General features: G+C 44.3%; 1 protein-coding gene across 1 annotated transcript; it reads right to left on the minus strand.

The window, feature by feature from the left end:
- Positions 1-9,558: 9,558 nt before the first annotated feature.
- LOC143757164 (extracellular calcium-sensing receptor-like) lies at positions 9,559-20,080 on the minus strand. Its single transcript, XM_077248111.1, has 6 exons — positions 19,872-20,080; positions 19,493-19,781; positions 18,662-19,417; positions 18,337-18,564; positions 15,422-15,545; positions 9,559-10,463 (listed from the first exon to the last, which is right to left on the minus strand). Exons 1-6 carry the CDS (start codon positions 20,078-20,080, stop codon positions 9,559-9,561), a joined length of 2,511 nt encoding a protein of 836 aa, XP_077104226.1.
- Between the last annotated feature and the right edge of the window lie 52,009 nt (positions 20,081-72,089).

The following is a 72,089-nucleotide window of genomic DNA, read 5'->3' on the forward strand; positions in this document are numbered from 1 at the left end:
ATTTGTATTCTTTCTTTATTTTATTTCCAGATGATGCATGATTGCCGTTTACTTTATTGAAAGCATTGGTGCCTTAATGGGTGTCTGAAGAGATTACTTTAATGTTGAATTGAGTCTTGTGTATGGAAGTGGCAAAGTGATTGATTTAATTTGTGAAATTGTTTTGTTGTTTTGTTTTGTTTGTTTCCGACCTACAACTGACGGTGGGGTTCCCATTTTCTTCTATATGGTTTACTCTGTTAAGGTTTGGGGAATAGATTGTAGTGGTTTGATTTACTTTACAAGTTGGAGTGAATTTGTGTTTGGTGAACTTGTGAGTGTGCACACAGTTTCAGAGCAATTTCCATTGGATAGGATCGCGAACCCTGTTGTCTGTAACGGTTATAATTTTGTTTGTTTTCTCTCTTTGCCAGTTCTGATTACCCCATGTGATCCTTGTGAATATTGTGCAATAAACTTTATCTTTGCAACGAAACACACCGTGGTTGTGGCCCTTTTGAGTTCTCCTCATCTCTTGCGAGATGACGGGGTTACACAAAGATGTAGGATTATATTATAATGTGTAAATTAACAATGTACTGTATTAATTGTGATAGTGTTGACCAGCCTCACCTGGGTCCTGGGTTTGTGCCATTGCTGCTCAGACCCTGTGCAGCTGTGAGTCGGGGGGACAGCTGCTGCTCCCTGTTGGCTGTAATGTGCTGTTTGGAAGAGCAATGCTGCAATATGATTGCACAGGTTCAGTGTGACTGAGGACAACCTGTAAACAAAACAGATATCAATTGAATATATCCTGTGTTTTAGGAATCAGGCAATCATAGTCACTGATATTATTGGAATAAATAATCATTAGTTGAATTATGTTGGTTTACACTGTAGCTAGTGTTTGAACCTTCCTTGGGCTACAGTGTCAAATGTTGGCTAACTAACTCTACTCTCTGGGAATCTTAATAGTTCATATTTGTTTGACAGCCTTAGTCAAACGGGTTGGCGCGTATGGTTGGGTTGCGGAGAGATTGTGAGATTGTGGTTAGGTCTCAGCAGCAAGAGGGAAGTAGAGGTCAGTAAGCTGGGCTGAGTTGAGTGGGGGACGGAGGGGGGTGACTCTAGGACGCCAGAGTCACTGTCGAGCCCTCTTGAGGTGTCGTGGGCTAGTCGACGAAACACTGAGGACGGAAGGTGCCCACTTGAAGACCCTAGAGATGTTCCCTACTCCGCTCAATCCAGAGGGTTGTTATGGGGGGACAGCACTGTGGTTGCAGCCGTTTTGTGTGCTGACGCGCAAATACACTATTAACAACAGACAGAAGGAGATTCACGTCACCAGATGGAAAGAAGCGTAAATGGATGGAGAAGCATAGGTTACTGTAAAGCTACGTCATGGTTGGTGCTTATCTTGGCGAAAGCCGAGTACAAATCAGCATGAAGTTTTAACATCTACTCTCATGTAATGGAAATCATGAAGATCTGGATACGTCCAGTGACTGCGGTGAATAGTGCTGCTGGCAACAAGGGAAAGACCTTGTGACAGCCTGGAGAGACAGCTGACAGGAGGAAAGAGACCCCAATGGGGCTGGTAAGGGTTAGCTACCCTTGTCGGCAGTATCCAGCTCTGTGTTTACAGGATGCTGGAGACACCCGCCCAAGGCTTCTGAAAAATTAAAGAGGAAAATACCCCTAGAGTCTGCGAGAGCAGGGGCGGAAGATGACTCAATGGTGGACAACATGGTTAACGACTTTGGAATGGAAACGGATATGAGTATGGAGAGTACTTCACAAAAGACTAGTTCAGGTTCAGCAGTTAGCAAAGCCATTGAACTCTAAGCTTGTGTCTGTGGCTGGAGCAAGGCGACAACGGTCAGGGGTTTGAAGATTCATCAAGGGAAAATGAAATGCTTGAGGGAGAAGGGACAAGGGCCTCGCATTGATCAGTACTTCTTACGGAGTCAGTCAAGTCAGTCGAATGAAATCCAGCGACAGGAAGCAAACCACAGTTTGCAGGATATCAGCACCCCTGTCATAGAGGAGATGAGGGTTTGCACAGTTAGTGATGAACACATTGATTATTGTGAACCCGGTCAGACTAACCAGCATAAGAGAGAAAAGAACCTCAACGGGCATAGGCCTGGAGTTAGATGGCCAAGAGCTAGTGAGAAAACTGCATGGGACACGGTAAACACAGATCTATGCTTTGCATTGGAAAGATTAACTGGTACAGTTGAAAAGAAGCTGGATAAATTTGGGGACATCATTTACGCATATGGAAGTGAGAGGTTTGGTGTGGAAAAAAGGAAGGAAAAAGTACAAACTACTCCTGTCTAGACGGCAGCAGAAAATTGAAGGGTTAGTTAGAGAAAGGAGACAGCTGAGGAAGCAATGGAAAAGAGCGGAACAAAGTCAGAAGGAGGGACTCAATCTCTTACAAAGGGCCATAAAAGATAAGCTTGCAACATTACGCAGAGCTGAGCGCCTACGGAAACGATAAAAAAAGAAGGAACGTGCGAGGGCTAATTTCTATAAAGATCCATTCAAATTCATAAAGAAGTTATTCACCAGTGAGAAGAATGGCACTTTAAAAGCATCTAGGGTTGAGCTAGAGAGATATTTGGAGGAAACGCATACAGATGCAAAAAGGCATGAGCCTATGTCAATTCCGTCAGACATCCCACCTGTCAATCCACCAGAATACCAAATGGAGGTCTGTGCACCTAAGTGGAAAGAGATAGAGCAGGTGGTGAGAAAGGCAAGGGCTTCATCATCTCCAGGGCCTAATGGAGTTCCGTACAGAGTGTACAAAAGTGCTTCAGGAGTTCTAAGGATTCTGTGGAAATTGATAAAAGTGGCTTGGGAAAAGCAGGTTGTACCTAGATCATGGCGCCGAGCAGGGGGAGTCTTTATACCCAAAGAAAAAGATGCTACAAGCATCAGTCAGTTTCGCCCTATTTCACTATTAAACGTCGAAGGCAAAATTTTCTTCAGCATTATTGCTCAGAGATTGTCAACCTACCTATTAAAGAATGGCTTCATTGACACTTCAGTTCAAAAAGCGGGCATTCCAGGATTCTCAGGATGCTTAGAACATATCAGTGTTATCTGGCAACGAATACAATCAGCTAAAAAGGAGAGGAAGGAGCTCCACGTGACATTCCTGGATTTGGCTAATGCATATGGTTCAGTGCCACATGAGCTTCTTTGGGCATCATTTGATTTTTTCAGGGTACCGATGTCGATAACAAATTTAGTGAAAGCCTATTTTGGAGATTTGCAATTTAGTTTCTCAACTCCAGAATTCAGCACTACATGGCAATGCTTAGAGGTTGGAATAATGGCAGGATGCCCCATTTCTCCACTGGCTTTTACCATGGCAATGGAAGTAATCATTAGGGCATCAAAATGGGTAGTAGGAGGAGAGCGCTTGGCTTCTGGGATGCGACTACCACCAATCAGAGCATACATGGATGACATGACAACCATGACTACAACGGTAGCCTGCACTAATCGGTTATTGGGGAAGTTAACAGATAATATTGAATGGGCACGAATGCAATTTAAGCCCTCTAAATCAAGGAGCATCTCAATAGTTAAAGGCAAGGTAGTAGATAAAATATTCTTCATTAATGGTGAGGCAATACCAACAGTTTCTCAGAAGCCAGTGAAGAGTCTAGGGAGATGGTACGATGGGGATCTAAAGGACACAGTTCGAGTGAGAGAAGTTAGACGACAAGCAGTGGAAGGGTTGAAGAGCATAAACAGCTGTGCTCTACCAGGCAAACTAAAACTCTGGTGCTTTCAGTTTGGTCTACTGCCAAGGTTGCTGTGGCCACTGACTGTGTACGAGGTTTCTTTGACAACAGTGGATAAGCTGGAAGCGTTAATAAGTTCATACATCAGGAAATGGTTGGGAGTTCCACGCTGCCTCAGCAGAGTGGGACTTTATAGTAAAGGAGTATTGCAGCTGCCAGTCTCTGCTTTAACCGAGGAGTTTAAGTGTGCCAAGGTCAGACTGGAAATGACTTCAGCAGAGTCACACGACAAATGTGTAAGGGAGGCAGCCCCTGTGGTAAAAACTGGTAGAAAGTGGTCAGCAAAGAAATCTGTAGTAGAGGCAAAGGCTGACCTTCAAATTGGGGATATCGTGGGACAGGTACAGCATGGAAGAGGGGGTTTTGGGCTCAGTTTAGCTCCTCCTAAATGGCACAAGGCAGGCCCAGCTCAAAGGAGGAAGCTGGTAGTCAACGAGGTGCGAAAGCAGGAGGAGAGGATGATATGTATAAAGGCCATTTCCCAGGCCAAGCAGGGAAAGTGGATGAGATGGGAGAGTGTGGAACAACGAAAAATGGGCTGGCAAGACCTTTGGTCAATGGAAGAGAGTAGGATCAGTTTCCTTATTAGGTCAACATATGATGTTCTCCCATCACCGCAGAACCTAAACCTCTGGCTAGGAGAGGATCCCTCTTGTCCTTTGTGTTCATCACCTGCCACATTAAGGCACATTTTGACAGGATGTAAGGTGGCTCTTAGCCAAGGTCGGTTTACTTGGCGCCATGACCAAGTATTGCGATGTTTGGCTTTAGCATTGGAAGGCAAGCGTAGTATGACCAATAAGTTGCCGCCTGTTCTAGCAAAACATTACACGCAGAAGACAATATTCCTCCGCCCAGGCGAGCAACCACCAAGAAAAGGTGCTAACACCAATTCTCGCCCAGGACAACTGGAAGCTGCTAGGGACTGGAAGATGCTGGCTGATCTTGATCAACGGCTTATTTTTCCACCTGAGATTGCCACCACTAACCTACGACCAGATATTGTTTTGTGGTCTGGATCAGCACGCATTGTTCAACTGATAGAGTTAACAGTGCCATGGGAGGATGCGGTAGATGAGGCATATGAGAGGAAGAAATTTCGGTATGCTCATCTGGCCACTGAAGCAGAACAGCGAGGATGGAGAGTCCAGGTTTATCCAGTGGAAGTGGGTTGTCGAGGTTTTGTGGCACACTCTACAACCCGGTTCCTCAGAGACGTCGGATTCAGTGGTCAAGAGTTGCGTCGCACAGTAAAGAACTTATCTGAAGCAGCAGAAAGGAGCAGCAACTGGCTGTGGTTGAGACGGAAAGATTCTAGCTGGCTGAGTACAGGCCGCCATGCTACGGTTTCGTAGAATTCTTGAAAACTTGAAGGGTGTTGGTTTATTTGTATAGGTTGTATAGTATTTACAGTCATTACGTTCCTGTGTATATTGCGTGAATGACGGGAAGTTGGGCAGATATTGTGTTTTGCGGTAGGTGGTATGCCATACGGAACCGTTGCCACTGAAACTGCATATTAACGCACCAGTGGGGCTCGACAGCCTTAGTCAAACGGGTTGGCGCGTATGGTTGGGTTGCGGAGAGATTGTGAGATTGTGGTTAGGTCTCAGCAGCACTGTTGGTTTATTTGTAGAGGTTGTATAGTATTTACAGTCATTACGTTCCTCTGTATATTGCGTGAATGACGGGTGGTTGGGCAGATATTGTGATTTGCGGTAGGTGGTATGCCATACGGAACCGTTGCCACTGAAACTGCATATTAACGCACCAGTGGGGCTCGATAGCCTTAGTCAAACGGGTTGGCGCGTATGGTTGGGTTGCGGAGAGATTGTGAGATTGTGGTTAGGTCTCAGCAGCACTGTTGGTTATTTGCAGAGGTTGTATAGTATTTACAGTCATTACGTTCCTGTGTATATTGCGTGAATGACGGGTGGTTGGGCAGATATTGTGTTTTGCGGTAGGTGGTATGCCATACGGAACCGTTGCCACTGAAACTGCATATTAACGCACCAGTGGGGCTCGACAGCCTTAGTCAAACGGGTTGGCGCGTATTGTTGGGTTGCGGAGAGATTGTGAGATTGTGGTTAGGTCTCAGCAGCAAGAGGGAAGTAGAGGTCAGTAAGCTGGGCTGAGTTGAGTGGGGGACGGAGGGGGGTGACTCTGGGACGCCAGAGTCACTGTCGAGCCCTCTTGAGGTGTCGTGGGCTAGTCGACGAAACACTGAGGACGGAAGGTGCCCACTTGAAGACCCTAGAGATGTTCCCTACTCCGCTCAATCCAGAGGGTTGTTATGGGCGGACCGCACTGTGGTTGCAGCCGTTTTGTGTGCTGATGCGCAAATACACTACTAACACCAGACAGAAGGAGATTCACGTCACCAGATGGAAAGAAGCGTAAATGGATGGAGAAGCATAGGTTACTGTAAAGCTACGTCTTAGTTGGTGCTTTTCTTGGCGAAAGCCGAGTACAAATCAGCATGAAGTTTTAACATCTACTCTCGTGTAATGGAAATCATGTAATAAATTACTGTGTAAATGCTTGTTAGAATACAAAGTGTGCAGTTAATATAGTGGTCCGGTGAACTACTGTTCTGACAGCAACAGCAACAGTAGGCTGTAAGCCTGTGTCCAAACAGTGGTCTATTACAATCACTAGCTGCATTAAAAAAAAAAACAAATGACATTTAATTCCCAGAGAGCAGACAATGTAAATCTTATTACATTAATCTGATCTCATTCCCCTACACTCAAGTTGTGGTCTCTCATTTTTCCTCATAGACCTGAAGCATCTTGCCCTCACAGAAACCTCTCTTGCCTCGTTCTTGTCAGAAACTGAGAAACAAAATAATTACAACACATGGAATATCAATACACATGCACATTTAGATTTTTCTTCAGCAGTGTAAAACATCTTAATAGCCTACTGTTATTTATGGTCATACAGATAAGAGTCCATCATTAACTTTGGCACTCTAGCGGTTAATAAACAGAACTGCATGCATCTTGCGGAAGAACATTGTAGCCGGAGCTACTTCTCTCTGTTTATGTCTATGGCGAGTCACGCAGGTATGCTGTTAAGTTAACTCACTCCAGTCCATAGTTGTACGAGCTGACTGGTCTAAAATAGTCCCAATATAAACGTATTATAGATGTAACGTAGTGATTCCGAATAAGACAAAAACACGTTTGGAAAATGGATTCAAGATGTACTCACTCATCATATAAATTGTGTAAATTTTGAAAATAAAAAAAGTTACGGACAGCAGCTAAGTAACGATCGTGGCATTTTACAGTTTCATGTTATTTAACAACATACTATTGTATATGTCGAGCCTGGTAATCAGAGGAGAGTAGTACCTACATATAATTGTACATTTACATGCTTACAACTAACGTTAAACACTAAAGTATAGTAACTTAACTGTTTGGATGTTTTGCTAGCGATCGTGAAAAAACATCATCATAACAGTAACGTTAGTATTGATAATCGATAACTTACCTTCACAGTCATGAATATAACTGGATATGTACAACTTAAATCCTTTTTCCCGTTTACTGGACGAAGCCTTCGAGTTCTCCTGAATAAGGCGGTGTACATCATTGATGTTGACTTGAGGTAAATCCTGAAGACAGCGAGTGTAGAAAGACATCTTCATGGCCGCCTGATTTTTGACAGTTGACCGGAAATGACTGAGCTGGCCTATCTAAAACCAGGAAGTGGCCGTGCATATAGTGCATTGCGAAAAAAAAAAAAGATCTTTCTCTTATAGGCCTTTTGCACTTACTTCTTTGGTTATTAAATCATTTGAAAAAATGGTAAGGAAGGATGCAGTTTGCATATAGATCAGGTATAGGAGTGGATGATGCCACCTGTATCATTTATGATGCCACATGTATCACCTGTATCAAGAAGGCACAAAAAATCATGTACATTTGCTTTTTTTGATTTTTCCTCTGCTTTTAATTGTGTTCAGCCTCATATTTTGGCAAAGAAACTGACTGATGATTTTCATTTAGACTTAAGCATTGTGTTGGTTGGTGGATTTTTTAACTAATAGATCCCAAAGAGTATGTGTCAATGGTGTGTTGTCTAATGCAGTGTTGTCTTCAACTGGTACCCCACAGGGTTGTGTTTTGTCCCCTCTTTTGTTTTCTTTATACCGATGACTGTCGTAGTATTTTTAATGGGAGACACATTGTTAAATTTGTGGATGACTCTGTGATTGTGTCTCTCCTCATTGAGTTTGAGTCAGATCCTGGTCCAGTGTTAGATCATATTATTCAATGGTGTGATGCTTCATTTTTAAATATTAATGCTTCGAAAACAAAAGAGATGTCCATTGATTTCCGTAAGAAGAGCTCTGCACCTGTGTTGCCTTCTGTCATAAAGGGACATCAGGTAGAAGTGGTCAAACAGTATAAATATTTAGGGACTGCATTTGATGATAAACTAAAATTCGAGGTAAACACTGATATTATTAGAGGAAAAGCTCTTCAGCGTATGTATTTTCTCAGGAAACTTCGAACTTTAAATATGGATGCTTCCTTTATTCCTTTTATACTTGTTTTATTGAATCTGTTTTAAGTTTTTTCCTTATTTGTTGGTATGGCAATCTTAATGTCAAGAGTGGGAGGAAGTTGACTAGTATAGTTACAATGTGCAGCAAGATAGTGGGGACCTATGGTGCGTTCCAGTGCTATGGAAAATATGATATTTTCCACCTGTGAACTGGTATTTACCAGTGTGTTGCGTTCAAGTGCTTTTGTTGTCGTAATGTGGTAAAAAGATGGAGATCCATACTTGTTATTTAGCTAAAACTATTTTAGATTGCTTAAGTCATTTGCTACAGCAAGTAGATGATTTATCAAAACTCAAACGGTAAATAATATGCTTTATATTTTCTAGATCATGAATAGTACATATTTTTACCATTCACGACTCTCGCGTTGCTCTCCGCCATTTTGAAAAGGTCAAAGGTTCTCTCGATCATCTCGGCAACTCGTGCATCAAAATATTCTACAAGCTGCCCAGTGGAAAATACCACATGAGGGGGTGTTCTTGTGCATTTTCCACGTCGGCTTTTGGTATTTACCATAATTACCATAGCACGTGAACGCACCACGACTTTAGGACTATCACACAAATTTATGAGCATAGGGTGATAAGGAAGGGCCAGTTAGTTCTTTCTGATGTCACTCACACATTGTGTACTGAACTTCAACAGCTTCCTTCAAGAAGGAGATTTAAACTCCCCTTGTGCAAATCAAATAGATATAAGAATTAGGTTTGTAAATGATTTCTTATAAATGTGTGTTATTTTCTGTGTGTGTGTGTGTGTGTGTGTGTTGTGTTGCTATATGTGTATATGTATACTGTTGTCTACATAAAGATTCACCTTTAAGGGCAATAAAGTTAATCTCCTCAATGAAAATAATCAATTTTAGCACTAAAACTGCCAGATTCACATTTCAGGCAGGCCTACCACGTCATTCATGCAAGTAACAGCTTTGTTTTACACATATTAGAACAATTCAGATACCACCATAAAAATCAGTATGAAATTTGTAAGAAAATACCCTAAACTATTATTTAGTGTAACTAGCAACAGGAAAACCTACAACATGCAAAGCATGGTGACTGACTCAAACTCGTGGACCACATACGTCCTACAGAGCTACTTTGTACATGGTCAAATTGTTATGACTTTGTCCACATATATAGCATTGAAAAAGAACAGTTAAATTAAATCAGTTTATTTGTTAAACTTTCCCAACATATGCTGCTTTGTATTTTGTTCAGGCTTACACATGATTATATAACATTTTGGTGCAAATATGCAGAATAGTAAACCAAAGCTTGAAGCTAAAATGGCAAATATCTCCACGGCTACAGTAAATTTTCCAGGAGAACTGACATAAGATGGGATAAATGTGATCCATACAGCACAGAATATCAGCATACTGAATGTGATGAATTTGGCTTCATTGAATTTATCAGGCAGCGTCCTAGCCAAAAAAGCCATCATGAAGCACAAGACAGCCAGTAGACCAATATAACCCAGAGCAGCTGAGAAACCTATAGTAGAACCCAGACTGCACTCAAGAATGATCTTTTCTTTGTAATATTTCATATTTTTGTAGGGAAATGGAGGAGATACTGTTAGCCATAGCACAGAGATAAGAACCTGTATAAGTGTAAAGGCAAGAACACTGAGTCGTTGTTGTGCAGGCCCAAACCATTTCATGACATTACTTCCTGGAAGTGTAGCCCTGAAGGCCATTAACACCACCATTGTTTTCCCCAGAACACAGGAGATACAGAGGACAAAAGTGATCCCAAACGCTGTGTGTCGCAACATACAGGACCACTCAGTGGGCCGACCAATGAAAGTAAGTGAACAGAGAAAACACAGAATCAATGAGAAGAGCAGGAGGAAGCTTAGCTCTGAGTTGTTGGCTTTTACTATCGGGGTGTCCTTCTTGCTGTAAAACAGGATTGACACCAGTACAGTCAATCCAACTCCAAACAGTGAGAAAAAGACTAGCACTATACCCATAACTTCTGTGAATGACAGAAATTCGACAGCTTTTAACACACATTTATTTTTCTCAGCGTTAGACCAATATTCCCCTGGACACTGCTTGCAGTTATTTGAATCTGGAAAGACAACTGTGATGTTACAAACAAAAGGAAAATAATTGTATTTATGAACTCTTTGCTAAGACTTTGCATGCCAAAACTACAAGAGAAGGGAAAGACAAAGAAGGAATAAAAATAAAAACTGGTCTGTGTACCTTCAGATAATTTGTTTGCTTGTTTTGTATTCTAAACGGAAAAACAAAGAAACCGTTCATTTATCACAAATCTGACCCTTCTCATTAACATAAATAAACAAATCTTGCGTTGTTTTTTCATATTTTTATTTTCATCACACTTTGTTCTAATCCGCCAAATGGAAAAACAGTAAAACCAAAATGGATAAATAGCTTAAATATTCGATCTCTATATGGGCGGAAATAAATGCCCCTTTCCGCTGATTGGTCAACCAAAGTCAAGTCAAGTCACCTTCATTTATAAAGTGCTTTTAACAGTATGGATTGTTTCAAAGCAGCTTCACAGTGATAAAAGAAATGACCGTAACAGATTGTTTAGGCCCCACAGCTCTTGGATAAAGTTATTGTCCAGCTAAAGATAGTCTTGACTGATTCACTTAAGTTGCGGAGATCATTAGTTATTAACTTAGGGGCCGCTAACACGACACCGTTCTAACAGAAAAAACCCTAACGCACTCCGGCCGCCCATCCGCACAAAACAGTGCCTGGTGTCTCGAGAACGCACTCCCTGAAATAGTTTTGAAGGTGAAATAGATCATCCGTTTTCTCTGCGCAAACCTCAAAAACGCAAACGCGCGAAAATGCAAACGGCCCGCACATGCGCATCACGTGTTCAGTCGATAGGTATGCGCGTTTGAATATATATGTGCACAGGCGTGTAGTCCTTATTCACATATCAACCCTCAACAAACTACTTGTCTGGCCTTAAATATTTATAATACATACATGTTTGTCGCATCTGCATAGCAACGCGAACCGGAATTATCCCGACAAAGTTTTATCTGTACAGAGATAAAAGGAAGGAGGCCTTCACAGGGGAGAGACTAGTTGACATTTCAGGACTGCGTTGTCGTCGTGTCCAGGCGCTGGTCCTTCCTCAGATCTGGATACACCCTGGATCCGGCGGACTGCAGTAAACCTCTGGATAAACAGAGAGACTAATATTAGCGTAGGCGCCATCCTTCTTATGATGTACCAAGTACAACAGGATTTATGGGAAGTGTTCCCCGTCCCACCTAATCTAAACTATGCAGCCTAACATTGAATTATAGAAGATAATGTGTTGTGTATGCTAGGTCAAAGAGATGTGTTTTTAGTCTAGATTTGAACTGACAGAGTGTGTCTGCTTCCTGGAGAATGATAGGAAGATTATTCCAAAGTTTTGGTGGTAAATTGGAATACGATCTTCCGCCAGCAGTCGATTTTGATATTCTAGGTATTATCAACTGGCCGGAATTTTGAGATAACAATAGACGTGAAGGACTATAATGCGTTAAGAGCTCGCTCAAGTACTGCGGAGCTAAACCATTTAGTGCTTTGTAATAATCAGCAATATTTAAAAATGTATACAATGTTTAATAGGGAGCCAATGTAGTGTTGACAGAACCGGGATAATATGGTCATACTTCCTGGTTCTTTTAAGAACTCTAGTTGCTGCGTATTGGACCAGCTGTAGTTTGTTTGTTAAGCGTGCAGGGCAACCACCCATAATAGCATCACAATAATCTAGCCATGAAGGCATGAACGCATGAACTAATTGTTCTGCATTTTTCATGTAGAGCATTTGATGTAATTTAGATATATTTTAAATATGAAAAAATGCGGTTTTACAGATTATTTGACATTTTTAATTGAAAGATTGGTATCAAAGAGCACACCCAGGTTCCTAACCGACGACGAGGACTTGACAGAGGAACCATCAAGTGTTAGACAGTATTCTAGGTTATTACTTGAGGACGTTTTTTGTCCACTAAAATTAGAATCTCTTTTTTTTTTTCAGAATTAATTAGTAGGAAATTGCTAGTTATCCAGTTTTGTATATCTGCTATGCATTCCGTTAATTTTGTGAATTGTTAAGTTTCATCAGGGAGTGAAGAAATATAGAGCTGAGTATCATCAGCATAACAGTGAAAACTAATGCCATGCCTCCTAATGATATCTCCTAAGGGTAGCATGTACAGAGTGAACAGCAGCAGTCCTAGTATTGAGCCTTGTGGTACACCATACTGAACTTTTGACTGATAAGACATCTCTTAATTTACTGCTACAGACTGATACTGGTCAGATAAGTATGATTTAAACCATGGTAGTGCAATTTCACTAATAACAACATAGTGTCGATAGTGTCAAATGCAGCACTAAGATCGAGTAACACTAATAGAGAGATACAACAACGATCGGATGATAAGGTCAAATCATTTGTGACTCTAATGAGAGCTGTCTCAGTACTATGATACGGTCTAAATCCTGATTGAAAATCCTCGCAGATACCATTTCTTTCTAAAAAGGAACATAGTTGTGAAGATACTGCCTTTTCTAGTATCTTTGACAGAAAAGGTAGATTTGAGATCGGCCTGTAATTGACTAATTCTGTTGGATCAAGTTGCGTTTTTTTAACAAGCGGTTTAATCATAGCCAGCTTAAAAAGTTTTTTGTACGTATCCTAATGACAAAGATAAATGAATGATATTAAGAAGAGGATCTATGACCTCTGAAAGAGATGCTTCCAGTAGTTTAGTCGTTATAGGGTCTAACATACGTGTTTTCGATTTAGATGATTTAATGAGTTTGAAATTATTCATCCTATTAGCAATGAATGAATAAAATTTTTCATCAGGGAGACTACAATGCACTGCCTGATGCAATACTATAGTTGACGGTTGCATAGTTATAATTTTCTCCCGGATATTATCAATCTTGTAAGTAAAGAAGTTGATAAAGATAAAGTCATTACTGCTGTGTTGCTTGGAAACGTTTGGGGTAGATAAAGCCGTGTTGTCATCAGTTCTTATCTCCGCACAACAGAATAATTGTTACAATTACTGCTCAGAGACAAGAAGGTTGAGGATCCAAATACAGTATTTAATTAAAGGGTTATCCATAATCGTAATCCAAATCCAGGCAAGGCTCATACACAAACAAACAATAACAGTTAAAGGTAGTGATAGCAATTTCGAAACACTGCTTCCTGAAGCTTCAAAATCTTTACGAATCTTTTGTTCTGAATCAATGGTACAGAGCGTGTATCAAACTGCCAGAGTCACGTGATTTCAAGAAACAAGGCTTCATTACATCAAAACTGTTCGATTTTTAAACTGTTCGAAACGAATACGGCAAATTTGCTTCAACTGTTTCAGTGTTCCATGAAGCCTCGATCTGCCCATCACTAGTTAAAGGCTGAGGCAAAGAGAGAAATCCGAGGGAACAAGCAGATAATCAGGACACAGGGGAAAACTGGATACAAACACGCTCAGAAATGCAGTAAGACACATACAAGACTTTGCAGAGACTAACAGAATGAACCAGGCTTTTATAGGGTGAGCTTAACAGGATAATGAGACACAGTTGAAAACAATGAGTGCTGAGAACAATGAGAATTATGTGAATTGTAGTTTGACGGAATGACAATAGTCTGATGTGGAGTGCCCTCTGAGGGCTCTCAAGGGCACTCCAGCTGTTCGGATTAATACAGAGTGTATTGCAACTACATTTAATCTATTTCTCATCAAACAGCCAGACTAGTAAATGGCTCGACACAAACTATACCAGGGCAGAGCCTAGACAGTGCTTTCTTATGTGTAGGCTATACATAAATGTGCGTGCCGTGAAATACTAATTTATCGTATTTAATAATAATTTATGTGACATCTGCTCTCACAACTACCGCTAGCCATTTTTGGCACACTGCCTGTTTTATTTAGCAGACCAACTCTCAGAATCTATGTGCCGAAGCTGAGCGGCAGCCTGGACAGCGCAGAGAGAATGCATAAGTTACAGCGAAGCACAGAGCAGAATTGATTCAATGGTAGACACCTTGAACAATAAAGCGAGATGAAGAGTATTTTTATATTTATTGCCATGTATCACCGTCAGAAATTAATTAAGCCAAATGTACTTAAATAATTAAGTATACTTAAATTATGAATACTATTATTTAATGTAGGACTATGTCATCTTTAAATTTAAATTCTTAAATTTGGTCATTAAATTAGAGTTTAACACTATAGGCTGTTTCAACCAAAGGCATCTTGTGCTGTAGAGGGGGCAAAGAAGCAGCATCTGAAGTTGCTTTTTGATGTAGGCCTATTTACACAATTTAATGCTGCTCGAGAGGTCAGTGCATTTACACAACTGCAAATGCATAATACAATGAGATTCATTTTATGTTTTAAACAACGTTTGAATACAGAAATATTAAATAAATTACAAGATGAAACGTTTATGAAATATCGCCAGTAGGTGGTTAGCCTTGCAACCCTTCACCGCTCCTCCATCTAGGCTAGTGAGGGAGAAAAGCTATTCAGGCAGTTTCTGGCATAGAAAGGTGCCGTCCACAACCTGGTAAGCTCTCTATGCACTTCAGGAAAGAAAGGCACTGGGGCGGCGAGCTGAGAACCAGCGCGGCCAGCCCCGAGACACAAATCCTCCAACCGAGACTGCCGGACACGGTGGAGGGTTCCACTCGAGCCCGGCAGCCTCGGCGGCCCGTTTCAGCATAGCTGACATTTCTGGATCTGGCTCAGGCAACGTTACACTCCCAGAGGGAGATAACACAGCTGAGTCGCCATCGCCAGAGGCCAGCTCACCGTCCGATGCTGCTATTGACATCTTATCCTCTGGGGGAACCCCAATTGCGGATTAGAACAAAGTGTGTTCATGAGAAGGGTTGAATATGTGATAAATTAACCGTTTCTTCGTTTTTCCGTTTAGAAAACAAGAAAACGAGAAAATAAATTATCCGAAGGTACATGGAACAAAACTGAGAGATGGGCTGAAAATTACCTGTCTCATTACTGATTTCTCCATCTGCACATGGAATACAGTCAAAACAGCAGACAGGTCTTCCTTTCTGTGCAGCCTTCCTGGTGCCTGGAGGACAGCTCTGACTGCACACAGACCTTGGCTTCTACATAGAAAAATACACGGTACACAATTATCTAATTTTACGTTGCAAAATAAAAATGCTTGTAATTTTCTTGTTAATTTGTCAATTTCTGAGAACAGTATTTCATACCTGCAATGTTAATTGATGCCAATATGCAATGGGACACATGCTCATGGTCAGTGAAAATGGTTTTGGAATTAAATTCATTTCAAAGTGCTGTTACAGAAATTCAAAACCATTACTACTGTAGTGATGCCATTTTGTTCAACACTCTTTCAGTAATGCCCTCTGCTGTTGCTTTTGTACATTTGATCAAACCTCATTGTCACTTGACCTTTTTGCTCTGAATTTCCAGTGTCAGTAAACAATATAAATGCACTGTATACAATTTAGACCACAACTATTTTCCTTGTACACCAAGAATGAATGCAATTTTCGTTTTCTAATATTCAGTTGATTCTTGGTAATGTAAATCATATAATCTTCTTTGAAACCAATGTGATGGAAGTACAATAATGACAAATGTATTTGAAACAAAAAAGCTTGTTAAATTGCATTGCATTAACAGTGCTTGTATTTTAATGCATTGTATGTTTAGGGCTTTCATTTTTTATGGTCTGAAATTCAACATGGTTGTACATTTAAAGGTGGGTAAGCAATAAATTAAAAAACGCTGTTGGACATTATTGATATTTGAAATCAACTCAAACAAACACACCCCTCTCTTCATTGCTCCGCCTCCAAAACAACCACCAAACCAAACCGCTTTGCTCCGAGTCGGTCTCAAACCCTGTTTGCTGGCATGCGAGGCGAGTGCACTAACAATGGCGCTAAAAGCCGCATTCTCTAGCCGTTGTCAGCATGACTCTCACTAGCTGGCCTCCATTACGCACGCAATCCAAGAGTGGATGACTGTTTATCATACCAGAAGCACAGCAAAATAATGCTTCACGAAAAATAAAGTGCAGATAATTAACGAATGACAAGTAAGCACAAAAAATGAACGTACATTACACAATAGTATTTACAAACAAGAGTTCGTTGTTAGTTGCCAACAGCACAGCAGCTCCAGACAAACTCAAACCCAGTGTTACTCATGTGTGGAGCGGAATCAAAGCAACCTCCTTGTCTGTTTTCAGGTCTTCCCGCATAGCTCTCTCCAGCGCTTGAAAGCTTTTCTAATATTAACTCGGGTCCCTAAAGCTCTTGCCCAGTCATAACCCTTCATTTTCCAGTGATTTTTTCTGAGCTTTTCTTTTTTGTATTGTGTCTCATCTCAATTTCTGCAGTCTTTCTTAAAATCTCCCTCTTGCTCGTTCTCTCTCCTCTGCCGTCATACGCCCCTAATGCTGATTGGCTACACACGTTTGTTGTTGTTTGTTTGTGTGTCAGTCCGACTAACTTCCAAACAGCGTTTTTCAAATCACCCCACATTTAAACTGTGAATATTTCAATTCAAAACATTTCACACACATTTTCATTATAAAAAATGTAATAATCCATAGTCACCTTTCAGATTTCAATTCCAAAATAGTGCGTTTAAAAATACAACCTAAATCATTACACAATGGGAACTGCAGGAATAGCAGTAGAGTATTGGTGCATAATCTACATCTGCTGCTAGTCACCTCACCAGCAGGTGGTCCAAGCGGGTTTTGATGTTGACCAGAGAAAATAATTCATTACCAAACGCGGATTTGCAGAAATGGAGCAAGCAGTAAGTGTATGAGATGATTATCAGGGCCAGCAGTATATGTGCGGTAAAGGCTAACTAAGACAAAAAATCTGAATTTGCGTTTAATTCTTTGTGGTTTCTTTCCCCGTGTACATGTAAGCAGCTTTCTCTACCATGAACGATATTATAACATTATTCTCCTGATGCTGATGTACAGATCAAACATTACATATGAGTCTCTCGGTTGTTAAGTTTCCTTAACTTTATATCGCTGCGCTGTGCTGCAGTATTAGGGTTTCCCTCATACGTCAAACTCCAGCATTCTCTAGCCGTTGGGACAAATTACACACTTAAGGTAGCTTAATAGAAAAATGCAGTAATATTAAAAGACCAAACTTAGTATAAACCTTATTGATAAGATTCAAACTATTTTCAGGCAAGAAGATTAGCCCACAATATGAACGCAAGTTATGCAAAAGACAAAATTAAGCATTAATATACAAAACGCTTAATGTGGCTTATTAGACTAATACAGTAATAAAAAAATCATCTCAGTGTGCATAAAGATGAGGCACACTATATACATTTGAACCACTGAATTTATGGAAGCGAATTTATAAAGCAAAATAAAATGGACCGAAAATTGCCTGTCGAATATTATATGTTGTATTTTCAAACGGACTGAATTCTGGAATGTGAATATGTAACATTGAATTTTTAATAATGAAAATGTGTGTGAAATGTTTTGAATTGAAACATTCACAGCTTAAATATAAGACCATGTTGAATTTCAGACCATAAAAATACAATGCATTGAAATGCAAGCAGTGCATTTTTTTTCAATTAGTGAAATTCAACAAGCTTTTTTGTTTCAAATACATTTGTCATTATTTTACTTTCATAAATGTGGAATCATACAGCATACATCTGTAAATGGTTTTGTGTGGGGGAAACCAAATTTTCTGTTCTGAATTTGAACTGGTGCAAAGCCTTGAGAAAAGATGGAGGGCACTGTTAAAAATACCTTTCTAAATTGATATCATTCAAGCTATTTGTATAGACCAGTTCAAATGTTTTGACATTTTGTTTCCAAACTATAAACAAACCATGTATGATAAACATGTTACAGCCATTTACCTCCAGCTGTCCTCCAGCCCAGATTATGTTGCCAGTGTTGAGCACAAATCGTTGGCCAGGGGCCAGTGAGGCATCATAGTATCCTACTGATTTAAACTTGATTGATCCATTAGATTCCTGCTGCCAGTTCACAACTTCATATTGGGCTACAACTGCACCAGTGCTGTCAAACCACACATGATCTCCCATCTTTATGGTGAAATTGACCTTTTTCAGAGCCTTAACCACCTATTGAGAAAAAGTCAATTTCAGGCACAAATTGGTGAATCGTCTTGTTCTCTCCCTTTCAGTCTATCACTCTGTCTATCTTTTTTTACGTTATTACCTCCTGTGGTTGTATTTTCAGGTCTGTTTCACAACCCTCCTTTTCTTTGCACTTCAGTAGAGTGTGTAGTGAATGAGCCACGGCATAAACTGATTTGTATACATTGCTTGCATATCTTTGTTCAGCCACATCTTCATTGTTGCTTTTCAACACAAGGAGATCTTGATATGCGTTGCAAATTAATTGATATTGAGAAGAATTACCCTCAGCCTGCGAGCATGGAAAAGCTGTGTCCCAGAATGCTTTTAAAACATAATCTGCAAAACCTTCAATATTGTTTTTTTTCACAGCAAACCCCAATGATCCTCCCAGCACATGAAAACTGTTTGGAGTGACCATACTGTTTGCTGTTATCCATGCCTCCACACCAATTACTTGGAGGCCTGTAATGTTCTGAATAATTAAATAATCAAGTAGATTGTTCATTTCAAAATTGGTAAGAAATGCAACAATGACTTTTGCAGTGCCTTTTTTTATTGTGTCTACCACATTTTTGAGTTTTTCAGGCTCTGTTCTCTGGAATTTTACAGAGTACTCCACACAAATCCCCTCCTTCTCGGCTGTATTCAGAAATATTGCCATTCCATAGTTTCCATAATCGTTGTCACTGTTCACAGCTCCCACCCAAGACCAGCCAAAGTATTTTATTATGTATGCTAGTGCTCTGCTCTGGTGGTAATCACTAGCGATAGTCCTGAAGAAATAGGGGTAATCTTTTCTATTACTGAGACATTCACATGAGGCTGAGGGACTTATCTGAAATAAGGCATAAGAAAACAGTTAAAACAGTCATAAGCATTTATGTCAAACATTAAGTGTTTTGCTCCTTACCACTGGAATTGTAAAAGGTCCTGTAGTTCTGGACAGAATAACTGTGTTGGATGACTCTGTTTCTCCAATGATAGCATGAATAGGAGACTGTCCATTGCATCTGTCTCCTGATGCAAATTGTTCACCATTCATTAATGCCATATTTGCACCCATAGAAGATAGTATGGAACCACAGGTATCATAAATTCGGTAGCCAATAGAAACATTTGGAAGCAAATTTTCACCTCTGTTAATCTCCTCGATGGCAAAGATCATGACTTGAGCCATTCGGAAATCTCTCAGACTCACACTGTACAAAAAATAAAACCAGAATGTTAAACAAACTGCATTATTTGCATGATGTGCTATAATGACCAAAATAGATTTTGAAGTAAAACACCTTGAGCATGATAAAAGCTGAGGTTTTTTCTTAAACTTAAATGAAGTTAATGTCTCTATGCTGTGGATTGGAAAAAGTGCTCCAATAGTTACATCTCCATCCTTGGATAGCAATGGGTATTTTGGGTCCCCCATCATTCGGCAAAGAGGCTTTTCTGCCTGTGCATGAAGTTGAAAGTTAAGCAAGAGTATGCCAAGAAAGACAGACATCAAAAAGTCTGAGTTCAACAGTGGCCAAATGCAACTGGCTTAATCCAATATTTGCACTTTTATACACAGAATTAATATGGATGATTGATTGTCAATGCAGCCAATGACCTCATTGGGTAAGGACATGGGTCAAGTCAAGCAGAGACATGCTATTATGATAGAGTCTGATTTAATCAAGCCATTAAAAGGCATTAAATTGTTAAACTGTGAATATTTAAATAATCAGTCATTGCTGTGAAATCATACTGTGATACCTATCTAATAAATTATGCCTCTTTTTGTACAAACAGCCATTTGTCAGAGATTACCTTCAACTCTTCATTCCAATAAATTAGCATAACTAAACCTTAGGGGGTCCAACGTGTTTTGGGGGTCCTTGAGATGTTTTGACATGCCCTGACATTTGTGCTTTTTTCAGTTGCTTATAAACATATTAATTGTAAATGTGTCATTACACTCTATTCAGCACAAACAGGGCGGAGTTCTAGTTGTTTTTCGCTGAGGAGCCGAGCTGGGCCCGGAGTCAGTGGTGGTCCAGCAATAGTGGCATCGAGACTACGTCGTCGACGTGTCGACTGATTGGGATCCCAATTAAAATGCCACTAGTGCTGCGACCTACCAGTGGCTACAAAAGCCTTCTGACCCCCCCGCATTATTGAGGTGGAGACGGGATAGAGCTTATGCCAGGGAAGTCACTGCTGTTCCACAAGACCACTGGGAAAGCGTTCCCTTTCTTTGGAAAGGAATACGCTGCGGAAGCCACATCCAGCCCGTAGGGAAGTAACATGTGGAGGATACACAAATGGACTGGGCGTTACCGGGCAGTACAACATATAGAATGTCACTGAGGTGGCTCCATTCTATAACAGGGGGGAGACACAACGGACAGTGATGGCAGAGTGGACTCTGCCAAGGGAAGACACGGGCTCGCCGCAGGGAATGGCGCAGCAAGACGACACTTCGAACCGGGCTTACAGTGAAACTGGCTTTATGTGAAGGGAGCCCACGGGAAGCAACCGGCTTGACACATTGGCTTATTTTTCTAGCAAACGTGTTTGGTGTCGCCTAGCCCGCAGCTCTAAAACATCTGTCTGCGAGGCACCCTGTGTCAACGCCCAGGAAGGACCTACACTCTCTCTTTGGAGAGGCTCACTACCCAGGTGGGCACGGTGCAACTTGGTTAAACACACCAAGATGATGGCAACCACTATCCAGTGGGCCAACCTCTGCTTGGAAACAGCCTTCCCTTCTGCTGGTCTCCGTAACTGACAAGAGCTCCAAGTTTCAGCAGGGATACGTGAAAGGATGGTGAGATGCGATAGTGTGAGGGTAGTGACAGCCGGTAGGTGACTCCGTTGATCTGCCTCTGTATAGCGAACGGACCGATGTACCTGGGACTCAGCTTACGATAGTGCTGTCGGAGGTGGATGTCCCTGGTAGAGAGCCAGACCAATTGTCCAGGTTGGTATAAGGGAGTCGCTGATCTTCTTGCGTCGGCCTGGCTCTTGTGCCTCCGGACAGCCCTTTTCAGGTGGACATGAGCTGAGTCCCAGACCCTCTCGCTCTCCTGGAACCAATGGTGGACTGCTGGAACTTCGGACGGCTCTCCTGACCAGGGAAACAGGGGCGGTTGGAAGCCGAGTATGCACTGGAAGTGTGTAAGGCCCGTGGTGGATTGCTGAAGGGAGTTCTGTGCATACTCGGCCCAGGGTAGATAGCAGCTCCAGCAGTCTTGATGGTTGTGGCAATATGACCGCAGGTATCTCCCGATCTCTTGTATCTTCCTCTCAGCCTGGCCATTGGACTGGGGATGATATCCTGATGTGAGACTTACTGAAACACCGAGGAGATTGAAGAAAGACTTCCATACTCTGGAGATTAATTGTGGTCCACGATCTGAAAGGATGTCCTCAGGAATGCAAAAATGACGGAAAATATGGGTAAATAGAGTTTCAGCTGTCTCAAAGGCAGTGGGTAAACCAGGCAGAGGGATCAATTTGCAAGCTTTCGAGAAACGATCGACAACAACCAGGATACAGGTGTGGGAATCCGATGAAGGGAGGTCAGTGATGAAGTCTACCCCAAGATGGGACCAAGGTCTTGTGGGTACAGGTAAAGGAAAGTTTGCCTTCCGGGAGTCAACGGGGTACCTTGGCCATGGCTTAGACTGAGCAGCCCTTGACATATCGGGAGAAATCCTGGGTCATATTGGGCCACCAGTAGCGTTGTTGGATGAGCGAGAGGGTTTGTTGGCTGCCTGGGTGTCCAGAGCCCGGAGAAGTGTGTACTGAGTCCATGAGGGACAGACGTAGACGTGATGGAACATAAGTCCGTCCCTCAGGACCTCCCGGCGGAGCAGGTTCAGCCCGAGTGGCATCCGTAATGTGGTCATCGAGACTCCACAGAATCGAGCTGACGATCATGGCTGGAGGGAGGATGGCCTCCGGGTTGGTGGGGATGGTGTCAAGTTGGTACAAGCGTGATAGTGAGTCGGCCTTGATGTTTTTATCTCCGGGACGATATGTTACCTTGAAGTGGAAGCGTGTAAAGAAGAGAGACCAGCGGGCTTGTCGGGTGTTGAGGCGTTTGGCATCTCGAAGGTATTCTAAGTTTCGGTGATCTGTGATGACGTCAAAGCGGTGTTTCGCTCCCTCCAGCCAGTGTCTCCACTCTTCAAGGGCAAGTTTGATTGCTAGCAGCTCCCGGTTTCCAATGTCGTAATTCTGCTCCGCCGGGGGCAGTTTCTTGGAGAAGAAGGCACATGGATGGAGTCTGGGAGGCTTCCCCTGCCGCTGCGATAGGACCGCTCCTACTCCAGAGGTAGAGGCATCAACCTCCACGAGGAAGGGAAGATCAGGATTAGGGTGAACGAGAGTAGGAGCGGAACTGAAGGATATCTTGAGTTTCTCGAAGGCAGTAAGGGAAGTCAAGCTGTTTGTGGTATTTTCCCCATTCATTTAAGTTGCCATTGTCAGCACCGACACTTCGAGGTCGGCGTGCTCGAAATGGACGACACGAGCTGCTTATTCAGTGGTGCCGTGTCACTTTTCCAAAATCGCATATAAAGTGGCCGAGATTAGCATATATTAGCATAGGCTCTCTGTGGACGCCTCTGGGGGTGCCATTGCACCACGTGGGCGTCCACCAAGTGCTTTTGGTTTCCGCCAACTACCTACTCTTCACCATAGTCCTCCTCAGTACCACGAAGTGCCTATTTTGACCCCTAACCACCTATTTTCTTCTTCATTGCCACGAAGTGCCTATGGGGTCCCCTAACCACCTAAACTTCACCATAGTCTTCCTCAGTACCACGAAGTGCCTATTTTGACCCCTAACCACCTATTTTCTTCTTCATTGCCACGAAGTGCCTATGGGGTCCCCTAACCACCTAAACTTCACCATAGTCTTCCTCAGTACCACGAAGTGCCTACTTTGACCCCTAACCACCTATTTTCTTCTTCATTGCCACGAAGTGCCTATGGGGTCCCCTAACCACCTAAACTTCACCATAGTCTTCCTCAGTACCACGAAGTGCCTATTTTGACCCCTAACCACCTATTTTCTTCTCCATTGCCACGAAGTGCCTATGGGGTCCCCTAACCACCTAAACTTCACCGTAGTCTTCCTCAGTACCACGAAGTGCCTATTTTGACCCCTAATCACCTATTTTCTTCTCCATTGCCACGAAGTGCCTATGGGGTCCCCCGACCACCTAAACTTCACCATAGTCTTCCTCAGTACCACGAAGTGCCTATTTTGACCCCTAACCACCTGTTTTTTGTCTCAAGTCACTGTGTCTCTAACTCTGAGCCGAAAAGTCACAGGGCCTCGAAATTCGGCGTGAGGGTAGCCCAGCGGGCCCCGGGGCGAGATCCTTAGTTTCAAGTTTCTACGTGGTTCCCAAGTGTGCGTTTCGGCGGTTCGGCCTGATCCACACATGGTTCAGCTTTCTCCATCCCCCAGGGTCTTTCTGGGCCCCAGTGACAACAGGCAGATCAAGTTTGGGGCCGCCAGGGCCCCCGGGGGCCAAACGGCAAAGCGTCCCACGTACAACTTATCCCATTGATTTTCAAAGGTGTTCTGTGGACATTGGGCAACAAGTGGTTTTTTTGTGTGACTAGACGTTCCCCTCTCTGTGTGCTTTCCGGGGCCGAGTGATGCAGCTTTCCAAGAAGTTTCGGGCCCCTAGCACCTCCAGGGGCCGAACGAGGTTCAGTGACACGTGCAACTTATTTTATGAGATTTCACAGGTACTTGGTGGACGTTGGTCCGATTGGCCCGAAATTGACACGTACGTCCCGTCACGGGCCCCTGGGACGGGTTTTAGAGTTCCGCGTCCCTCTCACCTTTTTTCGCGCTAATTGGCCACCAACAGCCCCATGGAACAAGTTGCACGTGGGACGTCAAAAAAACAGGGGCCAAAAGGGGTCGAAAGGTCGCAGCGGCCCCAAATTCGGCACGGCGGTGGTCCGGGGGCCCCCGGTTCTAGATCACGGGTTTGGTGGTTCTAGATCGGTTCCAAGTATGTGTTTCAGCAAAACGGTTCGAAGGAAATGCCCGATCGGCCAGAAACTGACGTATGCGTCCCGTCACGGGCCCCTGGGACGGGTTCTAGAGTTCCGCGTCCAAAGCTGCTCGTTTGGATAAAAAACACCTCCTTGACCTGGAAGCGCCTGTGAAGTTTGAACTGAACAAGTTGCACGTGGGCGGCCGGAAATACAGGGGTTGAAAGGTCGCACCGCCTCCAAATTCGCCGCCCTGGTAGTCGAGGGGCCCCCGGTTCTAGATCCCGGATCGCAGGGTTCTAGATCGGTTCCAAGTGTATCATTTTTCTGTGCAAAAATCTCCTCGCTTTTGGTTCTACTGAGCATATGTCTTTCTGTGTGTGCAAGAGGGCTGCCATTAATTGGACCATGTGCTCGGTGAAGGGTGGACAGAAAGGTCCGATCGGCCCGAAACTGACGTATGCGTCCCGTCACGGGCCCCTGGGACGGGTTCTAGAGTTCCGCGTCCCTCTGACCTTTTTTCGCGCTAATTGGCCACCAACAGCCCCATGGAATAAGTTGCACGTGGGACGTAAAAAAAACAGGGGCCAAAACGGGTCGAAAGGTCGCAGCGGCCCGAAATTCGGCACGGCGGTGGTCCGGGGGCCCCCGGTTCTAGATCACGGGTTTGGTGGTTCTAGATCGGTTCCAAGTATGTGTTTCAGCAAAACGGTTCGAAGGAAACGCCCGATCGGCCCGAAACTGACGTATGCGTCCCGTCACGGGCCCCTGGGACGGGTTCTAGAGTTCCGCGTCCAAAGCTGCTCGTTTGGCCAAAAAACACCCCCTTGACCTGGAAGCGGCTGTGAAGTTTGAACTGAACAAGTTGGACATGGGCGGCCAGAAATACAGGGGTCGAAAGGTCGCACCGCCTCCAAATTCGCCGCCCTGGTAGTCGAGGGGCCCCCGGTTTTAGATCCCGGATCGCAGGGTTCTAGATCGGTTCGAAGTGTATCATTTTTTTGTGCAAAAATCTCCTCGCTTTGGTTCTACTGAGCATATGTCTTTCTGTGTGTGCAAGAGGGCTGCCATTAATTGGACCATGTGCTCGGTGAAGAGTGGACAGAAAGGTCCGATCGGCCCGAAACTGACGTATGCGTCTCGTCACGGGCCCCTGGGACGGGTTCTAGAGTTCTGTGTCCCTCTGACCTTTTTTCGCGCTAATTGACCACCAACAGCCCCATGGAATAAGTTGCACGTGGGACGTCAAAAAAACAGGGGCCAAAAGGGGTCGAAAGGTCGCAGCGGCCCCAAATTCGGCACGGCGGTGGTCCGCGGGCTCCCGGTTCTAGATCACGGGTTTGGTGGTTCTAGATCGGTTCCAAATATGTGTTTCAGCAAAATGGTTCGAAGGAAACGCCCGATCGGCCCGAAACTGACGTATGCGTCCCGTCACGGGCCCCTGGGACGGGTTCTAGAGTTCCGCATCCCTCTGACCTTTTTTCGCGCTAATTGGCCACCAACAGCCCCATGGAATAAGTTGCACGTGGGACGTCAAATAAACAGGGGCCAAAAGGGGTCGAAAGGTCGCAGCGCCCCCAAATTCGGCACGGCGGTATTCCGGGGGCCCCCGGATGTAGATCACGGGTTTGGTGGTTCTAGATCGGTTCTAAGTATGTGTTTCAGCAAAACGGTTCGAAAGAAACGCCCGATCGGCCCGAAACTGACGTATGCGTCCCGTCACTGGCCCCTGGGACGGGTTCTAGAGTTCCGCGTCCCTCTGACCTTTTTTCGCGCTATTTGGCCACCAACAGCCCCATGGAATAAGTTGCACGTGGGACGTCAAAAAAACAGGGGCCAAAAGGGGTCGAAAGGTCGCAGCGGCCCCAAACTCGACGCGGTGGGTGTTCGGGGGCCCCCGGTTCTAGATCCCGGCTTTGGTGGTTCTAGATCGGTTCCGAGTGTGTTTTCAGTTTGACCCTTCAAGAGGGAATGCCAGTCTATGAGCTGACTATGTGTGCAAGTGGCCTTTGAAGAGAAACTTGAACAAATGTGGGAAAAAAATTAGCCCTGAGTTCTAGAGACTCGTCCTCCTGATATGTCGTTCGGGGGCCCGGCACGCAGTGTTTGGGGCCCGTGGGACCTCCGGGGGCCGAACAGGGGCCACTGACATGTGTGACTTATCCCATTCATTTTCACAGGTGTTTGGTGGACGTGTGACAGCAAGGTCCGTTCGGCCCGAAACTGACGTATGCGTCCCGTCACGGGCCCCTGGGACGGGTTCTAGAGTTCCGCGTCCCTCTGACCTTTTTTCACGCTAATTGGCCACCAACAGGCCCATGGAATAAGTTGCACGTGGGACGTCAAATAAACAGGGGCCAAAAGGGGTCGAAAGGTCGCAGCGGCCCCAAATTCGGCACGGCGGTAGTCCGGGGGCCCCCGGTTCTAGATCACGGGTTTGGTGGTTCTAGATCGGTTCTAAGTATGTGTTTCAGCAAAGCGGTTCGAAGGAAACGCCCGATCGGCCCGAAACTGACGTATGCGTCCCTTCATGGGCCCCGGGGACGGGTTCTAGAGTTCCGCGCCCAAAACTGCTCGTTTGGCCGAAAAAAGCCCCCCTTGACCTGGAAGCGCCTGTGAAGTTTAAACTGAATAAGTTGCACGTGGGAGGGCGGAAATACAGGGGTCGAAAGGTCGCACCGCCTCCAAATTCGCCGCCCTGGTAGTCGAGGGGCCCCCGGTTCTAGATCCCGGATCGCAGGGTTCTAGATCGGTTCCAAGTGTATCATTTTTTTGTGCAAAAATCTCCTCACTTTTGGTCCTACTGAGCATATGTCTTTCTGTGTGTGCAAGAGGGCTGCCATTAATTGGACCATGTGCTCGGTGAAGGGTGGACAGAAAGGTCCGATCGGCCCGAAACTGACGTATGCGTCTCGTCACGGGCCCCTGGGACGGGTTCTAGAGTTCCGCGTCCCTCTGACCTTTTTTCACGCTAATTGGCCACCAACAGCCCCATGGAATAAGTTGCACGTGGGACGTCAAAAAAACAGGGGCCAAAAGGGGTCGAAAGGTCGCAGCGGCCCCAAATTCGGGACGGCGGTTGTTCCGGGGGCCCCCGGTTCTAGATCACGGGTTTGGTGGTTCTAGATCGGTTCTAAGTATGTGTTTCAGCCAAACGCTTTGAAGGAAACGCCCGATCGGCCCGAAACCGACTCGCGGGTCTCGTCACGGGCCCCGGGGACGGGTTCTAGAGTTCCACGTCCCTCTGACCTTTTTTCGCGCTAATTGGCCACCAACAGCCCCATGGAATAAGTTGCACGTGGGACGTCAAATAAACAGTCGCCCTAAGGGGTCAAAAGGTCGCAGGACCTCGAGATTGGTCACGGACGACCGCCACGGGCCCCCGAATCGGGCCCCAGAGTATCGTGGCTCTAGATGCTTCCTGAGCCTAGTAGGCCGTCTAATCCTAACTGCTGAATTAACCCTTGCAGACACATGCTCCCATAGAGATCACTGGGAGACAGAGAGGTGCATAAAAAATAGCTAAAAATAAACTTGGCATGTCTCGACCTAGCCCGCTCTGTCTGTCGCAGAGGGCCACGTGACGCAACTTTTTGTAGAGTTTGGGTCCCTCGGACCCCCGGGGGGCGCGCGGGAGCCACTGACACGTGCAACTTATCCAATTCATTTTCATAGGCGTTTGGTGGACATCCCCACGCAACGGTCCAAATAGCTCCGAATGGCTCCGATTTGAAATCTGTGGCCCCTCAGGGTCCCCTCAGATGGTCCGCAAAGACTGGGGTCCGTAGTACCCCGTTAAGTGCGTTACAGTCAAAAACAGCATCCCATCTGTAACCTATTTGACGGGTGCCCTAAATGCTGTCTGTGGACAGTCCATTTTTAGGCTAATTATGCATAATTAATAGCTTTAATGTACATCAGTCTGTTGTATTGTGTCCCCAGTGTGGTGTACAGTAGGTTTCACCTAATAAAACCACTGTAATTATGAAATATGACCTATTAATGCATTGACCACGGACAGCCTATTTGGACCCCGTCAAATAAGTTACAGGTGGGCCCTTACTTTGCCCACCTGTAACTTATTTGACAGGGTCCAAATAGGCTGTCCGTGGTCAATGCATTAATAGGTCATATTTCATATTTCACTTATTTGACAGCTGCCAATCATGAAAATCCAAAGGCTTCTTGTCAGTATGAATGATATTAACCAACTCCCACGCCTTTGTGACATTCATAATGGAAGATATCCCTATTTGGATATTTGTTGCTAAGGTGCTTGACAATGGTTGCTAGGGAGGGGTTAGGATGTGTTGAGGTGATTCAGGATTGGCTGTTTGCTGCCCCGAGTCAAACGAGCCCACCCTCATGTTTCTATGACTCTTATATCCTGAGATATCCCTTTGATCTGTTTCAATGGAAGTCTATGGAACTTGTTGCTAAGGAGCTCTAAATGGTTGCTAGGGCGTGGCTTGATAGCTTCACAATGATCCTGAGAGACTGATTGGCCGTCTGAGTAAAATGAGCCCGCCCCTTTGTCTCTACGACACTGTGATCCAGAGTTATGTTCAATATAAAAGCGGTTTCTATGGTGTAGGACGGCCCATTTCATGAGCCGTCCTACACCATAGTAAGTCAATGGGGAAACTTTGGGCAGCTCCTGCCCCCCAGGGGTGCAACTTTTACCCCATTGTGTGGTTAGTTCTTACAGAGCCTGTCAGCCTCTTCAAATGTGGTAAATTACACGTTTCTGCGACATCCTCGTTCCGAGCTACGACTCGTCAAAGTTTGACGCAATGTTAAGTCTATGGGATTTTTCGGCCGGTTTTTCGCTCCTGGGGCAAACATCGTACCCCCGATCGCTTATAAAAGTCATAGCACACCATTCCCGAACAGGCCGCACGTTTTGACACCTCATTCATGGGTCTGTGACAAAAACTGCGGGAGGAGTAGCGCGTCAAAAAGTGGCCAGAAGAATAAGAATAAGAACTAGAATGTACATTTCCAGAAGAAAATGTGAAGTGGTGCTTGCAGTGGCAAAACTCGGCACTCGGTTGCTAGGGTGTTGTGGGTGGTTGCTCGGGCGTTGCTAGGGTGTTATGGGTGGTTGCTAGGTGGTTGCTAGGGTGTTCTTGGTGGTTGCTAGGCGGTTGCTAGGGTATTCTGGGTGGTTAGGGCATTACTAGGTGGTTGCTAGGGTGTTCTGGGTGGTTGCTATGGTGTTGCTAGGCAGTTGCTCGGGTATTCAGGGTGGTTGCTATGGTGTTGCTAGGCGGTTGCTAGGGTGATGCTAGGTGGTTGCTAGGGTGTTCTTGGTGGTTGCTAGGCGGTTGCTAGGGTATTCTGGGTGGTTGTTAGGGCGTTGCTGGGGGTTTATTGGTGGTTGCTATGGTGTTGCTAGGGTATTCTGAGTGGTTGCTAAGGTTTTCTGGGTGGTTGATAGGGTGTTGCTAGGGTGTTATGGGTGGTTGCTATGGTGTTGCTAGGCGGTTGCTAGGGTGTTCTGGTTGGTTGTTAGGCGGTTGCTAGGGTATTCAGGGTGGTTGCTATGGTGTTGCTATGCGGTTGCTAGGGTATTCTGGGTGGTTGCTAAGGTGTTTTGGGTGGTTGCTAGGATGTTCTGGGTGGTTGCTAGGGGGTTGCTAGGGTGTTCTGGTTGGTTGCTAGGGTGTTGCTAGGCGGTTGCTAGGGTGTTCTGGGTGGTTGCTATGGTGTTGCTATGCGGTTGCTAGGGTATTCTGGGTGGTTGCTAAGGTGTTTTGGGTGGTTGCTAGGCGGTTGCTAGGGTGTTCTGGGTGGTTGCTAGGGTGTTGCTAGGCGGTTGCTAGGGTGTTCTGAGTGGTTGCTAGGGTGTTGCTAGGTGGTTGCTAGGGTATTCTGGGTGGTTGCTAGGGTGTTGCTAGGCGGTTGGTAGGGTGTTCTGGGTGGTTGCTAGGGTGTTGCTAGGCGGTTGCTAGGGTATTCTGGGTGGTTGCTATGGTGTTGCTAGGCGGTTGCTAGGGTGTTTTGGGTGGTTGCTAGGGTGTTTTAGGTGGTTGCTATGGTATTCTGGATGGTTGCTATGGTGTTACTAGGTGGTTGGTAGTGTTCACATTTGGTTACTATAGAGTTTTTATAATGTTAATGGCATGATTTAGCACTTAGCTAATCAATACTAGCATGTAGCTATTCACAGCTAGCATGTTTAGCATGTTGAAAGTCCTGTGTGCTAGCATGAGTCAAAAGACCCAAACCCCATCTCTATACGATGTTCTGATGCAGAGATGTAGGTCTTGCAAAATGGTTGCTAGGGTACTCTGTTTGGTTGCTAGGGAGTGGCTTGGCAGCTGCCAATGATGAAACTCCAAAGGCTGCTTGTCAGTATGAATTATATAAACCAACCCCCATCTCTATACGATGTTCTGATATAGAGATGTAGGTCTTGCAAAATGGTTGCTAGAGTACTCTGTTTGGTTGCTAGGGAGTGGCTTGGCAACTGCCAATCATGAAACTCTAAAGGCTGCTTGTCAGTATAAATGATATAAACCAACTCCCATGCCTCTGTGACATTCAGAATGGAAGATATGCCTGTTTGGATTTTGGTTGCTAAGGTGCTCAACAATGGTTGCTAGGGCGTGGCCAGTAAGTGTTGAGGTGATTCAGGATTGGCTGTTTGCTGCCCCGAGTCAAACGAGCCCACCCTCATGTTTCTATGACTCTTATATTCTGAGATATCGCTTTGATCTGTTTCAATGGAAGTCTATGGAACTTGTTGCTAAGGAGCTCTAAATGGTTGCTAGGGCGTGGCTAGATAGCTTCGCAATGATCCTGAGAGACTGATTGGCCGTCTGAGTAAAATGAGCCCGCCCCTTTGTCTCTACGAAACTGTTATCCAGAGTTATGTTCAATATAAAAGCGGTTTCTATGGTGTAGGACGGCCCATTTCATGGGCCGTCCAACACCATAGTAAGTCAATGGGGCAACTTTGGGCAGCTCCTGCCCCACAGGGGTGCAACTTTTACCCCATTGTGTGGTATATTCTTACAGAGCCTGTCAGCCTCTTCAAATGTGGTAAATTACACGTTTCTGCGACATCCTCGTTCCGAGCTACGACTCGTCAAAGTTTGACGCAATGTTAAGTCTATGGGATTTTTCGGCCGGTTTTTCGCCCCTGGGGCGAACATCGTACCCCCGATCCCTTATAAAAGTCATAGCACACCATTCCCGAACAGGCCGCACGTTTTGACGCCTCATTCGTGGGTCTGTGACAAAAACTGCGGGAGGAGTAGCGCGTCAAAAGTGGCCAGAAGAATAAGAATAAGAAGAATAAGAATAACTAGAATGTACATTTCCAGAAGAAAATGTGAAGTGGTGCTTGCAGTGGCAAAACTCGCCACTCGGTTGCTAGGGTGTGGTACATGATTGCATACTATGCAACAAACATATCTGTACTATGTTCTGGTGCTGAGATATGGCTTATTCATGTTGTTCAGGTGGTTGCTAGGGCATTGCTAAGGTGTTCTGAGTGGTTGCTAGGGTGTTTTGGGTGGTTGCTAGGGTATTCTGGGTGGTTGCTAGGGTGTTCTGGTTGGTTTGCTAGGGTATTTTGGGTGGTTGCTAGGGCATTGCTAGGGTGTTCTGGGTGGTTGCTAGGTGGTTGCTAGGGTGTTCTGGGTGGTTGCTATGGTGTTGCTAGGCGGTTGCTAGGGTATTCTGGGTGGTTGCTAGGGCGTTGCTAGGCGGTTGCTAGGGTATTCTGGGTGGTTGCTAGGGCGTTGCTAGGCGGTTGCTAGGGTGTTCTTGGTGGTTGCCTGGGTGTTGCTAGGCGGTTGCTAGGGTATTCTGGATGGTTGCCAGGGTGTTGCTAGGCGGTTGCTAGGGTGTTTTGGGTGGTTGCTAGGGTGTTGCTAGGTGGTTGCTAGGGTGTTCTGAGTGGTTGCTAGGGTGTTGCTAGGCGGTTGCTAGGGTATCCTGGGTGGTTGCTAGGCGGTTGCTAGGGTGTTCTGGGTGGTTGCTAGGGCGTTGCTAGGCAGTTGCTAGGGTGTTCTGGGTGGTTGCTAGGGTGTTGCTAGGGTAATTTGGGTGGTTGCTATGGTGTTACTAGGTGGTTGGTAGTTGTCAAAGATGGTTACTGTTGAGTTTGTAGCATTTTATTGGCATGATTTAGCACTTAGCTAATCAATATTAGCATGTAGCTATTCACTGCTAGCATGTTTAGCATGTAGCAAGTCCTGTTTGCTAGCATGAGTAAAAAGAGCCAACCCCCATCTCTATACGATGTTTTGATGCAGAGATATAGGTCTTGCAAAACGGTTGCTAGGGTACTATGTTTGGTTGCTAGGGAGTGGCTTGGCAGCTGCCAATCATGAAGCTCCAAAGTCAATGTGAATGTATAAACCAACCCCCATCTCTATACGATGTTTTGATGCAGAGATATAGGTCTTGCAAAATGGTTGCTAGGGTACTCTGTTTGGTTGCTAGGGAGTGGCTTGGCAGCTGCCAATCATGAAACTCCAAAGGCTGCTTGTCAGTATGAATGATATAAACCAACTCCCATGCCTCTGTGACATTCAGAATGGAAGATATCCCTCTTTGGATTTTGGTTGCTAAGGTGCTCGACAATGGTTGCTAGGGCGTGGCTAGGAAGTGTTGAGGTGATTCATGATTGGCTGTTTGCTGCCCCGAGTCAAACGAGACCACCCTCATGTTTCTATGACAATTCAGTCCAGAGATATCCCTTCGATCTCTTTCAATGGAAGTCTATGGGAGTTGTTGCTAAGGTGCTCTAAATGGTTGCTAGGGCGTGGCTTGATAGCTTCACAATGATCCTGAGAGACTGATTGGTTGTCTGAGTAAAATGAGCCCGCCCCTTTGTCTCTACGACACTGTGATCCAGAGTTATGTTCAATATAAAAGCGGTTTCTATGGTGTAGGACGGCCCATTTCATGGGCCGTCCTACACCATAGTAAGTCAATGGGGAAACTTTGGGCAGCTCCTGCCCCCCAGGGGTGCAACTTTTACCCCATTGTGTGGTATGTTCTTACAGAGTCTGTCAGCCTCTTCAAATGTGGTAAATTACACGTTTCTGCGACATCCTCGTTCCGAGCTACGACTCGTCAAAGTTTGACGCAATGTTAAGTCTATGGGATTTTTCGGCCGGTTTTTCGCCCCTGGGGCGAACATCGTACCCCCGATCCCTTATAAAAGTCATAGCACACCATTCCCGAACAGGCCGCACGTTTTGACGCCTCATTCGTGGGTCTGTGACAAAAACTGCGGGAGGAGTAGCGCGTCAAAAAGTGGCCAGAAGAATAAGAATAAGAAGAATAAGAATAATAAGTATGTGAGATAACAATAGTGTTGCTTTGCCATAGGCAAGCACCACTAATAAGAATAAGAACTAGAATGTACATTTCCAGAAGAAAATGTGAAGTGGTGCTTGCAGTGGCAAAACTCGCCACTCGGTTGCTAGGGCGTTGCTAGGCGGTTGCCAGGGTATTCTGGATGGTTGCTATGGTGTTGCTAGGCGGTTGCTAGGGTGTTCTGGGTGGTTGCTAGGGTGTTGCTAGGCAGTTGCTAGGGTGTTGCTAGGGTAGTTGCTATGGTGTTGCTAGGGTATTCTGGGTGGTTGCTAGGGTGTTGCAAGGCGGTTGCTATGGTGTTCTGGTTGGTTGCAATGGTGTTGCCAGGCGGTTGCTAGGGTATTCTGGGTGGTTGCTAGGCGGTTGCTAGAGTTTTCTGGGCGGTTGCTAGGGTGTTGCTAGGCGGTTGCTAGGGTATTCTGGGCAGTTGCTATGGTGTTGCTAGGCGGTTGCTAGGGTGTTCTGGTGGTTGCTAGGGTGTTGCTAAGCAGTTGCTAGGGTGTTCTGGGTAGTTGCTATGGTGTTGCTAGGCGGTTGCTAGGGTATTCTGGGTGTTTGGTATGGTGTTGCTAGGCGGTTGCTAGGGTGTTCTGGGTGGTTGCTAGGGTGTTGCTAGGGTGTTCTGGGTGGTTGCTATGGTGTTGCTAGGGTATTCTGGATGGTTGCTAGGGCGTTGCTAGGCGGTTGCTAGGGTAATCTGAGTGGTTGCTAGGGCATTGCTAGGGTATCCTGGGTGGTTGCTAGGCTGTTGGTAGGGTGTTCTGGGTGGTTGCTAGGGCGTTGCTAGGCAGTTGCTAGGGTGTTCTGGGTGGTTGCTAGGGTTTTGCTAGGGTAATTTGGGTGGTTGCTATGGTGTTACTAGGTGGTTGGTAGTTGTCAAAGATGGTTACTGTTGAGTTTGTAGCATTTTATTGGCATGATTTAGCACTTAGCTAATCAATATTAGCATGTAGCTATTCACTGCTAGCATGTGTAGGATGTAGCAAGTCCCGTTTGCTAGCATGAGTCAAAAGAGCCAACCCCCATCTCTATACGATGTTCTGATGCAGAGATATTGGTCTTGCAAAATGGTTGCTAGGGTACTCTGTTTGGTTGCTAGGGAGTGGCTTGGCAGCTGCCAATCATGAAGCTCCAAAGTCAATGTGAATGTATAAACCAACCCCCATCTCTATACGATGTTTTGATGCAGAGATATAGGTATTGCAAAATGGTTGCTAGGGTACTCTGTTTGGTTGCTAGGGAGTGGCTTGGCAGCTGCCAATCATGAAACTACAAAGGCCTCTTGTCAGTATGAATGATATAAACCAACTCCCATGCCTCTGTGACATTCAGAATGGACGATATTCCTCTTTGGATTTTGGTTGCTAAGGTGCTCGACAATGGTTGCTAGGGCGTGGCTAGGAAGTGTTGAGGTGATTCATGATTGGCTGTTTGCTGCCCCGAGTCAAACGAGCCCACCCTCATGTTTCTATGACTCTTATATTCTGAGATATCCCTTTGATCTGTTTCAATGGAAGTCTATGGAACTTGTTGCTAAGGAGCTCTAAATGGTTGCTAGGGTGTGGCTAGATAGCTTCACAATGATCCTGAGAGACTGATTGGCCGTCTGAGTAAAATGAGCCCGCCCCTTTGTCTCTACGACACTGTGATCCAGAGTTATGTTCAATATAAAAGCGGTTTCTATGGTGTAGGACGGCCCATTTCATGGGCCGTCCTACACCATAGTAAGTCAATGGGGCAACTTTGGGCAGCTCCTGCCCCCCAGGGGTGCAACTTTTACCCCATTGTGTGGTACATTCTTACAGAGCCTGTCAGCCTCTTCAAATGTGGTAAATTACACGTTTCTGCGACATCCTCGTTCCGAGCTACGACTCGTCAAAGTTTGACGCAATGTTAAGTCTATGGGATTTTTCGGCCGTTTTTTCGCCCCTGGGGCGAACATCGTACCCCCGATCGCTTATAAAAGTCATAGCACACCATTCCCGAACAGGCCGCACGTTTTGACACCTCATTCATGGGTCTGTGACAAAAACTGCGGGAGGAGTAGCGCGTCAAAAAGTGGCCAGAAGAATAATAAGAAGAAGAATAAGAACTAGAACGTACATTTCCAGAAGAAAATGTAAAGTGGTGCTTGCAGTGGCAAAACTCGCCACTCGGTTGCTAGGGTGTGGTACATTATTGCATACGAGCCAACAACCATGTCTGTACGATATTGTGGAGCTGAGATATGGCTTATTCATGTTGTTCAGGTGGTTGCTAGGTGGTTGCTAGGGTGTTCTGAGTGGTTGCTATGCAGTTGCTAGGGTGTTTTGGGTGGTTGCTATGGTGTTGCTAGGCGGTTGCTAGGGTGTTCTGGTTGGTTGTTAGGCGGTTGCTAGGGTATTCAGGGTGGTTGCTATGGTGTTGCTATGCGGTTGCTAGGGTATTCTGGGTGGTTGCTAAGGTGTTTTGGGTGGTTGCTAGGGTGTTCTGGGTGGTTGCTAGGGGGTTGCTAGGGTTTTCTGGTTGGTTGCTAGGGTGTTGCTAGGCGGTTGCTAGGGTGTTCTGGGTGGTTGCTAGGGTGTTGCTAGGCGGTTGCTAGGGTGTTCTGGGTGGTTGCTAAGGTGTTTTGGGTGGTTGCTAGGCGGTTGCTAGGGTGTTCTGGGTGGTTGCTAAGGTGTTGCTAGGCGGTTGATAGGGTGTTCTGAGTGGTTGCTAGGGTGTTGCTAGGTGGTTGCTAGGGTATTCTGGGTGGTTGCTAGGGTGTTGCTAGGCGGTTGCTAGGGTGTTCTGGGTGGTTGCTAGGGTGTTGCTAGGCGGTTGCTAGGGTATTCTGGGTGGTTGCTATGGTGTTGCTAGGCGGTTGCTAGGGTGTTTTGGGTGGTTGCTAGGGTGTTTTAGGTGGTTGCTATGGTATTCTGGATGGTTGCTATGGTGTTACTAGGTGGTTGGTAGTGTTCACATTTGGTTACTATAGAGTTTTTATAATGTTAATGGCATGATTTAGCACTTAGCTAATCAATATTAGCATGTAGCTATTCACAGCTAGCATGTTTAGCAGGTTGAAAGTCCTGTGTGCTAGCATGAGTCAAAAGACCCAAACCCCATCTCTATACGATGTTCTGATGCAGAGATGTAGGTCTTGCAAAATGGTTGCTAGGGTACTCTGTTTGGTTGCTAGGGAGTGGCTTGGCAGCTGCCAATGATGAAACTCCAAAGGCTGCTTGTCAGTATGAATTATATAAACCAACCCCCATCTCTATACGATGTTCTGATATAGAGATGTAGGTCTTGCAAAATGGTTGCTAGAGTACTCTGTTTGGTTGCTAGGGAGTGGCTTGGCAGCTGCCAATGATGAAACTCCAAAGGCTGCTTGTCAGTATGAATGATATAAACCAACTCCCATGCCTCTTTGACATTCAGAATGGACGATATTCCTCTTTGGATTTTGGTTGCTAAGGTGCTCGACAATGGTTGCTAGGGCGTGGCTAGGAAGTGTTGAGGTGATTCATGATTGGCTGTTTGCTGCCCTGAGTCAAACGAGACCACCCTCATGTTTCTATGACAATTCAGTCCAGAGATATCCCTTCGATCTCTTTCAATGGAAGTCTATGGGAGTTGTTGCTAAGGTGCTCTAAATGGTTGCTAGGGCGTGGCTTGATAGCTTCACAATGATCCTGAGAGACTGATTGGTTGTCTGAGTAAAATGAGCCCCCCCCTTTGTCTCTACGACACTGTGATCCAGAGTTATGTTCAATATAAAAGCGGTTTCTATGGTGTAGGACGGCCCATTTCATGGGCCGTCCTACACCATAGTAAGTCAATGGGGCAACTTTGGGCAGCTCCTGCCCCACAGGGGTGCAACTTTTACCCCATTGTGTGGTATGTTCTTACAGAGTCTGTCAGCCTCTTCAAATGTGGTAAACTACACGTTTCTGCGACATCCTCGTTCCGAGCTACGACTCGTCAAAGTTTGACGCAATGTTAAGTCTATGGGATTTTTCGGCCGTTTTTTCGCCCCTGGGGCGAACATCGTACCCCCGATCCCTTATAAAAGTCATAGCACACCATTCCCGAACAGGCCGCACGTTTTGACGCCTCATTCGTGGGTCTGTGACAAAAACTGCGGGAGGAGTAGCGCGTCAAAAAGTGGCCAGAAGAATAAGAATAAGAAGAATAAGAATAATAAGTATGTGAGATAACAATAGTGTTGCTTTGCCATAGGCAAGCACCACTAATAAGTATGTGAGATAACAATAGTGTTGCTTTGCCATAGGCAAGCACCACTAATAAGTATGCACAATAACACTAGTGTTGCTTTGCCATAGGCAAGCACCACTAACTAGAATGTACATTTCCAGAAGAAAATGTGAAGTGGTGCTTGCAGTGGCAAAACTCGCCACACGGTTGCTAGAGTGTGGTACATGATTGCATACGAACCAACAGACATGTCTGTATGATGTTTTGATGCTGAGATATGGCTTGTTCATGTGTTCAGGTGGTTGCTAGGTGGTTGCTATGCGGTTGCTAGGGTGTTTTGGGTGGTTGCTAGGGTATTCTGGGTGGTTGCTAGGGTGTTCTGGGTGGTTGCTAGGGCGTTGCTAGGGTGTTCTGGGTGGTTGCTAGGCGGTTGCTAGGCTGTTTTGAGTGGTTGCTATGGTGTTGCTAAGCGGTTGCTAGGGTATTCTGGGTGTTTGCTAGGGTGTTGCTAGGATGTTCTGGGTGGTTACTATGAGGTTGCTAGGTGGTTGCTATGGTGTTTCTAGGTGGTTGCTAGGGTGATCTGGGTGGTTGCTAGGGTGTTGCAAGGATGTTCTGGGTGGTTACTAAGAGGTTGCTAGGTGGTTGCTATAGTGTTTCTAGGTGGTTGCTAGGGTGATCTGGGTGGTTGCTAGGCGGTTGCTAGGGTGTTTTGGTGGTTGCTATGATGTTGCTAGGTGGTTGCAAGGGTGGTCTGGGTGGTTGCTAGGCGGTTGCTAGGGTGTTCTGGGTGGCTGCTATGATGTTGCTAGGTGGTTGCTAGGATATTCTGGGTTGTTGCTAGGGTGTTGCTAGGGTATTCTGGGTGGTTGCTAGGGTGTTGCTAGGGTGTTCTGGGTGGTTGCGAGGCAGTTGCTAGGGTATTTTGGATGGTTGCTAGGGCGTTGCTAGGTGGTTGCTAGGGTGTTCTGGTTGGTTGCTAGGGTGTTGCTAGGCGGTTGCTAGGGTGTTCTGGGTGGTTGCTAGGGTGTTGCTAGGCGGTTGCTAGGGTGTTCTGGGTGGTTTCTATGGTGTTGCTATGCGGTTGCTAGGGTATTCTGGGTGGTTGCTAAGGTGTTTTGGGTGGTTGCTAGGCGGTTGCTAGGGTGTTCTTGGTGGTTGCTAGGGTGTTGCTAGGCGGTTGCTAGGGTGTTCTGAGTGGTTGCTAGGGTGTTGCTAGGTGGTTGCTAGGGTATGCTGGGTGGTTGCTAGGGTGTTGCTAGGCGGTTTCTAGGGTGTTCTGGGTGGTTGCTAGGGTGTTGCTAGGTGGTTGCTAGGGTATTCTGGGTGGTTGCTATGGTGTTGCTAGGCGGTTGCTAGGGTGTTTTGGGTGGTTGCTAGGGTGTTTTAGGTGGTTGCTATGGTATTCTGGATGGTTGCTATGGTGTTACTAGGTGGTTGGTAGTGTTCACATTTGGTTACTATAGAGTTTTTATAATGTTAATGGCATGATTTAGCACTTAGCTAATCAATATTAGCATGTAGCTATTCACAGCTAGCATGTTTAGCATGTTGAAAGTCCTGTGTGCTAGCATGAGTCAAAAGACCCAAACCCCATCTCTATACGATGTTCTGATGCAGAGATGTAGGTCTTGCAAAATGGTTGCTAGGGTACTCTGTTTGGTTGCTAGGGAGTGGCTTGGCAGCTGCCAATGATGAAACTCAAAAGGCTGCTTGTCAGTATGAATTATATAAACCAACCCCCATCTCTATACGATGTTCTGATATAGAGATGTAGGTCTTGCAAAATGGTTGCTAGAGTACTCTGTTTGGTTGCCAGGGAGTGGCTTGGCAGCTGCCAATGATGAAACTCCAAAGGCTGCTTGTCAGTATGAATGATATAAACCAACTCCCATGCCTCTGTGACATTCAGAATGGACGATATTCCTCTTTGGATTTTGGTTGCTAAGGTGCTCGACAATGGTTGCTAGGGCGTGGCTAGGAAGTGTTGAGGTGATTCATGATTGGCTGTTTGCTGCCCCGAGTCAAACGAGACCACCCTCATGTTTCTATGACAATTCAGTCCAGAGATATCCCTTCGATCTCTTTCAATGGAAGTCTATGGGAGTTGTTGCTAAGGTGCTCTAAATGGTTGCTAGGGCGTGGCTTGATAGCTTCACAATGATCCTGAGAGACTGATTGGTTGTCTGAGTAAAATGAGCCCCCCCCTTTGTCTCTACGACACTGTGATCCAGAGTTATGTTCAATATAAAAGCGGTTTCTATGGTGCCCATTTCATGGGCCGTCCTACACCATAGTAAGTCAATGGGGAAACTTTGGGCAGCTCCTGCCCCCCAGGGGTGCAACTTTTACCCCATTGTGTGGTATGTTCTTACAGAGCCTGTCAGCCTCTTCAAATGTGGTAAATTACACGTTTCTGCGACATCCTCGTTCCGAGCTACGACTCGTCAAAGTTTGACGCAATGTTAAGTCTATGGGATTTTTCGGCCGATTTTTCGCCCCTGGGGCAAACATCGTACCCCCGATCGCTTATAAAAGTCATAGCACACCATTCCCGAACAGGCCGCACATTTTGACACCTCATTCATGGGTCTGTGACAAAAACTGAGGGAGGAGTAGCGCGTCAAAAAGTGGCCAGAAGAATAAGAAGAATAAGAAGAATAAGAATAAGAATAATAAGTATGCACAATAACACTAGTGTTGCTTTGCCATAGGCAAGCACCACTAATAATAAGTATGCACAATAACACTAGTGTTGCTTTGCCATAGGCGAGCACCACTAATAAGAATAATAAGTATGCACAATAACACTAGTGTTGCTTTGCCATAGGCAAGCACCACTAATAAGAATAATAAGTATGCACAATAACACTAGTGTTGCTTTGCCATAGGCAAGCACCACTAATAAGTATGCACAATAACACTAGTGTTGCTTTGCCATAGGCAAGCACCACTAATAAGAATAATAAGTATGCACAATAACACTAGTGTTGCTTTGCCATAGGCAAGCACCACTAATAAGTACTGACAATAACAATAGTGTTGCCTTGCTTTCAGCAAGCACCACTAATAAGAATAAGAATAAGAATAAGAATAAGAATAAGAATAAGAATAATAAGTATGCACAATAACACTAGTGTTGCTTTGCCTATGGCAAGCACCACTAATAATAAGTATGCACAATAACACTAGTGTTGCTTTGCCTATGGCAAGCACCACTAATAAGTTTAAATAGGATTTCAGTAAGTTGGCTCTTACAAGCCAACTTAATAAGTTCAAATAGGATTTCAGTAAGTTGGCTCTTACAAGCCAACTTAATAATAATAATAAGTTTAAATAGGATTTCAGTAAGTTCGCTCTTACAAGCCAACTTAATAAGTTTAAATAGGATTTCAGTAAGTTGGCTCTCACAAGCCAACTTAATAAGTATACATAAGAACACTAGTGATGCCTTGCCTTTGGCAAGCACCACTAATAATAATAAGTATGCAAGAGAACACTAGTGATGCCTTTCCTTTGACAAGCACAACTAATAATAATAAGTATGGAGAAGAACACTAGTGACGCCTTGCCTTTGGCAAGCACCACTAATAATAAGAATGACGGATAACAATAGTGATGCCTTGCCTTTGGCAAGCACCACTAATAAGTATGCAAGCCAACTTTTGTATAGTGGACAGTATCTCCGCCTGTTACGCGGAAGACCGGGGTTCGATTCCCCAACGGGGAGCCAACCTGACTTCCTCTTAAAGTCACCATCGCAATGGCCTGAAACAAAGAAAGAGGTGAACTAAGTTGTAAGAAGAAAACAAAGTCACAGTTACCTGAGAATCTGAGTCCGATGTTCTGTGTTGTCATACAAATGACTGTATCTTTTTTGAATGGCTCTTGAAAAAGCAGACATTTCTTCTTTTTGCACAAAAGATACAATGGCTTTTTCTGCCAAAATCAAATCTTCAACACAGAGCATCGGACTCAGATTCTCAGGTAACTGTGACTTTGTTCCCTTTCAAGGGAACTCGAGCTGCGTCAAACGCTGTGGGAACGCCCCTGCGTTGTGCGTCATGAAGCACGTATGGAATCAGCCCAATGGAGAGATGGAACGTCATAGGCGAGTGACGTCATCGACCAGGAAACTATAAAGCACCCCATAAACACAAGCGCAACAGCTTTCTGTGTCTTCAGTCGCGCTATATGTGAATCTGTCCCTGTGTGAATATTGTCTGTCTTTACATACTCTGCACCACACAAACAATTTATATATATATATATATATATATATATATATATATATATATATATATATATATATATATTAAGAGAGATATGGCGAACGAACAGCAGTTTAGGAAGTGTGTTCCTCCCTGCTCGCGTTATTTTACGAGTGGGGATACACACGTTCTTTGTGTTGTTTGTTTGGGAGTCTCCTCTTCGAGGAGAGCGGTTCGGTGCGCGCTCCCCGCGGTTCGGGTCCCGCTCTTGCCGAGGCAGAGCGACGACGCGTATCGTGGGGATCGCAGATGGATCTCTCAGCGGGGTTAGAGACGGGCTCTGCCTTATCTCTCCCTTCACCTGTGAGATCCAGTGCCTCAGTCCCGTGTTCGGAAGCACGCGCTGCGGTTTCTTCCGCTCGGGCTGAGGCACCAGTTATAAATGAGGGAGATGTGGAGGATTCGCCACCTTACACTCCCGAAAGTGATGAGCTAGTGGAGGTATTAACAAGAGCTGTAGAAAAACTCAGCATTGTATGGCCAGTGACTAGACAGGAGTCTGTTTCTAAATCAAAATTAGACGAGAGATTTTTGCCGTCATGAATGCAACCTCCACGCCGGTGCTTGTCGTTTTTTCCCGATCTCCACACTGAGGTGTCGAAATCGTGGAAAAAACCGGTGTCATATAGAGTGTTTAGTCCCCAGACTTCAACATATTCTAATATTGTGGGGGCAAAATCATATGGTTATTCGGCTATGCCTCGCGTGGAAGAGACGCTTGCGAGTTTTCTCTCCCTCGTGGCTGCGTCATCTGTTAAAGCACCGGCATTACCCACCAAGCCTCTTAGAAAAATGTTGCTTTTTATGGGTAAAGCGTATTCGGCGGCGGGTCAGGCTGCGTCATGTCTGCATACTATGTCTATTATGCAGGCATACCAGGCTGACCTGCTGAGGGACGTGAGTGAGAGTGAGGAGGTCAGTGCTGACGTGGTTCGCGAACTGCGTCAGGCTGCTGATTTATCCCTGCAGGCAACCAGAGAGTCGGCCAAGCTAGTGGGTCGATCTATGGCAGCTCTGGTGGCGGCAGAAAGACGTCTTTGGTTAAATCAGACAAATATAAAAGAAAAAGAAAAAAGCTTTTCTTTTAGACACTCCTCTCTCCCCCCTGGGTTTATTTGGCGATGCTGTAAATTCTGTCATCGATAAATTCCAGGAGAAGGGAAAGCAAACAACAGCTTTTAAGAAATGTCTCCCTTTAAAAATTCATGTCCCTGGAGCTGCTGGGCGGGAGCAGCCCTGGCCGTCTGGGAGCTCATCATATAGGGCGCTGAAGCGGAGTAATAGAACTCCCAGTAATAGAACTGATTTGAGGACAGTTATATTAGCTAAGAAGGCTTCGGATAAGAAGAAGTCCTGGCGCCACGGCGCGCAGGACACTGAGGGTGGTCCCCACCGAGGCGGAAAGGTGTTCACCTCTTTCTACGGTGCCCATTCTTCCTCGGTGCCCTCAGGGGCCCGTTCTGCCAACCACGCCTTCATGCCGGGGCGCAGACGGTCCCAGCGAGTGATTTCCCGAGGGACGCTCGCTCCCTCTAAGGAGGGTTTCAGAGCGGTTAGACCAGTTGTTCCCGTGGCCGAGGTCACGTCTGTTCGCCTTTCCCCCGATTGCTCTGCTACCTGGAGTTCTGGAGAGGGTTCGCCGGGACGGGGTCAGCCTACTATTAGTAGCCCCGTTCTGGCCGGCCCAAGTATGGTTTGCGGACCTGATTTCTCTCCTGGACGGCTCTCCCTTGGAGCTCCCGGTCACGAGGGATCTACTCTCTCAGGCTGGCAGCATGATATTTCACCCCCGCCCAGTATTGTGGGCTTGGCCTCTGAGGGGGCCCAGCTCATGAACTCTGATCTCTCAACCGAGGTTGTTGAGACCATTCTTCACTCCAGAGCTCCATCCACGAGGAAGCTTTATGCCTTGAAGTGGAAACTCTTCACTTCTTGGTGTGGAGAGTACCTGCAGGACCCAGTTAACTGCCCAGTGGGTGCAGTGCTGGAATTCCTGCAGGAGCGCTTCTCCACAGGGCTATCCCCCTCCACACTAAAGGTGTATGTGGCGGCACTGGCTGCTTACCACGTCCCTTTCAGTGGAGTTTCTCTTGGGAGACACCCGCTTATAACTCGTTTCCTTCGTGGCACACTGAGGCTGAGGCCAGCAGTTCGTACGAGGGTGCCGGCCTGGGATCTGGCCATCGTATTAGAAGGTCTTTCCCTAGCTCCTCTTGAACCTATCGAAGAAGTTCCTGAGAAGTTTCTCATGTTTAAGACTATCTTTCTTCTTGCTATCTCCTCACTAAAGAGAATCGGAGATTTGCAGGCTCTGTCGGTTTCACCCTCGTGCCTGGAATTTTCGCATGGCATGGTTAAGGCTTTTCTGCATCCTAGACCAGGTTACGTTCCCAAGGTCTCTACTAATGTTGTTAGACCTACAGTTCTGCAGGCCCTTTGTCCTCCTCCATTTCTGTCGTCTGACCAGGAGAAACTTAATTTACTCTGCCCTGTTAGGGCGTTAGACGCCTACGTCCACAGAACTGCCCTGTGGAGGAAGTCAGAACAACTATTTGTGTGCTTTGGGCCACCCAAGAAGGGGTGTCCCGCGTCTAAACAGAGAATGAGCAAGTTGGTGGTCGAGGCTATCTCACTTGCCTATGAGTCGGCTGGTCAGCCTTCACCTTTGGCTGTACAAGCCCACTCTACCAGGAGTATGGCGGCTTCTAAAGCCTTACTGTCAGGAGTTTCCCTCAGTGACGTTTGTGATGCGGCTGGATGGTCTTCACCGCATAATTTCATTAAGTTCTATGACCTAGACTTAAGTTCTACCCCTGGGGCACAGGTGCTCTCGTCCTCTGTGCGCTAGTTCTCACATGGCGGTCACTTGGTCCTATGGCGACGTGGGTATTAGCGTTCCCACAGCGTTTGACGCAGCTCGAGTTCCCTTGAAAGGGAACGTCTCGGTTACGTATGTAACCCTAGTTCCCTGATAGGGAACGAGACGCTGCGTCATTCCACCATACTCCCGGCATTTCCGCTAGCGCTTCCTTCAGGCCTATCAGAAGCTGTTGCGCTTGTGTTTATGGGGTGCTTTATAGTTTCCTGGTCGATGACGTCACCCGCTTATGTCGTTCCATCTCTCCATTGGGCTGATTCCATACGTGCTTCATGACGCACAACGCAGGGGCGTTCCCACAGCGTTTGACGCAGCGTCTCGTTCCCTATCAGGGAACTAGGGTTACATACGTAACCGAGACGTTTTCTTCTCACAACTTTGTTCACTGAGTTGGTTCTGCATTTTTTCTTCTTCACTTTCCATTTCAGCACTTACAGAAACTTAAGAATCCATGCTACCGCTCTTTTCAGATGAGTCCAGTCCGAGAAGTAATTCAAGAGCTGACTTGTTGGAGGTTCCTTTTGATCAGTCACAGTAATACAAGCACAGATCTTTACCTTCACTTCCGGATCTTTATCCAAAAGCAAGCTCACCTCTTCCTTTGTTTCAGGCCATTGCGATGGTGACTTTAAGAGGAAGTCAGGTCCGTTGATCCAAACTTGAGATCGAAGGAATTCTTCAGTTTTCATCCCTCTTGAAGCTGCATCTGCAGGATTTAGCTAAAAAGCTATAAAGCATAATAATACGTTTAAATAGGATTTAAACTCTTACAAGCCAACTTAATTACAAAAACAAAATAACAATTCAAAAAACAAAATAACAATTCAGAACACAAAATAACAATTCAGAAAACAAAATAACAATTCAGAAAACACAACGACAATTTAGAAAACAAATAACAATTCAGAAAACAAAATAACAATTCAGAAAACAAAATAACATTCAGAAAACAAAAAATAACAAATCATAAAACACAACGACAATTCATACAAAACGGAAAAGGTATTTATATTTTGAGAATGACATACTTATCGCTGAATGGACGAGACACCTGTCAATCAAGCCAGAACCGGAATCAAGCGATACTGGAAGTACCAGGGAAGTACCCTTACTGTCTATGGTAGTAAGTACCCTTACTGTCCCGCCCCCCCCAACCACGTTTAACACGCAACTTCTGCAGAAGTACTAACCACATTGTCCCGTAGCTGAACAACTGTCCTGGTCCACGCAGCTTTTAATGTCGTGGTATGTCGAAAAATTAAATAAAATAGAGGGCTGCAGTGATGGCTTCTTTGTTGGTGTATTTACTCAGAATGAAGCAGAAGAGAATATGCATATAACAAAAGCTCAAAACATACATTCTCAACTTGTATATCACTTTTTTTTTTACAGTAATGACTCATTGTAGACATAAGTGACTTTAAACATTCCATCACACTAGAGGGAAACATGATCAACAAGCTATTTAACACTCTCTCTGTACAGTTCTCATGCTCTAGCCCCAAAATTACGTGTGGCATTTACAGCTGGTAGTAACACTCTAATCTCATGCTTTTTACAAACACAATAAGACTGAAATAACATCATGTACTCTCATACTCTCAAATAACATCGACATAATGACCATTTATAATGAATAGCGGGCTATCGCGCTAATCGCGAAACACTCATGCTAACAATGTACTCAGGCATACTAAACTCATGACACACTATTAATATAGTAAATATTATGTGGTATGTCGCCAGCATGTCCACAATCACGGCACATAATGTCCTTCTTCAAAGTAACGTTTAATGTGTTCCATTTTTGCCATACTGTCTATAATTTTCGCATAGCAAAACAAAGTTAATCACAAATTTCTTGATTGACAGGTGTCTCGTCCAATCAGTGATAAGTATGTCATTCTCAAAATATACCTACCTTTTCCGTTTTGTATGAATTGTTGTTGTGTTTTCTGAATTGTTATTTTGTTTTCTGAATTGTTATTTTGTTTTCTGGATTGTTATTTTGTTTTTGAATTGTTATTTTGTTTTTGTAATTGTGATTTGTTTTGCACCTCTCGGCCACCATACTAATCAAATCACAAAAATAAATTGCCTTTTGAAAAGGTAAAACAAAGCAAGGAGCATCATGATTGGAGCAACATACCCTTGATCAGTGAGTATGGACACTGATGACAAACTAAATATGCAAGATAACACGAAGACAAAAGTGTAAGAGAAAGCAAGAAACTTATTGAATGTTTTTATTTTATTTTATTTTTTAGTATGGACGAGGAAGAGCTCGCGGAACATGGAGAAGAAAAAATGGTATCTTTGGTATCTTGGCCATTAAGGGTGTTGGAAGACGACCAATTTTGAGGCTAATTGAACGGCGCTCAAGAGATCACCTGAATCCAGTTATAACAAGACATGTTCGCCAGGGATCAACCATTTTGAGACTCTGTAGAGAGACTCTACAGGAGAGCTTTGACCACACTTGGCTACACTCACTACACTGTGAATCATAGCAGGTGGTTTGTAGACCCAATTCATGGAGGCCACACCCAGAATATAGAAAGAGCATGGTCAACATATAAAAGCCAGATTTGGAGGTTGAGAGGCAATAGGACAGAAAAGCTGTTAAAGGAACACTTGACCTGCATTGAGTGGACTTACTGGCTTGGACACAACCACATTGATGGTCCTTTAGGACGTTTGCTAAAAGATATTAGAAGACAATACAGAGTTTAATATTTTGGAGTATACAGTACTAAAAAATAAATTGCTTGTACCTGTGTGTGGGTGAGCATATGTGTGGTTGGTGTGTATGTGCATGTCTTTGTAGGAGAAATTACTGTGGCTCAGTTCTCTCAACTGTTTCATAACTGTGCCAAATTTTAGCTTTAATTCAGATATCATATTTTACACAGTGCTTTATTCTTGTATGCCCAGTTGTGCAATTTTGCATTATATAGGATTTTCTTGTATGATTTTGTGCTTATAAAAAAAAAAAAACGCTTGAGTAGTTAGTGAGGAGTTAACATGTTTTTCACTTTAGAATAATGGACCACATCACTAGTAGTTCCTGCGGGATGACAAGGTAATGCTTGAGTAGTTAGTGAGGAGTTAACATGTGTTTCACTTTAAAATAATGGACCACATCACTAGTAGTTCCTGCGGGATGACAAGGTAACGCTTAAAGAGTTAGTGAGGAATTAACATGTTTTTCACTTTAAAATAATGGACCACATCACTAGTAGTTCCTGCGGGATGACAAGGTAACGCTTGAGTAGTTAGTGAGGAGTTAACATGTTTTTCACTTTAGAATAATGGACCACATCACTAGTAGTTCCTGCGGGATGACAAGGTAACGCTTGAGAAGTTAGTGAGGAGTTAACATGTTTTTCAGTTTAGAATAATGGACCACATCACTAGTAGCTCCTGCGGGATGACAAGGTAACGTTTGAGTAGTTAGTGAGGAGTTAACATGGTTTTCACAAATAATACAAGTTATTTAATTTTATATTTGACACATACTGTACAGGTTCTGTGAGGCACTAATATTCTAACAAACACTGTAATCTGGAAGATGTGGTTTTGCGCTTATCGCAACATAAATGCAGCCAATTTCTTCATTAAAGATGCAAATTGTTTTTGACAAGAGAACATCAATGTTTATATTCATTTCCTAAAGAGAAGTCCTCCTCAGGCAGCTACTGTAACATAAAGGAGTCTGAGATATATTGAACTGACACTCAATAGAGCTCATAATAGTGAACTAATCCAATCATGAGAGTGTCTGCATTATTTCCTAATTATTTAACTATCATTATTAGTATTATTCTATGTTTAAGTTTGAAATAAACAGAGAACATACGTCCATCCTTTGGCAAGAGTAGTAGTCACAATCTCAACCTGTAGCTAATGTGTTTGGGGGAATATAATATTCATAAACTGGTTTCCACAAAGAACCCATTTGAGGCACACGCTTCTGAAATGTTATGACCATGTTAAGGGTAAAACCCCCACAATTGTTAACTTTTTAGACATGTTACTTTTGTGATTAGTAATTAATTGGTTATTATTTCTTAGTTCACAAGTAGTTCTCAATGAGGATATATTTCTTTAGTAATAATCAAATACCTACCAAGGAACTATCTTTGTACTAAATTACCTATTACTTACTGCTTAGTTAATATTGCTTTGATATAAGTTAATAGTATTAAGTTCGGTGTTAATGCAGTACTACCTATTACTTCCTGCATAGCTACTTGTTAACTACGGTCCATTATTCTAAAGTGTTACCCAGTTTTGTTGTCTGTGCAGCGGCTCTACAGAAATGTAGCAAATTTAGGTTGTAATTTGCCATTGCTAATTAAACAAAACGTTTGACTTTAAATAAATAAACAGTCAATAAACTCGCTAATAAACAGTTAAGCATCAAGAACGGTAAAACATTAACGCTGTCGGCCAACAGCATGTTTGCTACAATGAGATTCGATCTCGGGTCGGTTGAAGCTCCAGACTACTATTCAAAGTCTGTGATTGTAGCGTCTCTTAGCAGTAAAAGGCAGAAAATACACCCCAAGTTTTACCGCCGCGGCAGAACGGCGGCGGTAAAAGTGTTATTCTGGTTGTCCAAATAAAATTTTACCATGGTGGACAAAGGAGTGTGGTGAGGCAACAAGGAAAAGAAAAAAGAGTTTTTACAGATCTGAAAAAGACACATCATTTTCAAAATCTAATTGAGTATAAGAGATTACAGACAATAGTGAGGCAGACAGTTAAGAGAAGTAAAAAAGAATATCGGAAAAGATTCTGCGACTCAATTGGGAGGACAACACCTGTGGAGAAAGTCTGGGGAACAATAAAGAGAATGAGAGGATGTGGGAAAGACTATGGTAACCCAACAATGAAGGAAGGCCAAAATATTGTTACTAGTAGTAAAGATAAAGCGTAACTAATAGCAAAGACACTAGTCAAGTCAAGTCACTTTTATTTTCATAGCTCTTTTTACAATACAGATTGTTTCAAAGCAGCTTTACAGAGATAACAGGGAAAAGAATGTTGTAATAATATTGTTGAATATAAAATGAAATGTCCCCAACTAAGCAAGGCAAAAGCCAATGGCGACAAAGGCGAAAATGGCGACAGTGGCAAGGAACCAAAACTCCATCAGGTGACAGAATGGAGAAAAAAAACCTTGGGAGAACCCAGGCTCAGTCAGGGGGCAAGTCCTCCTTTGGCCAACGAACAAACAGTGTATGATTATGATTTAGGCAGCATTATAGGTCAGAAGTCAGATTGGATCGGTACTTTCACAATATTTATCCAGTTCCATATGGTTGGGGGTCGGAGTCATCACGCCGGTATGGAGACGAGTTTGTTGAGGTGTCCATGAGGCCTTCACTGTGTTGATGAGGCTGGCACTTCAGGGATGCATTGTCGTCGTGTCCATGCGATGGTCCTTCATCAGATCTGGATATGGCCTGGATCCGGCGGTTTGCATTAAACCTCGGGATAAACAGAGAGACTAATATTAGCGTAGACACCATCCTTATTATGATGTACCAAGTACATCAGGATTTATGGGAAGTGTTCCCGGTTCCGGCTGATCTAAACTATGCAGGCTAACATTGAATTATAGAAGTCTATAATGTGTTATGTGTATTCTGAGCCAAAGAGATGTGTTTTAGTCTAGATTTGAACTGACAGACTGTGTCTGCTTCCCGGACCAGGTTAGGAAGATTGTTCTAAAATTTTGCTGCTAAATAGGAAAAGGATCTACTGCCAGCAGTCGATTAAGATATTCTAGGTATTATCAACTGGCCAGAATTTTAAGATCGCAATAGATGTGAAGGACTATAATCCGTTAAGAGCTCACTCAAGTACAGGGCAGCTAAACCATTTAGTGCTTTGTAAGTAATCAGCAATATTTTAAAATGTATACAATGTTTATGTAACCCTTTTCACTATAGGCTCATAGTGAAGAAAGTACATTATACAGCAACATATAAAGTATTAAACCCTCTTAGCCCTAATGCTTGGTAAAATGGTGAAAGAGACAACCCATTGTATAAAAAACCTGTCTAGGAACACTATGATTCTCACTCTCTCTACAAATCAATGAGTGACGGAAGGAATAATCTTGGGTTTAAATATTACCACAGAAAATACTGGTCTACACAGATACATGAGCATGTGATGAAATAAACAACAAAACACAATAGCTCAGTTTCCTCCTTTGTATTATGCAAAAAAACACATAACATTTGAACAACAAATAGGAAAATAAACAGAAACAATCTGAAAAGATCCGGGTGATAAAGTCAATGGTCTGTGATAACGTGAGTGCACTCTTTTAGTTTTGTTCTTTTAGCAGGCCTGCATTAGTTCGTTGGCGCACTTAATGTTGGAGCTCATAGTGAAAAAAAACAACAACTGATACCTCCTTTCGTGGAGTGAAAGACCCAGATCTTATCACGTCTGTAACTCTCTCTCTCGTAAGGCGACTCCGTCTGCAGCAGCACCGTAAGGGTTAAGAAGCTTTGTCCGGCCAGCACCGACAGCCAAACAGTCCCCAGGGAAAGATAACACCTGCGTCAGCCGGCGACACTCTTCCCGATGTGGTCTCCTCTCGTCCAGCAGGCGAACGATGTCTCTGCGGTCCCTCCCACGACGGTGTCACAGTGCCGCAAAGCCACGAGCTAACTTAGCCAGAGAAGCTAACATGTCTAAGCTCGCTCCACAGTACAAAACACACACCTCCGGTGGTAGTTCACAGTCCCACAGTCACAAACTCCTACGCCTAGAATGCAGTGTCCGACAAACAAATTACAGTCCAACTTAAAGCTTTAAGTGCACAAAACTCTGTATTAGTAACAGACTATCCCTCTTGCTCAGCCCAACTTTTTCCCGTTTTCTCTCTTTTTTTTTCTCGTTCTCTTCTCTCGCGTGATTACGCATAGTTCAACAGGATACTAGTCACTCAATCTCTAACATTAACAGATTAATTAGTGAGCTTTTCCTATGTAATGAACCATCCTTAAAACATTTTGAGGAAAACACAACTTAACCCTTAAAATACCAGGGCACATATGAACAGCGCAAGTGTAATTAAATTATAAATCTTATTACATTGTCAACAACTAGGCATTAGGTACCTAAATAACTTTTATACCTTACCATAAATTGCATATGAATTAAGCACTTTATCAAACCCAATGAAATAAAATAACCCACATATTTCAGAAATAAGACAAAATAATTAACTGATATTGATCAGGTCATTACACTCTCCCCTCAACAATATAAGACATGCCCTCATGACTTGGTGCTTTTGAAATTTAAACACAACACAACATATTAGTGGGTGTTTTCTGGGTCCTGGAGGTGTTCTGACATGCTCTGACATTTGTGCTTTTTTCAGTTATTTATAAACATGTTAATGGCAAAGGTGTAAATTCACTCTATATAGCACAAACGGGGCTACCGTAATATGTAAGCAACATGTATGTACATGTTTGTATTTTTAAGATAATAATGTTTATGCGTGGTTTGTGAAAAAACAAAAAAACAAATGTCACTGAAATAAGGTCATAAAACCCATAGTGATCATTTCTTCACAAGACTTTTGAAAATTGTATCACGTAGCCTAGAATATTTGCTCCAAAACTATGTGAAAATCATCCTGCATACTCATTTAGATAAGACAATATATTGATTTAAAATGTGTATGACGTGTTTTGTGTGAGAAAGCTTTATGCGAGGAGGCGTGAATCTCTCATTAATATGAATGCATTTTACACCTGAGAAAGACAAAGATGCCCTAATGGCCCTATCAGGTGCTATCAGGCCCGATCATTATGAGGAGCCTTGCACAAAGAATGAGGAGAAATTAAAAAAAGAATGGCTTTTAGATTGTCTGGATTTATTTACAACACAAATTAATCCAAAGATACACAAAAAAGGACAAAACGCACATTAGTAAACACACTGATCTAAAGACAAAGACTTAAACAGTTGCACACCTTTTTGCCATTCCTGAAATATAGTAGCCTACATACCTGTCATGTTCAAGGTATTTGACTTTTCATTTTACCATGTTCATGTACAGAGACTCATGTGAATGTTGAAGTCAGCAGGACTCATCCAGTGGTATCTGGTCCCTTTCTAAAAAATAAATAAATAAACACCTGTAAACATGTTGATATCAAGACATCTAAAATGACATCTAGATATCAAAATCTAAAATGTATTCCCAGAATCGTGCAGCCCTATAGGGCTGCACGATTCTGGGAATACATTTTAGATTTTTCATTCACACACACACACAAACATATGTGACCAGTCACGGAAACTAGGGACACAAGTCGGTTCTGGGGCATTTTGAGTTATTCATAGATTCTGAGAGTGTAATATCCAAGCTTTCCAACGATGTGTAACATGTGGAAATCTGATAATATTTGGAGAAGTTGTGGCCATTTTAAAGTAGGCACTTAAAAAAGCTCAAAGAGGAGAAAACGAGCTAAAGATTGTGCAGTTCTCACCTGTCTCTGCTGCTGGGGGTGACAATAGGGCTCATTTACATCTCATTTAGATAAGCCATACCCCCTGTAAAGCTCCTCCATGTGCTTTACAGCTTTTTTTACACTTCGAATGAGTGCACTTCTGCCGCACTAGGCGAAAAACAATTGTGCTGCCCCTCTATTTGCAACGTACCAGCAACAACACACAAAGACCAATAATGCCATATAGCCTGCATATAACGCGAAACCAGCAACAACACATAAAGACCAATATGCCATATACATATAACGCAAAACCAGCAACAACACACAAAGACCAATATGCCATATAGCCTGCATATAACGCAAAACCAGCAACAACACACAAAGGCCAATATGCCATATACATACAGTATAACGCAAAACCAGCAACAACACACAAAGACCAATATGCCATATACATATAACGCAAAACCAACAACAACAAACAAAGACCAATAAGCCATAGGCCTACATATAGCGCAAATAGTACGCAACGCTCGTGTGCCCAAAATGTCAACAATATTAAAGTTTATGTAGGAGGCAAATGCCTGCTGGCATTTTTCTTTAAGCAGTCATTTCTGCAATTTTCCAAATAATCACATTTCACCTCCTCAAATTACTGTTGCAAATCTCTTTACACCACTTTCTTATGTGCGTATACACACACAAATGAAATGTCCGCAAGCACATTATATCATCAGCAGGTTCAGCATCTTAAATAACGACTAAAGAGCAAATGAAGCTTAACTTACATTTCAGAAACACGCACGGCAGGCCTTCATCGCAGCAGCAAAGGTCTTAACTGCATCCTCTATTTCGATTCTCCGTCACATATGAAACAGCCAGCCACCGCTGTCAGCGAGCCGAGCCGCCGTATTGAAGCACTGAGGGCGAGCGCGCTGCGCCCATACCTCCGGTTCAGTTTCCCGAGCCCACGAAGTGCGGCGAAAACATTTTCGGTGTAACTGCCAGACGGTTCATCTCGTCTGCGACAATCTTTGCGGCATCCATCTTCATTGAATTTTGATATCAGAGAGAGCTGGCCAGAGCACAGCATAATAAGTAGCCATGTGGTTGACTTGGAGGGCGGGGGCAAAAGCGCCGGGTTATTCAGTATGGAAATACAGACAGACAATGACACGCCACGCCCCTACTGCATGCTAGAATCTCCGGAAACAAGCCGATTTCAACCTCAAAATGTAAGCTTTTAAATATACCAATACTGCTATCTCAAACATGGAGAGGCTTCTTCGTGATTTCAATTAACAGATTCTCCAAAAAATTGAAAATCACCATACAAATCACCTTCTTTCTCATTTTGCTCGAAAGTTGTGCTGCCGACTTGTGTCCCTGGTTTCTGTGACGGGTCACATATATACATACATATATGAAGAGTTCGGTTGCAAAACGCTATAAACGCCATTTTTTGACATTTGGATTTTATTATTGGAAATCACTGTTCAGATGTACCTTAATCTATGTGTGAATTTCTATCATTAATAATATTTAAAAATGTACATTTTAAGCCTACTACAAAATGTATTTTTTCACAAAACGCGATATCCGCCAGCCCAGTTTCTTTACAGAGTGCGATATAACGGTTAGGCTATAGAACGTTCAGGATGTCATGCGAGGAGAGAGTCACCGCCAGTGAAGTGCTCCTAGTTTGCTCAGTGATTTAATGATAATATCAAAACAAAACATTTTTTTTTAAAAAGAGGATTCAATAGGCGAACTAAAAAACGTTTACCATTTAATTGTTTATACTGTAGGCGAGCTGTCAGTCACGTAGGCTACGTCACTGATCAACAGCTGTCTGTGAGTCAGAGAATCAAAGCTTCAGAGTCAAGCTAACGTTATGGCTATCGTTATGACGCGTTGGAGCCGGTCATTCCAGCTGCTGTTGGGAGAAAGAGGAAGGCATCTAAATAAAATCATCAAAGGGAGAAGACCAAACGGGCAAGGCATTCAGGGGAGGGAAAACATCCAAAAATTAATTGTGGTTATCGTGCGACTGCGAGTAATGTTGGTCTGTGTCATGCCGACAAACTGTCAGATGAAGATGTGGCCTTCAACTTCACAAAAATGTATAAAAACGCTACAAAAGTGGACCAGGATAAAATACTCCTGCGTCTGTCAACAATAAACAAATGCAGCAGGGAATGAGTCTCCGCTGATGTCAAGAAGAAAGCCAGGGAGGTTACAGTGAAATACTGCCTTTTGTCCTGCGCTCCTCCCCATCACAAGATACCTGTCTGCAAGGCTACATTTCTAAGTGTCCTTGGTAAGTTTCTTTTTTAAATAATTTCTTACATGTAGCTGAGTAGCCTATCTGAAGATTTACTGCAGTTTGTTTGCTCTGACAGCTCAGCTAGCCAGGCAGCGCAACGTTGATTTATGGACATAAAATTAAATAAAAAATATCCTGTATTTGAAGAATATTGTGTCCCTGGCCTTCACTGAGCTCAAGTAATAGTTTAATGTACAAACAATTGAGAATGAACTTGACTGTTGATGTCTTAAATAATAATGTCAAATAACCAAAATTTCTCAAAATGGATATATCTCCTTTTGCAACGAAACTCTTCATATTATATATATATATATATATATATATATATATATATATATATATATATATATATATATACACACACACACAGCCGTTCAAAAGTTTGGGGTCGGTATGATTTTTAATGTTTTTAAATATATATATATATATATATATATATATATATATATATATATATATACACACACACACACACACACACACACTGCCGTTCAAAAGTTTGGGGTCGGTATGATTTTTAATGTTTTTAAAATAAGTCACTTATGCTCACAAAGGCTGCATTTATTTGATTAAAAATACAAAACAAACCCAGTAATATTGTGAAATAATATTTCAATGTAAATCAGCTGTGTTCTATGTAAACATATAGTAAAGTGTAATCTATTCCTGTTTTCAAAGCTGAATTTTCAGCATCATTACTCCAGTCTTCAGTGTCACATGATCCTTCAGAAATCAGTATAATATGATGGTTTGATGCTCAAAAAATAATTTTCATTATCATCAATGTTGAAATTGATGTTTATTTCCTTCGTTCTGCTTTGCAGCAATGGACGCTGCAAGGTCATATGCAGCTCCTTCCTCATCTCAGTTACTACTTGAGGTAAGTTTCCTGCCATGTGTCATCGCTGGACGTCCCAAAACACAAATCCACTGGGAGCCTCGCCTCACGCCCGAACATAAGGTAGTAGGGCGAAAACCCAGTGGCCTCATTTGAAGTGCAGTTGTAGGCATGGACCAGGTGTCCAATGTTCTGACTCCACTTGCTCTTACTGCTTGGCCCCAGAGTCCCGAGCATGTTTAACAAGGTCCTATTAAACCTCTCAGGCTGGGGGTCTCCTTGAGGATGGTAGGGCGTAGTCCTTGATTTTTCAATCCCAAGTGTGCCAAGTACCTCATGTACAAGCCGACTCTAAAAATCTCTCCCTTGATCGCTGGCATCCTCTTTGGCAATCCGTAATGGACAAAGTACTTCTCTATCAACACCTTCGCCACCTTAGAGACTTTTTGGTCTCTTGTTGGGAAAAATTGGGCGTAGCGTGTACAGTGATCAGAGATGACCAGGACATTTTCTGTATTGCTTGAATCAGGTTCAATAGACAAAAAGTCCATACAAACAAGGTCCAGTGGTCCATCACTTTGCAAATGAGACAGTGGAGCAGCTTTCTTAGGCAGCGTCTTTCTCTTTATGCAACGGATACAGGACTTGCAGTATTCTTCCACATCTGACTTCATCTGTGGCCAGTAGAATCTATCTTTAATTCGGCCGTATGTTTTGTCAAGACCTAAATGGCCACAGTCATCATGCAGAGATGTCATTACCATCTTTCTATACTTCTCTGGCAAGACTAGCTGAAAGCGAGGGGTTTTTTCAGGAGGACTTGTGACTCTATACATGACTCCTTTTCGTATCTTTAACCGATCCCACTCTCTCAACAACAGAGGGCAGGTTGGATGCTTTGTCTTGTCAACTCTTGTCAAATCTCTTTTGTTGAGAGCTGACCATAACTCGCCAATGCCAGGACATTCTTGCTGAGCATTTGACAGCTCAGTAGAACTCAAAATGGGCATCGCCTTTACACTCAAGGTAGACATATTACAGTAGGCTTCCGGAACAGCTTGTGAAGAGGGTCCCAATTGGTCAATTGCCCTACTAGGACATGGATTTCTACATTTATTCACTTCAACCGTCTGGCACATGGCTCTCACACCGGCTGCAGATATATCTTTCCACTCCGGTACTTGAGTGAGTGTAGGGTGTGGCAGACATATCTTTCCACTCCGGTACTTGAGTGAGTGTAGGGTGTGGCAGACGAGAAAGAGCATCTGCATCATGCGTTCGACACTATAGATCATAAAATACTCTTGGATCGACTACAAAACTACACTGGTGTTCAGGGACAGGCATTAACCTGGTTTAGATCGTACTTATCAGACCGTTACCATTTTGTCTGTTTAAATGGGGAAAAATCTAAGATAACGTCAGTAGACAATGGAGTGCCGCAAGGATCGGTGTTAGGCCCTCTGCTATTCTCAATATACATGCTGCCACTTGGTAATATTATAAGAAAACATGGAATTAATTTCCACTGTTATGCTGATGACACTCAATTATATATCTCATCATGACCAGATGAAAACACTAACTTTTCTAAATTGACAGAGTGTCTAAATGATATAAAATGCTGGATGACGTGTAATTTCCTGCTATTAAATTCAGATAAAACGGAGGTACTACTTATTGGTCCAAAAAACTACCCACAAAATCCTTTACAATACAACTTTAGTTTAGAAGGATGTCCTGTTACTTTATCCACTACAGTAAAAGACCTGGGTGTTATACTAGACCGCAACTTGACTTTTGAAAATCATTTTTCCATATATTACAACAACAGCCTTTTTCCACCTTAGAAACATTGCTAAGCTACGTAACATGCTATCTGTTTCTGATGCAGAAAAGCTAGTTCATGCATTCATGACCTCGAGACTAGATTACTGTAATGCTTTATTAGTTGGTTGTCCTGCATCCTCAATAAACAAGCTACAGTTAGTGCAAAATGCAGCCGCTAGAGTTCTTACTAGATCAAGAAAATATGATCATATAACACCTATTTTATCATCTCTACACTGGTTACCTATTAAGTTACGTATCAATTACAAAGTATTCCTACTGACCTATAAAGCCCTAAATGGTTTAGCTCCTGTGTATTTAACAGACCTTCTATCGCCATACAATCCATTGTGCTCTTTAAGATCACTAAATTCGTTGCTTCTGGTCATTCCTAGGATATCGAAGTCCACTAAAGGAGGGAGGGCGTTCTCACATTTAGCTCCTAAACTCTGGAATAGCCTTCCTGATATTGTTCGAGACTCAGACTCGCTGTCCCAGTTTAAAACTAGATTAAAGACGCCTCTCTTTAACCAAGCATTCACTTAATGCTTAACCTTTAATACTACTGCTGAATTAGTTCGAATGCATTAACATTATGAACATCAGCTATGCTAATTATTTCCCATCTGCCTTTCTGCTGTTATCTCGGGACGCTAGTCCCGAGGTAAATAGCGTTCATCAGCTCCAGTTTGTATCCAGCCTCTCACGGAGACTTCAGATGCCCCAACGCCTGTGAAGAGACGACTCGACGCCTGTGAAGAGACTACTCAAAGCCGGCGATATGTTATGCCATAAATTAATACATGATTAACTGACTGTATTTTTCTATGTACATTTCCGAAATGCACTTTCTGTAAAGCAGCTTTGAGACAATGTGTATTGTGAAAAGCGCTATACAATTAAATTTGAATTGAATTGTTTTGAACCCCTGATCTGTACTTGAGGCTGAAGTCATATGTAGACAATGCAGCAAGCCAGCGGTGACCTGTGGCATCCAACTTGGCCGACGTCAACACATAAGTCAACGGGTTGTTGTCCGTCCTCACTTCAAACTTCGTCCCATACAGGTAGTCATGCAGTTTGTCCACAACCGCCCACTTCAAAGCCAAAAACTCTAATTTATGAGCAGGGTAATGTCGCTCAGATGGGGTAATGCTTCTACTGATGAAAGCAACGGGTCTTAACCCTTCACCTTGATCCTGGTATAACGCCACCTAGCCCTTCTTGGCTGGCGTCAACATGTAACATAGGGAAGCTGTGGGTTTGCAAAAGCTAACACTGGAGCTTGAGTAAGACTCTTCTTCAACTCTACAAAGGCTGCTTTACACTTGTCATCCCACCTACAACCAAAAGGCTCTGATGGGTTCAGGTAAAGGTTACCCTGTTTTCCCTTGGATTTCTTGGCAACTGGTGGATAGCCGGACAACAGTTGGTTCAACGGATACGCAACTCTGGAATAATCTTTCACAAAGCGTGTATAGTACCCACAGAAGCCAAGAAATGACCGCAAAGCAGTCACAGTGTTTGGTCTGGGCCATGTGGTTACTGCTTCAGTCTTCTCTGGATCGGTAGACACTCCGTCCTGAGATATAATGTGCCCCACGTAAATCACTGATGGGTGACAAAACTGGCATTTATCCAGCGACAGCTTGAGACCTACATCCTTCAAGCGGTCCAGCACCTTTAACAACCTTGCCTCATGCTCTTCGAGTGTTGCTCCAAACACGATGAGATCATCCAGATAGACCAAGACTTCAAGCAAGTTCATATCACCAACAGTTTGTTCCATGATCCGCTGAAAGGCTGCTGGAGCCCCTGACACTCCTTGTGGCATCCTTTCAAATTGATAGAAACCCACTGGGCAGATGAAGGCTGCCTTCTCTTTATCTGAGTCCCTCATAGGCACTTGGTAATATCCACTCCGGAGGTCTAGCACACTAAACCACTTGCTTCCGTTGAGACAGGCCAGTGCGTCTTCGATCCTTGGTACTGTTCACTGATCTGGAACAGTGCGTTGATTTAGGGTCCTTAACTCTCTGGGGTCGAGAAACGCGCCGGCGCGTTTTGCTGTTTTTTTTCCACATAGCAGCAACATAGACTTAAAATACTCCGTCATTTTTGGTCATATAAATAAAATCAATACATGATTATAAACTATAGAGGGTCTTCTTTTTTTGTGTACACTCACATTAACATCAAAACCGTGTGCTTTTGTAAAATGAAGAAAATAAACAGGGTGTGCTTTCTGCCTCTCTGTCTCCGTTAAATTTTTTTCTGGTGCACGTCTCTAAACTTAAACAAAGCTCAGCGAATACTATTCACACAAGCATGAGCAAAATATCTTTATAATCATTTAAGTTTGTACTTTTAAAATATCTAAATCAAAACTAAAATAAATATTCTCTGTTTATGTAATCTATTAAAAAAGAGAGAGGTGTCAGCCGATCTCATTATCGTTCTCTCAGCTCATTATTCTGCTAATGTGACACGCCCACGGAGAGCGTGCGCTATTCAAACGCAAATGATCTGAAGCAACACATGCAAAGTGTCAACGCCCCTCATAAACGCAACATAAACACAACAAATGTAATCATCAGATTAATGTAGCCTACTATTTCTTCTTGCGAGGCTGTGTGAGGAGTAATCCTGGGACATTTACCTCAGAACATGTGCTGTTTTTTTTTCATTACGAGGAGCAACGGATCCATCTGATAAGTAAGTTCTTTATTATTATTGTTCTAATCGCGATATCATAGTGTATGTAAACCGCAAAAAGACTGTTTAAATATGAATCGCGTCTGTGTGTGAATGAATGAACTGAACAGTTTTTACCAAACCCTATTACTATACTGAGATGAGTGAAAATCGACTGAAATATGTAGAAATAACGTTATAATGTCTTTGTATTAGCAACGTATTAAACCGCAAATTAATATTTATGCCCCAATATAGGCTCATAAAAACAACAAACGATATGCCTATGTTACAGACGAAATATGAAAGACAACATTTTGTTGACTAGTTTTGGATAGATTATTAACTGTTTAATGTAAAATATGCTACTGCCACATCGAATAAGCTTTTGTTCACCAATTTCTGCTCAAATGTTATATATTAGGCTATGTTTGTTTTGTCAAAAATAGAGTCATCAAGTAGGATGCTATTATAGTGTTTGTTCCAATGTAGGCTTTATTCAAACTAATGAATCCTTAACTTTGAAATATGTATGATAAAATGTATACTTTAGTTTTTACAAAGAAATATGAAATATCCATCTGAGAAGTAAGTTTTTTTATTAGTGTTCTAATCGCGATATCATAGTGTATGTAAACCGCAAAAAGACTGTTTAAATATGAATCGCGTCTGTGTGTGAATGAATGAACTGAACAGTTTTTACCAAACCCTATTGCTATACTGAGATGAGTGAAAATCGACTGAAATATGTTGAAATAACGTTAAAATGTCTTTGTATTAGCAACGTATTAAACTGCATATTAATATTTATATGCCCTAATATAGGCTATCATAAAAACAACAAACGATATGCCTATGTTACAGAAGAAATATGAAAGACAACATTTCGTTGACTAGTTTTTGGATAGATTATTAACTGTTTACTGTAGCCTAAACTATAGACTACTGCCACATTGAATAAGCTTTTGTTCACCAATTTCTGCTCAAATGTTAAATATATTAGGCTATGTTTGTTTTGTCAAAAATAAAGTCATCAACTAGGATGCTATTATAGTGTTTGTTCCAATGTAGGCTTTATTCAAACTAATGAATCCTTAACTTTGAAATATGTATGATAAAATGTATACTTTAGTTTTTACAAAGAAATATTACACTTGAAATATTGTTATTTTAATTGTTGCTGTAATTGTAACCTTTTTAATAAAATAGCAAATAATATATTTACAAGGTAGATGTAAACAAAATCTTAAAAGGTCAATATAAGCCTTCTCTTCAAATTATTTGTATTGTGTTTTATTAGTGACAAATTTGGGGAGAGGATACATATCCAAAACTTTCTGAAAATACAGTATGAGAATTAACTACACAATTACTAGAAATGTTCACCTTGGATATTATACAATTTGCAAGCAAAAATACAAGTGGAAAAATACTATTTTTTTATAGATGTTACCAACTGTGAACCAATTTTGTAGTATATATACACATTTCTTTTCTTGTGTCCTTGTATTCTTTCTTGTGGCTCAGTGACACACCTGTGAAAAGCTCATTATGCAGGCTCATTAAGCAGGTCTTTTGTCTTCACAGGTGTGAATCAGACCATTATACATGAGTCACGCCCATTTCGCATATTGCCTTTCCAAACAAAAAGTGTTTTACTAAATTTAAATCAATGTATTGTTTTATGTGAATGATTTGGAAGGATGATTTTCAGATCATTTTGAAGCAAAAATCCTAGGCGAGAACATCCATTAGTCAAAGGTCTTGTGGACACATATTTAGTATGTGTTTTGTGGCCTTATTTCAGAGACTTTAAGTTTTAGTTTTTTCAATAACCATGCATAAACAATATTCTCTCAAAAATACAAACATGTACATACATCTTGCTAACATATTATGGTAGCCCTGTTTGTGCTATATAGAGTGAATTTACACCTTTGCCATTAACATGTTTATAAATAACTGAAAAAAGCACAAATGTTAGAGCATGTCAGAATGCTCCAGGACCCCAAAAACACATAGGACCCCAGAGGGTTAAGTCCACACACATCCTTATTTTACCAGTCTTCTTTCTCACCACCACTATAGGTGAGGCATAAGGACTTCTTGATTCGGTGATGATCCCAGCATCTTTAAGCTGTGACAAATGTTGTCTCAATGCCTCTAGATCAGCGGGTGCCAGTCGGCGAGACCACTCTCGAAAAGTTGTTTTGATAGCGTGATGTGCACTTTTAAAGCAGCCAACTTCAAACTCATGGGTAGAGAAAACCTCATGTCATTCCATCATTTTGCCCACCAATCTTTCCTTCCACTCCTCAGGGACTGGTGAATCTCCGAAGTTAAAGGAGGATGGGGTCAATTTTCCTGCTGACTCAGTGTTAGACTTTTGGCTTACAGAAGATGATGACACCACATCTACTGGAAACAGGTGAGCAACCGACATTCCTCTGGTCAATGTAACTTCTTTTTTCGACACATTCCTGACCAGCACTGTGATTTTCTTAGACATTACAACGGTGGGTGCCTGCACCTCTGGTCTGACCAAGAGCTCTCCTGGAAACCTTGAATCATCGCCGGGTTCGTCAGGTGAGTCCACAAGAATGGCTTGAGCACTTGGAATCCCTTGAAACTTTGGCACACCTGTCACTCGGGCTACCCCTCCAGGGCGCACAGTAACAGGTTTACTTTGTGTGAAGCATACTGTTCCTCTCTTGTGGTTGTCATCATCATCAGGTAGGCATTCTGACAACTGTTCAAAAGCCCTTTTGAAAGCAGGATGAATGTGCATGCTACTGACGAAATCCTCTCTTACTCTCTCTTTACAGCTCCTAAGTAGTCGTCTCACAGTCGGTGTGTTAGTGCCAACAAGTATGAAAGCTCCACCTCTCACAACTGGGTCAGGAAACACCAACACAAGGGCATCAATAGTCTCATCACTCCAACATCAGTGATACATAGCCATCGTATGGGTAATCAGCAGGACTGAGGCCCCATATCTGCAAGGCACTGATAGGTGTCAATGGCAGGTGTGTCAAGTATCTGTCATAGAAGGATCCTTTACTGGTCTCCGCAGAAGTTTCCCAACTTCTTGATGTCAGTTCAATGAGGCGCTTGTTGACCCTCTTGAGATTTTCTTCACCATCACATTCCCTTTTGAAATGTCCGTCCTCCCCACATCTATAGCAAAATATCCTAGGTCTATCTTCGTCAGTGCCAGCTCTTTGCAAGGTATCATTCCTCCGGTGTTTAGCCTTGGCAGGGATTTCAAATTGTGGACCTTGGGTGTCTGGCGGGGATGTTACTGTAGCAGCTTTAAGGCTAATCATTTCTGCTTTCATAACAGTAATGTCTCTTCTGAGCTGTTCCACTTCAGAATCAACTTTAGTTTCAGGAGTGGGCCTGGGGACAAGAGTAACAGTCTTTGACATCACTGGGCTTTTGACATCATTCCTACTTTGAAGCATGTCCTCTTCCTCTCTGACCTCTTTCAATAAGTCACTGAAGGTAGGTGCTTAACGCAGCTTATGTGTCATGCGAATGCGAAGGGCAATCATGTCTTGTGGCAAGGCACCTCTCACAATCTGCTCGATGCAAAGTCGATTCAGTTCCGACAGCTGCACCCCTCCTTTCCTGAAAACACAGTGTAGCAGTTTATCTAGCCTCATCAAATAGGTAGACAGCCTCTCACCTTCACATTGAAGTGTGTGTCGGAATCTAATAAGAAGATCAGATGGACTTTTAGTTGTTCTAAAAGCTGTCTCCAGAGCTTGCATGTAGTCATGTGAAGTAGCAGAAGGGTTCTGTGCTCTTAAAAACACTATGTCAGCAGCTGGACCTTTAAGACTTTCCACTATCCTCTGTTTTTTCACATTGTCACTGCATTGCCATTCCTCCAATAAATGCATTGTCTGCTCTGCCCAAGCTTCATACTCTTCTTCCCCACTGGGGGTGGGTCTCACACCGGAAAACAAGCGGAGCTTCCTGTAACTGAATATCAGCAGGTGCAGTGTTACAATTGTCCACCAGGGAACTTATGGCATTGATCAGAGCAGTGTTCGTGTCAAGCGGCGAAGGGTTAAGCAAGCCTTTAACATCAGTAATAGTCTTTCCTTCATGACTCAAAAAGGACAACAGCTTGGCTTCAAAATCTTCCCCTTCCGCAAAAGCAGGGAGCATCTGAACAGCCCAAGGACCAGCCTCTCCAGAGAGTCCAACACGGTCAGGTATAGTCTGGTATAGTCCGGGTTTTGGAAGCTACATCTAGACAGCGATCAACTATTTTAGCAGTTCCAAAAGCTTTAACAAGACTCAAAGCTTGAAGCAGAACATTGTCTGTGACATTGGCGTCAAAATCGCTTAACACTACTGCATTTTCATGAGTTATTCGCTTCCTTTAACACCAAGCTTCAATCTCAGCAACATCCATTTTATGTGCTTAAAATCGGTAAGCAAGAAAAAAATTATTTCAACTGTTTGCGGTACAGACCACTCAAATATTCAGTATGAGACTGCAAAAGCAGGTTTAAATCTGCACACAACACTGAAGGATTTTACAAACCTACAAAAATCCTATGGACGAGCCCCCAAAAATGTAACCCTTTTCACCATAGGCTCGTAGTGAGGCAAGTACATTATACAGGAACATATACAGTATTAAACCCTATTAACCCTAATGCTTGGTAAAATGGTGAAAGAGACATCCCATTGTAAAATAAACCTGTCTAGGAACACTATGATTCTCATTCTCTCTACAAATCAATGAGTGACGGAAGGAATAATCTTGGGTTTAAATATTACCACAGAAAATACTGGTCTACACAGATACATGAGCATGTGATGAAATAAACAACAAAACGCAATAGCTCAGTTTTCTCCTTTGTATTTTGCAAAAAAACCACATAACATTTGAACAACAAATATGAAAAAAAAAACAGAAACAATCTGAAAAGATCCGGGTGATAAAGTCAATGGTCTGTGATAACCTGAGTGCACTGTTTAGGTTTTGTTCTTTTAGCAGGCCTTTATTAGTTTGTTGGCGCACTTAATGTTGGCACTCATAGAGTGAAAAAAAAAACAATACCTCCTTGCGTGGAGTGAAAGACCCAGATCCTACCGCGTCTGTAATTCTCTCTCTCATCAGGCGACTCCGTCTGCAGCGGCAACGCAAGGGTTAAGAAGCTTTGTCCGGCCAGCACCGACAGCCAAACAGTCCCCAGGGAAAGATAACACCTGCGTCAGCCGGCGACACTCTTCCCGATGTGGTCTCCTCTCGACCAGCAGGCGAACGATGTCTCTGCGGTCCCTCCCACGGCGGTGTCTCAGTACCGCAAAGCCACGAGCTAACTTAGCCAGAGAAGCTAACATGTCTAAGCTCGCTCCACAGTACAAAACGCACACCTCCGGTGGTAGTTCACAGTCCCACAGTAACAAACTCCTACGCCAAGAATGCAGTGTCCGATAAACAAATTACAGTCCAACTTAAAGCTTTAAGTGCACAAAACGTACTCGCTTACTAACGTAACCTCTGTTCTCTCTAGAGAGGGAACGAGTACTGCATAATATCTTACGCTATGGGGAAAACCTCTTTTCCACGAGATATTGAGGCCAAAAAATTATCCTTAATTTTGAATCAATGTAAAACACTTTGCGGCAGCATGCAGACATAGGCAAGGCGGCTCATGCGCCTATTGGCTGACCTGCGGCAACAGCAGCAGCCTATCAAGAGAGGCCCTGCGTGACGCCATATCCAATGGGAACGTTTTGCGCCCATTTCGTCAGGTCCGGCCAGAAAGGGCGTGGCCTCATCCTATAAATATAACTCGATGGGCTGGTACAAACTGGTTTTCATCGCCGAAGCGAACCAGAGCGTGTTGTAAGCACGGCAAGATACGCAGTACTCGTTCCCTCTCTAGAGAGAACAGAGGTTACGTTAGTAACCGAGTACGTTCTCTTACGAGAGTATCTCTCGTACTTTGTAATATCTTACGCTATGGGGAACACAGTTTAACACGCCGTGCATACTGGGATCCAACACCAAAGTCACAGGGCAGAAGCCCGGGGTTCATGTAGTGCATGATTACCATAGACTCACAGAGAGTGAAGGAAGGGGGGTAGAAGCGTCATTCCTTATAAAGTAGCATCCCACGGGAGCTAATCATATTAATAGTGTACCACGCAGCCAGGGTGAAAGCTTTCAGCCTAAACTGGGTGGCGCTACGTGTTTAAACGCTCATGGAGCTGTTCTATCGGTCAGTGGGCGATGCACAGGCAAAACTCAGCATCTGGGCCGGCGCAGCAGGGCAGATAGCACTGAATTGTAGACCGACAGAAGCTTGGCTTGTAAGGCGGGGCCCAGCCCGCCGCCGTACAGATATCTTGCAGGGTAATCCCACTAGACCACGCCCACGACGAGGCCACGCCTCTCGTGGAGTGCGCTCTTACACCCAAAGGACGTGATGTCAAGTGTAAGCCGGCGCTATGGCATCGACTATCCATCTGGATAGGCTCTGTTTTGATGCGGCCAGTCCCTTGGAGCGTCCGCTAAACAAAACGAAGAGCTGCTCGGTCTGTCTGAAGACAGACGAGGGGGACACATAAGCTCTCAGTGCCCTGACAGGGCAAAGGAGACTCGTATCCTCCTCCTCATCATGAACCGGGAGGGCGCACAGGGAAATAACCTGGGCCCTAAACGGTGTGTTGAGGGATTTGGGCACGTACCTGTGCCTTGGTTTGAGTATGACTTTGAGTCATTAGGCCCAAACTCCATACATGACGCGCTTCCTGAAAGCACTTGTAAGTCCCCTATAGGCTTCACTGAAGCGAGAGCCATAAGAAACATCGTTTTGCGTTTCATGTCTGACAAATGGATTAGCTCGAATGGGGCACCTTTCATGGCTTCCAAAACTGTAAAGGTTCCACAGCGGGACTGAAGGGGGTCTGGGAGGGTTCAGCCTCCGAGCTCCCCTGAGGAATCGCACGACTAGGTCGTTTTTCCCCAGTGACTGGCCAGACATAGGTTTTCTAAACGTTGCTATGGCCGCCACATACACTTTGAGGCGGCAGTGGCTCAGTGGTTCATGTAGGTTGTCTACAAACCGAAAGGTTGGTGGTTCAATCCCCGGTACCACCTGACCAAGTGTCGAGGTTTCCATGAGTGTCCACCTAACCCCAACTGCTCCCGACGAGCTGGGTGGCGCCTTGCATGGCTGACACCGCCGTCGGTGTATGAATGTGTGTATGAATGGGTGAATGTGAGGCAAATATGTAAAGTGCTTTGGTGGCCATTCGGTCTGTGAAAGCGCTATATAAATGCAGTCCATTTACCATTTACCATTTGAGCGTGGATGGGGTTCTGCCCGTATCCAGCAGCTCTTGAAGGAAGGAGAGTACTTCCATGACCCCGCAGTCTATGGGTGAAAAGCCCTGAGCTTGACAACAGGTAGAGAACACAGACCATTTTGAGGAATAGAGCCGTGTAGTAGACGGGGCCCTTGCCTGTGTGATCATGTTTAACACTCCCTCCGGGAGGTTAGCGGGTACCCGTTGATAGTCCATGCATGTAGGCACCATAGTTCTGGGCGAGGATGCCAAATCGAGCCCTTGGCCTGAGAGAGGAGCTCTTTCCTAATGGGTATTGGCCACGGGGCAGTGCTGGTCAGCTGCATCAGGACTGGGAACCAAGTCTGGTTTGTCCAGAGTGGAGCCACAAGCAGCACTGGGCATCCGTTTTCCCTGATTTGTTCCAACACTTGGGGCAGGAGCGAGACAGGGGGAAAAGCATAGAGGGGACAGCGGGGCCAGACGTGGGCCAGCGCATCCTTGCTTTTGGAGAAAAAGTTCGGACAGTGAGCGTTTTCGTGGGACGCGAACAGGTCCACCCGCGCTCTGCCGGATGTCTCCCACAGCAGTCGGATCGTCTGCGGGTGCAGCGACCATTCCCCTGCCGGTACATTGTTTCTGGACAGTCTGTCTGGTCCCAGATTCAGGTGACCAGGCACATGCGCCGCTTTCAGAGAAAGCAGGTTGTGCTGAGCCCAGACCAGGAGGCGTTCCGTCAGCCTGTAAAGGTCTCGGGACCTGATGCCGCCCTGGTGATTTATGTATGCCACCACTGACATGTTGTCCGACCGGACCAAGACGTGGCGACCTTTTATCTGGGGACAGAAGCGCCGTAGCGCTTTGTCGACTGCCATCATTTCCAGACAGTTTATGTGTAAGAGCTTTTCCCGTTCTGACCACTGGCCAAAGAACGGTCTGCCCTCAAGCAGCGCTCCCCATCCCGAGGTGGAGGCATCCGTGGACACCACCTTCACACTCGAGGAAGTCCCCAGACTCACACCTGACTGATACCCGCCGGTTACTTTCCAAGGTTCCAAAGCTGAGACGCATTTTAGATCGACCCTGAGGCGAAACAGACCAGCGGTCCATGCCCGGGGTGGAACATCGCGCTCTCAGCCACAGCTGCATTGGGCGCATGCGAAGTAGACCAAGCTGGATTACTGAAGCTGCTGAGGCCATGAGGCCCACCATTTTCTGAAACCTTTTGAGCGGGACTATAGAGCCGCGGCGGAAGGATTTTGCGGCGCGCTGAATGTCCATTCCGCGCTCCGGTGACAGACGCGCTGTCACGGATAGCGAGTCCAGCACTGTTCCCAGAAAATAAATTTTCTGACTGGGAGACAGCGAACTCTTCGCCCAATTGACTGTGAGACCCAGATTCTCGAGATGCTCGAGTAATGTGGTCCTGTGTTCTATGAGCTCTGAGTGTGATCGAGCTAGAATCAGCCAATCGTCCACGTAGTTCAAAACTCGCATGCCCCGGAGTCTCAGGGGTGCGAGAGCCGCGTCCATGCGGGGTGCCAGGGACAGGCCGAATGGCAGGACTGTGTATTGGTATGCCTGGCCCTCGAAGGCGAATCTCAAGAATTGCCTGTGACGTGGCGCTATTTGTATTTGGAAATAGGCGTCTTTCAGATCTATTGACATAAACCAGTCCTTCCTGGCGAACTTGCGCAAGGATTTCCCTGGTTGCAAGCATTCTGAACTGGCGCTTCGCAAGCGCTTTGTTCAGCTGTCGCAGATCTAGAATGGGTCTGAGACCCCCGTCTTTTTTTGGTACCAGAAAATATCTGCTGTATAGACCCCCTTCGCTCTGAGCCTGAGATAAAGGTTCTATGGCCCCTTTGCTCAGTAGTTTCGCTATCTCAGCTCGAAGTAGATGAGATATTTATTTTTTTACCGTCGTTTCGACTCGCGCCTTGTAACGGCGGGGACGTCGAGCGAACTGCAGCGAATAGCCTCTTTTTATAGTGTTCAGCACCCATTCTGATACCCCGGGAAGCTTCAGGTAGAGGTAGAATGAAATCTGGGCTCTGGCCGCGGCATAACGGCGGCCGGAGAGCTCCGGTGTGCTGAGGAATAAACACTGTTTTTGCAGTGTGCGAGGCGGGGGGCGTACTGATCACAGCGGGCAGCCCGACCGCGCTCAGCTTCTCTATGACAGGTTGTGGAGAGAAGGCGAGCGGGATGAGCCCCGTGGTGTTCGGCATGTCTGTGAGAGAATGTGAGCGCGGGACAGCCGGCACACTCACTACACTGAGAACACTTTCGGCTCGCGCCGACTGAATGTGTGTTGGTTTCGTTTTTACAGAAACCGTGGGACATGCATCGTGTAGTGTTTGTGGGCACTGTGTTGTGGGCACATTCACTACATTTATTGCACAATCGACATGAGTCAATTTTATTTGTGCTAGCCCTGTACTGTGGCGGGCTATGTCTGTGTGTGGGAATGGGCACTGAGACGTGGGCATTCTTACAACACTCATAACACCATCGGCCGTGGCCGGAACATCAGAAAATACACACTTTATTGGATTTATTGCAAGAAGTACGCTGGGACAGTCGCATTGCTTGGAACTGAACGAGCGAAAAGTTTCGGTGAAAATCCGGCCGCAGCGGGATTTGAACACCGTCGCTTTCCTAGAGAGGCTAGGAAGGCTTTGAGACCTCAGGCTTGATTTCAATCCTCAGCCAGGGCCCGCGCTGAGGGGGGCGGCGTCCAGCAGAGCGAGAGCGCGGTCTCGGGCCTGGCGGCGCTGAGAAGCAGCGGCAGCGAGTGTTGCAGGCTGCGGCTGAGAGCCCCGGGCAGACGGCTGTTTCGAGCGGCCTGCTGTGGAACTAGAGCGCTTCGGCAGGGAAGTGCTTTATAGCCTGCGCTGTCTTCTGCACCTCGTCGAATCTGTCCAGCCGGTTGACCGCGGGCTGCGCGGGCGCCTCCCAGTTGAGGCCGAGGTTGTCGACGGCTTGAGAGAACAGACGTATTCGCTCAGATTCAATGTCGGCTCGTCTCCCAGAAGGCTCGCGGGCAGCGGAGGGAGGTCCACAGAGCTCGCCCAATCCTCGCTGTCCGATGCCAGAATAGAACAGGCTTCGGCTGGTTCGTCGAGCTCAATGGCGGAAGCGGCGGCAGACGGCGGCCGCTGTTCATCGGTGAGCGACTTGAGCAATCCCGGCGAAGCTGGCGGACGAGCTTTGGCGGGGAGAAGAGAGCTCGAGGGTGCGCTGAGCACGGCGCTTTTTGTGACGCGGCACTACAGCGGGCAGAAGTTCGGGCTCCGAGAAGGATGCCAGGCGAGTCCTCAGAGTCACCATA

The sequence above is a fragment of the Siphateles boraxobius genome, unplaced genomic scaffold, assembly GCF_051911475.1.
Source record: "Siphateles boraxobius isolate OS27281-9 unplaced genomic scaffold, OSU_SipBor_1 30, whole genome shotgun sequence".
Taxonomy (NCBI): Eukaryota; Metazoa; Chordata; class Actinopteri; order Cypriniformes; family Leuciscidae; genus Siphateles; species Siphateles boraxobius.

What these genes read in the sequence shown, in the direction of transcription:
- LOC143757164 (XM_077248111.1), bottom strand. Translation starts at nt 20,080, where the DNA reads ATGTCTGTCTTTCTTGGCATACTCTTGCTTAACTTTCAACTTCATGCA. An exon ending in GACCTTTTACAATTCCAGTG is followed by an intron (nt 19,418 to 19,492) that starts GTAAGGAGCAAA and finishes GCCTTATTTCAG; the next exon opens with ATAAGTCCCTCAGCCTCATG. An exon ending in TGAAAATACAACCACAGGAG is followed by an intron (nt 18,565 to 18,661) that starts GTAATAACGTAA and finishes TTTTCTCAATAG; the next exon opens with GTGGTTAAGGCTCTGAAAAA.